We start from the raw sequence: 72089 nt of genomic DNA, 5'->3' as shown, positions 1-72089 counted from the left end.
ATATGGCCGCAGTTTGTTTCGCAAAGAACAATAAAAGTGGAAGCCATAATAAGCATATCGACATCAAGTATTTGGTTGTCAGAAGACATGTAGAAATGGTGAAATTTCTATTGAACATATAAGCACTCAACAAATGATAGCAGACCCCATGACTAAAGGTTTGTCGGCAAATTTGTATAAGAGTCATGTGGGTAATATGGGAATCATTGAATCATCTTTGTAATTAATTGTTGAGCTTTGTATTTAAGTATTTTGAATTCAATAAAGCGTTTTATTTTTGTGCACAATAAAGTTTTTCAATTCAATGTAATTGATAAAGAAAGACCGAGAATAACAAGTTAAAGTTGTTCATAAAGGACTCAAATAGAGAGTTTCAAATATTGTTATACATGGATGGGAATGACTTGATTTTGAGTCTTGACCGCCATGATTCATGTTTGAGATGTTCTATTTGGGTTATGTTTCTTGCCATTATTTGTGTGGGAAGTTTCGATCAAGCTATCTATCTATTTAGGTCTATATCATTCTTAATGTTAATACGTGGACCAAGTGGGAGAATGTTAGCAACGTTCAAATATTTTCACTTAAGGTGGTCCACATATTAGTCATTAATATTTAGTTATTGTTATTGGTAATTAGTTAAGATATGAATTAGTTAAACAATCCACTCCAAGCATGACTCTAGTTGATTACATTCCATTAAGAGCATGACTCTAGTTGACAGATAAGGGGAGAGATTTTGACTCAGTGAATCCCTTAATGGTAGGGATTAGTGGAGTCAGTTTGTTTTCACGTGAGATGTTACAACCACCACCCAATTATTTTTATTATATGTTATTTTTATTATCAGTTTGTTTTCTTCGGTCCCTCACCCCCTGACCCCTATTTCCTTCTCTCTCTCTTTCCTTCTGCCTCTCGAAACCCTTTTATCCCTCTCTTGTTCTCTTGCACCCTGACCACACACACACCCACTCCACCTGCTCTAGGACACCACCACCATCTAAACCTCGTCCTCCCTCTCTTCCTCTCGTCTCTGCGAGGTCGACGAACCCAAGAAGGGCCTTAGGCGAGTCCTTTCCCTATTTCCGGTTAGGTAAGCCTTGGGTTTCCTTCCTTCCGTTTTAGATTGTTGCTTGGATGTGATTATTGAGTTTATCTCGTTATTTTTAAGGTTTTGGGAATGAGATCGGTGTGGGGGAAGGCACACCCATCTCCGGCGAGTCCGTGGGTGTCGAGGGCTATTCCGATCACCTCTGGCCGTTATGCAGTGAACCAAAGGTTCCATTATGCTCCTCTCGTCTCGAGCTTCAATTTGGTACCTAGATTGGGGTCTAAAACCCCTGTTTTCAGTCGACCGAAGCTTTAGAAGCTCCGGTGTTCTTCACCGGTGAAACCAGGCCTTTCAGGCAATTTCCTCAGACCTTAGGCCTTAAGCCCGTTGTGAAGCAACCCAGAAACCCAAAAGGCCTTTGAGCCTTTTCTGCTGAGCCCAACCCAAAACCCATTTCTTTTTATTTATTTGTTTTAGTGTAAAGGGCCCTTAGGCCATCTTAAATCAGGGTCTTTGGCCCATTCTCCTGAAACCCACAAACCCTTAGGCTTAAAGCCTTCGGGCACTTCAACCAGGAATCAAAGCTTTTTTCACTTAAAACCCGAAAACCCTTTAAACCCAAAACCCTTAGGGCCCAATTGGCCCAACCCAAATCTAAGCCTAGTTTGACCCTTTGACCTGTTGACTCTGACTATTGACTCGGTCACCGGTCAGTGTTGACTTTGACTTTGACTAGTCAACGATCAACGTTGACTTTTAGGGGTTTCGTCCGGGACCTCTCCTAGGGTAATTTTGACGTCCTGGACCTGTTTTGAAGTCCGTTTTTCCAAATTCAATCGTTTGAATAGAGTTTGACTAAAGGTACTCTTTTATGTGAATAGGTGCAAATATTAACGATGATTCCGTTATTCCTGTTGGTACAGCTTTGTAGCATCGGTGTACAGTGAGTGGACCCCTTCTAAAATTACATGTTTTTATAGTTCAATTACATAAATGAATAGCATGGCTTACAAGTTTATGATTTGATTTTATGTTAAGCATGTTTATTGAATATGTTGTTTATTGTCTCGTTTTTGGTGAGGAATTAATTGTTGGCCTATATTAAGCTATATTTTAATATATCGTATTTTCTATAAAAACCATGAACTGGTAGACTATTTGATGGATGACGATATGATAGCAGAACATGTTTTCAAAGCCCCTCTTTATAGTAGACAATGGATGACTTTATAATATGAAGTGGTTATTTATGAGAGGCATAACTATTTGTGCGCACCTAGTGGACACTATGCAACCTGGGGCGAGGATCTGGTGTTGGCAGATAGGTTGAGAGAAATAATCCCTAGCTACGGGCTGAGGGACATGGAGCAGGCATTGGGCTGGAAGTTGGTAATCTCTGGCTACGGGCGCAGAGACCATGGTGCTAGCATAGGTCTAGGAGTTATATTTATTTTAGTGATCTTACTAGTAGTACACTGCGCTTACGAGACGATACACGCGATGATTTATATGATGTTTTTCCATGTTATACCTGTTGAGATGTTTTATGGATGCTAGAGTTCAGAAAACCTATCACTTATTATGCTAGTAGTTTTCATTATATATAAATCTAGGGGTTAGTATGTTCATAACTGTTTTCGTATTATGTATATATATATGAACTTGGTCTACTCACCCTTGTTTTGGCGCCCCCTTTCAGGATTTAGAATCGAGGCATACGATCCTGACGTCAACGTTTTCGCATTGGCATATTTGAGTCCTCTAGGTGTAGGACCCACATCCTCTTATTTATTCAATTTTACATTAATTCTTTTAGAACTCTAGTTAGTTGTATGCTCCAAATTATTAATTCATTGTATTTAAATTCATAACCCTTATTTACTTCTTATTCTTAGCTTTTGTATCAATTAATGGCTTTTGTCACCCTCGGGTGTCGGCCAACACGTGTCTATCCTGGTATTCGGGGAATATCAGGGTAGGGGCGTGTCAGATTATTGTAAGATCCCACATCACCCAGGGGAGTGATCCTTATATGTATATTCTAATCCCTACCTAGCACGAGGCCTTTTGGGAGCTCACTGGCTTTGGGTTCCATCGGAACTCCGAAGGTAAGCAACTTCGTGCGAGAACAATCCAAAGATGGGTGACCCACTGGGAAGTTCTCGTGTGAGTTCCCAGAAACAAAACTATGAGGGTGTAGTCAGGGCCCAAAGCGGACAATATTGTGCTATGGCAGAGTCGAGCCTGGGATGTGGTGGGGGCTCGGGCTGAGATGTGACAATTTTGTATCAGAGCCTAACCTTGGTCGTGGTGTGCCGACGAGGTCGTCGAGCCCCTTAAGGGGGTGGATTGGAAGATCCTACATTACCCAGGGGAGTGATCCTTATATGTATATTCCCTTCCCTACCTAGCATGAGGCCTTTTGGAAGCTCACTGGCTTCGGGTTCCATTAGAACTCCGAAGTTAAGTGAGTTTGTGCGAGAGCAATCCCAAGATGGGTGACCCACTGGGAAGTTCTCGTGTGAGTTCCCAGAAACAAAACCGTGAGGGCATAGTCGGGGCCCAAAGTGAACAATATCATGCTACAGTGGTAGAGCGGGCTCGGAATATGGTGAACCCCGGGCTGGGATGTGACATGAGATTAAAGGGTCATTAGCCTAGCCTATATAAAGCCTTGCATTCCATCTGAGAAAGGTACTTGAGTGGCAATAGGCTAGAAGATCACTTAAATTAGAGTTACATGAGCTTTCGATTTTGTTGTGTTGCTAGAAACCTGTTGTTGGACGATCATGGTTGAAGGTTAGTTCAAATTCCATTTTACATGTTATTACGCTGAATGTGATCATAAAAAATTTTAACAGTTACCTCCCAAAAATATGCAAAACCCAGTGGTAGATCGATGTGTCCGAACACCTCGCCCAATCGACATCTGAATATGCAACAAGATGACATGGTGAAAGGGAAGGATTGAAGGATAAACCCTTGCCCATAGTGCCTTTGAGGTATCATAATATATGTTTCACAATGTCCATATGCTCAGTAGTAGGCGAACCCATGAACTGAGAGACAGATTGCACTACATACGAAATATTCGGCCAAGTGAGTGTTAGGTATTGAAGGGCTCCTACGAGTTGACGATAAAGGCAAGCATAAGGAGTGGAGAACCTAAATGAATAGAGAGCTACGATTTGGCAGTCATAGGAGTGGAGCATGGTTTACATTCAAGGAGGTTGCTCCACTTCAAAATCTCCAAAGTGTATTTGTTTTGGGTTAAACAAACACCAGTAGACAAATATGATACTTCAATACCTAAGAAGTAATGTAACTTACCCAAGTCTTTAAGTTCAAACCCAAGATCCAACGTCCCTATAAAAGATTTACTCAAACTAGGAGAATTACCCATGAGCACAATATCATCAACGTAGAGAAGAAGCACAAGAATTACAGAACCCTGATGAAATGTGAACATTGAATTGTTGAATCAACTTTGGAGAAACCCAGATTGAATCAAGAAGGAGCTAAGACGTTGAAACCAAGCACGCGAGGCTTGCTTAAGTCCATATATTTCCTTTTGAAGCTTACAAACATAATGAGGACGTTTCAGATTAACAAAACTAGGCAGTTGAGTCATGTAAACTTCCTTTATTAGCGAACCATGAAGAAAAGCATTCTTCACATCAAGTTGGTGAAGAGGCCACCCAAAAGATATAGCAAGACTAAGAACAATATGAATCGTCGTTGGTTTTACCACGGGACTAAAAGTCTTGGAAAAATCAACACCAGCCTGCTGATGGAAACCTTTGGCAATGGCACTCAATCGAACCATCGGAATTGTACTTTAACTTGAATACCATTTACAAGCAATGATGTTGGCATGAGGTACATGAGGAACAAGGGACCACGTCTATTGTTTAAGTAGGGCGTAAAATTCATCAACCATGGGATGCCACCACGAGGGAGAGCGGGATGCTTGTCTGTAATAAGAAGGTTCAGAATCCTCCTCTACCAGAGCCATAAAAGCTTGAGGAAGTGGGTGGCGAAAGGCAAAATACAACTTGACTTTGGGTTTAAATCTCCAAGATTTGGACCGGGTTTGTGGGCCAATAGATGAGGCTAGAACCGATGTAGACGGTAGTGACTCAGTGGAAGGCAAAGCAGGCTGCACAATAGGAACTAAATCATGGAAGGATTAGTGGCCAATGGAGTAGCAAGAGAAGCATCTTGTTCAGTAGCAAGCTGTACCGCAGCTGATAAAGGCAGAGCATCTGAAGATTAAGGTGGTGGGGGCAATGAGAAAGCTCCTGATGACAAAAAAGGCACCACAGGAACAAAAATAAATTATAAAGATTCCACACGCTGAGTGGTAGCAAGAGAATCATAGGGAAATACTTCCTCATTAAAAACAACATGGCAAGATAAATAAACTCTCCCACTAGCAGGATGTAAACAGCGATATCCCTTGTATTGTTCACTGTATCCAACTAAAACACAAGCCAGAGATCTTGATCACCCAAATATGGAAAACAAGCACATCCAAAAGTACAAAGAGCAAGATAATCAAGATCACGCCCAAACAAAGTGTTATATGGAGAAGCCCAATTGAGTACATGTGTAGGCAAATGGTTGATTAAATAAACCGCAGTGGTAAGAGCTTCAGGCTTAAGATTGTATTGAGGCTTTGCAACAAGTAAAAGAGTGCGACCCATTTCAGTGATATGGCGATGCTTGCGTTCAGCAATGCCATTTTGCTGTGATGTATGAGGACAAGAAAACCAATGATGAATCCCTTTTTGTGCACACAATTGTTTAAAAGATGAATTATTAAACTCCCGACCCCCATCACTTTGAAATTTTTTTAATAGTCGTAGAAAATTGAATTTGAACACCTCAGATTTGTGACACATGGGAAAAATCCAAGTACAATGCTTAAAGTCATCATAAATAAAACATAGTATCGAAAACCTGATACAGAAGCTACCGGAGACATCCAAACATCAGAATGATTAAATCGAAAGGATACATAGAACAATGTTTTGAAGACTTAAACGACAAGCGATAGGATTTAGCCAATGCGCAACTATTACAAAATTCTTTATTGGAAACAGAAAAAGAAGGCCATAAGGAGGGCGACGTGAATAGGGAAACAAATTACTAGACGCTAAAACACTAAGAACTTGACGAGACGGATGCCCAAGACGATGATGCCATAAGGAGGGCGACGTGAATAGGGAAGCAAAGGCATGGACTTGAGAAGACCTACTCCTAGGTGAACAATCAAGTTTAATAAGATAGAGACCATCCTTACATGGGCCCTGAAATAGAATAACACTAGTTTTTAAATCATGATGACAAAACCCCAAGGTAAAAATGTTAAACTAACCCAATTGTCCCTTGTGAACTTAGCAACAAACAACAAATTTTTACGAATTGCAGGGACATGTAAAACTTGAGACAAAAGGAAAATATAGGACCTCAACACAAAGGAAATATTACCAGTGTGCGCAATAGGGAGAGCATCACCATTACCAACAACCACCTGACCCAAGTTTACCATTCCCAGTAACAGATGTCATAGAACGAGCATCACTGGTCATATGATGGGTTGCATCGGTATCCGGATACCATAAGGATCAGTAGAGGAGGCAACATGCATTCCTGCAAAGGGTCGAGATAAGTCACCATCTCCACGAGCAGTTTGAGGGCACTGTATAGCAATATGACCATATTGTCAGCAAGCCCAGCACTGAGGGCCATGAGAATTGGGAGAATGACCAAGAAGTCCAAGAACAGGGGAGTTACCACGTTAAGCCCTACGATTGTTACGCCTCAAACCAGCGCCACCAATGGCAGGAGCCTGTGCTTGAAGATCATTGCCACCAGGTTCGCGAAACCCATAAGAACCACCATTACCATCAGGGTTTCGAGGAGGTTGCCCACCACCATTATTATGGCCCCTTGAGGGACCATTCCCACCATTACAAACAAAATAGAACACATGAGGAGCATGAAACGATTCTTTCTTTGACAGTTGGGCTTTCTACATTTTGTGAAATTTGGGAGCATCTTCGTCAGAATTTTTCAAAACAGTATTGGTAATGCCACTCACTATCGGTTTCAATTGTTTTCACTTTGTTTGTACCATACTTGACCAATCCCAAAACTACTGAGCACCAGTCAACGTTATACCGTCATGGATCCAGAAGAGTTTCCCTCTCACCAGAAGGCCAATCATAGCGCAAATCACAATACTTCATATGTCAATGTCAAAACAAAGCTAAAAACTCTCTTCTATAAAAGGAGATCATTCTCCCACAATATTTCCTAATGTCATTTGTACTAAATCATTCACTAGTACTCACAAAATGAGAGCTTGAACCTATGTACTTGTGTAAACCCTTCACAATTAATGAGAACTCTTCTACTCCGTGGACGTAGCCAATCTGGGTGAACCATGTACATCTTGTGTTTACTTCCTTGTCTCTATCCATTTACATACTTATCCACACTAGTGACCAGAGCAATCTAGCGAAGGTCACAAACTTAACACTTTATGTTGTACCAAAGTCCTCAATGATTTTGTGCATCAACATTTGGCGCCGTATGTGGGAACGACACTTATTCCCACTCTCTTCAGCTTTGTTAAGCTGGTTTCCACCATTCGTACACTCTCCTTTGACCAGGCATCCCTCTCCAACATGGGGAGCGAAGGAAGCCACAGCACGCAAAATGACATCTCTCTTGCACCGGGTGCGAGGCAACGAAAGAAGGAAGGAAAGATGGTTGATCATCAAGCTAAAGTTGATGAGCTAGAAACTCAGAACAACAAGATAGCAATGAAGAATGAGGTCTTCCAGGAACAGTATGAGAAACTCTTTGAGACGCTTCACGAAACTAGGCGTACTCAAACACGCGAGCTCATTACCCCTGTGGACATCAACCATCATCTAGGTGCCCCCCAACACGGAGGGTCACCTTTCTTTGACATGGGTATCCCTGATGAGGAAGAAGGAATGATGGTTGCTCTTAAAGCTAAAGTTGATGAGCTAGTAGCTCAGAACAAAAAGATAGTAAATGAAGAATGAGGTCCTCCAAGAGCAGTATGAGAAGCTCTTTGAGATGCTTCACGAAACTAGGCGTACTCAAACATGTGAGCACGTTACTCTTGTGGACATCAACCTTCATCTGGGTGCCCCCTAACACGGAGGGTCACCTTCCTTTGACATGGGTATCCCTGATGAGGAGCGAGCTAATCATCAAAACATTGATTAACATGAGACTTCTCTTAACCCAGCTGCTTCCACTCGAAGCAAGAGAAGTGGAGGAAGACACCTTCTTACAAAAGGAGTTGAAGGATCGAAAGCCGTCTTTCACGACTGTCGAGATTTCCTAAAGCAACTTCGAGACAATCTCATCCATGTAAGCTCGAAGATCAATGACCCAAGGGTCTTTGAAATAGACATCCCACGGCAGCAACATGTTAATGAGGTAAGTACTATTTCCGAACTTAAAAATCAAATGGCTAATCTTACTACACTTCTTTCACAGGTGGTTGAAATACCAAAGGTACAAAGTGTAGCTGCTTATGGCGTGTGCTTAATGCAAGGACATCTCACGAATAAGTGCCCTCAATTGATTGAAAATGAAGGGTGGGAATCTGCCAATGTCGTGGGTTTTCAAGGCCACAATCAGCAACATAATGACCCCTACTCCAACACTTACAATCCAGGGTGGAGAGATCATCCAAATTTCAAGTGGAGAGAACCACAACAATCTGCCTAACAAGGAGGATTTCGGCCACAAACCCCTGGGATGTATCAAAGGCCATATGTACCCACTTAAGTCCAACCACAATCTACCCAAACCAATTCAGGTACATCCATGGATAATGATCAAATTGTTCAATTACTAACTTCTTTAGTGCATGGGCAGAAAAATCAAAATAAAACAATGCTCAATCAAGCTAAGGAGGTGGATGAATTGAAGAAACAAATGGGCCAAATGACGGGGTTCATGGGGCAAATCAAAGAGCAAGGCAAACTGCCTAGCATAACCATTGTGAATCCAAAGGGAAGATTTGAATCAGTAAAGGCCATTACCTTGAAAAGTGGAAAAGAAGTTGGAACGGACCCCCAACCATCAAAATCTGCCCAAACGGAGGACGAGAAGTTGTAATAAGAGGAGGATGTCTAACACACACCCACGGCAAGGAAGGAAACAACCTTGCCGTGCACTCCTACACTCCCTAATCCATCCAATCTGTCCACCACAGGTAAGAAAGGTTCCAATTCGGTTAATTCTAACGTTATTCCACCAAATGCACCTTTCCCTCGCAGATTCATGCAAACACAGAATGAAGAAAGTGAAAAAGACATCCTTGAAACATTCAGAAAAGTACAAGTCAATATTCCACTCTTAGATGCCATCAAACAAATCCCGAAGTACGCTAAGTTTTTAAAGAAGCTTTGCACAACAAGGAACCGAATTCGGGAGAAATAGGTGGTACATGTGAATGAGAATGTCTCTGCAACGTTGCAAAGGAAGCTGCCACCCAAATGCAAAGATCCATGTAGTTTCACTATCCCTTGTGTTATTGGAAATACGAGGTTTGAACATGCTATGCTAGATCTAGGTGCATCAATTAATGTCATGCCATAGTCTGTTTATGCATCTATGAATCTAGGAGAGCTTAAACATAATGGTGTTGTTATTCAACTAGCTAATCGATCTAATGCCTACCCGAAATGAGTTTTGGAGGATGTTTTGGTGCAGGTAGACCATTTGATTTTTCCTGCAGATTTCTATGTGCTTGACATGGAGGATGCAGCCCACTCTCCACCACCATCAATCTTACTTGGACGACCTTTCATGAAAACAGCTCAAACTAAGATTGATATGGCCAAGGGAGCATTGACAATGGCATTTGGTGGTGATATGATTCACTTTAAAATTCCTGAATCTAATGTGAATCTTATTGATGTTTGTTCTTGTTTTGCCATTGATATAGTTGAAAACATAGGACAAGAACCTTGAGCACCAACTAAGAAGGATGAATTTCTAACCACAACGAAGAGGAAATTGGAGTGGAGCACAAAGAACACACCACTAACCTCCAAATGCATAATCTGGCCGAAAGCACATTTGGAAAATCTGTTGACAGTGTTGCCACTTCATTGCAACACATTGGTAAACCACCTATTCCAATTTCGATTCCCATTTTAACTAATAAGTTGTTACCTTGTATGGTGCAGGTCCCCAATCGAATCCAAGCTGGTGGGAATGATTACATTGACTTAAGGATGCTTAACGCCCCAATCGGGAAAGATTATTATCCCTTTCCATTCATAGAGCCAATGTATGAGTATTTTGAGGAACATGCCATAGAGGACAAACCCCTCCATGCCGTGGGCCCTATTCAAGCTTAAATGGAGGTATCGTCTGGCTGTAAGACGTTAAAGTAAGCGCTTCTTAGGAGGCAACCCATGTACTCAAATAAGGAAGATTTTTGAATTGCTCCACGATTGGTTTTGCGTTCCTCGGTGTACTCAAACACGCGAGCTCGTTACCCATGTGGACATCAAGAGCAGTATGAGAAGCTCTTTGAGACGCTTCACGAAACTAGGTGTACTCAAACACGCAAGCTCGTTACCCCTGTGGACATCAACCATCATCTGGGTGCCCCCTAACACGGAGGGTCACCTTCTTTCGACATGGGTATCCCTGATGAGGAGCGATCTAATCATCAAAACATTGATCAACATGAGACTTCCCTTAACCCAGCTGCTTCCACTCGAAGCAGGAGAAGTGGAGGAAGACACCTTCTTACAGAAAGAGTGGAAGGATCGAAAGCCATCTTTCACGACTGTTGAGATTTCCTAAAGCAACTTCGAGACAATCCCATCCATGTAAGCTCGAAGATCAATAACCCAAGGGTCTCTGAAAGACTCGGTATCCTCCTATGTCCCAGACCAGCTACCAATTTGGGGAAGGGGCAACAAGTCCTAGAGAAACACGAAGGTATAAGGGACTTAGAGATGTTCCGACAGACATACCTTGGAAGTCAGTATGGCGAGTCCAGGGAAAAATCACATGCTCTTGATCAAACCTTCATACTTCCAAAAGGAGATGAAGATTTACGAAAGAAAGCTCCAAAGGTACATGACTCCACTCAGAATCCTCTTGTCCTACAACTTCTTAAGGAAGTAAACAAGTTGAAGGCCAAACGACAAGCTGAGATACCTGATTAGAACCAACCTAGGCCTGGCCCTCTTACAAGGAGGATCCTTGACACCCCCTCTAAGTAAAGACAAAGCAGAAGCTTGGCTTGCAACTCTATACTGGAAAGGAGGACCCGATTGAACACCTTAACCTTTTTGAGTCCACCATGGAATACCGGATGCACACCGACAAAGAGCGATGTCTTCTCTTCCCCTCTACCCTCTCTGGTGGAGCTCTAAACTGGTATTGCCGTCTTTCACCTGAGACGGTAGACTCATTTGAGGAATTGAGGAAACTGTTTGTTTCTCAACACATTTTCCAGACCGATCGCTTGCATTCTGCGGATGACTTATACACTATTCGCCAGAAGCCAGACGAGTCATTATGTATGTATGCTGGCCGCTTCAGCCATGAGTATTCCCATTGTGCCGAGGCAGACGACAAGACTACCTTCAAAGCCTTCACGGCAGGCCTACGTAACTGTGTATTTCAGTACATGATCAATGCCAACACTTGGAAGACTTACTCTGAGGTGATGGCCCAGGCTTATAACCATGCCTCCGCCGATGCAAGGACATACCAAGGGAAACCCCCTATAATCACCCCTTATCAGCAAGTAGGGAGTGGAAGCCAGATCCAACCAAATGAGAAGACCTCGAGCTTTCAAACGGTAGCAGTGCCTCCCCCTGCCTTACTTAATACTTCGCCAAGTTAACAGACATATCAATCTCAGGGCAAAAGGAAAGATTTCCATCCTCACCAGTCTCATTTTAGTAAAAGGAGTAATGGACACTATTGCAATAACCAAGGGTATCGCCACGATAATGCCCGCCCCCAGGCAGTCAACACAGTGGGCCAAGCACGTGTCAGGACAGGCCCTACCCCGAAGTATGAGACATACATACCTTTGAACGCCATATGCATGGCCATTTACCTTAGCATAGCACACCTGATACCGAAGCCAATGCTGAGGCAGTCGGGCTACAAGCCCACGAAGAACAAAAACACGTTTTGCTTCTACCATGAGCATAACGACCATAACGGCGAGAAGTGTATCACCCTTTGTGATCATATTGAAGCTTTGGCACATGAAGGAAAAATTGATCAATTCTTCCTTCACCCTCCAAGGGGTAACCGTAACCAACGCTACGTGAATATGATATATTCCATAAGTGGTGGCACACCCATATCTAAATCTTCCAACAGGGCCATGAAAAATAGTGAACGAGCTTTAAGGTCTGGCCACCAAGTGTTTCATGTGGAAGACATCAGGGGAGGCAAGTATCAAAATCCTAACTGGGATCCAATATGTTTCTTCCCTGAGGAAGAAAGAGGTATCATCTACCCTCACAACGACCCACTTATCGTGGAAGCTCACATAGCCAACTTTGAAGTACGACGAATCCTAGTAGACAGGGGGGCTTCGATCAATATCAGTTTGCTGAAGCTTTCAAGGCACTTAATGTAGCTGAACATTTGCTCGATCGCTCGATTTCTCCTCTGATAAGCTTCTCGGGTGATATCATGCAACCTTTGGGGAGCATACACTTACCTTTCACCATTGGTACAGGTTCTTACATAGTTACCATTACCATTAACTTCCTAGTGGTTGATTGCCCAACAGCTTACAATGTCATCTTGGGACGCACAGGCATCAATGATCTCAAGGTCATGGTATCCACACATATGTTGTTGATGAAATTTCCAACCCCCTATGGCAATGGTTACATCAAAGGAGATCAACTTAGTGCACGATCATGTTACAACACTTCGGTCAAGCAACAACACCTGCATGTGCCCAAGGAAACCTTTTTTATACATGACCAAGTCATAAAGACCAGCCTAGATGAAGCCAACTTGGATCTTCACGGTGGCAACAGTTAACCCAACGATCTTCGAGATAACTCTTTCACCCAGCAAGCACAACCCACTGAAGAGTTGGAGAATGTCTCTATCTTAAAAGATTATCCGGATCGTATGGTAAAGATTGGCATCACCTTGTCACCACCCATTCGGCTGGCATTAACCTCTTTTTTGCAAGAGAACACTAAGGTCTTCACCTGGTCATACGAGGATATGTCAGGCATCTCTCTCGATATTATCTATCACCGCTTAAGTATTGACCCCAAGACCAAGCCAGTGAGACAGAAGCGAAGATCTTATGACGTTGAACGGTACGAGGTAATGAAGGCAGAAGTTGAAAAACTCAAAGGCATAGGCTTCATCCGCGAAGTCAATTATCCAACGTGGGTAACAAATTTTGTCCTTGTTAAGAAGAATCTGACCAAGGAAAGTCTCCTACTCTAAAAGTTCTTGTGGAGAATGTGTGGCGATTACACCGAACATGCTGACCAACACATCACCAACCTATCTGAAACTTTCACCATTCTTAAGAGGTATCGAATGAGGTTGAACCCTAACAAATGTGCCTTCGGCGTAGGCTCTGGCAAATTCTTAGGCTTCATGATAAGCCAACGAGGCATTAAGGCTAATCCCGAGAAGATCAAAGCAATCCTCGACATGAAGGAACTAGTAACTTCAAAAGACATCCAGAGCCTTATTGGCAAGGTGGCAGCCTTAACTAGGTTCATCTCTAAGGCCAAAGACAGATGTGCTCATTTCTTCAAAGCATTTAAGGGAAGTAAGAAGTACATTACATGGACTGATAAATGTGCTAAGGCATTCAAGAACTTCAAAGACTACATGAGTAAAGCCCATCTGCTCTCCAAACCTAAGGTTGGTGACATTCTCATTATCTATCTGTCGGTATCAGCTTCAGTAGTAAGTTCTGTTCTCATTCGAAAGGATGGTAATGTCGAACGACATGTCTACTACGCTAGCAATGCCTTATAAGATGTGAAGACACTATACTCCAACATTGAGAAATTAGCTCTAGCATTGGTCATGTCTGCTCGAAAACTTCGCCCTTACTTCCAAGTACACTCCATCATCGTGCTTACCAATCATCCTCTTCGACAGATACTCCAAAGTCCTAACACTTCTGGGTGAATGATCAAATGGGCGATAGAATTGGGTGAGTTTGACATTTCCTACCAACCAAAACCAGCTGAGAAAGGCCAAGCAGTGGCAGACTTCATCGCCGACTTCACATATCCTGTTGACATTGTTTCTACGCCTAAAAAAGTGGTTTCATTACCCTCGGAAGCTTAAAAAATAAAACTAACAGCCCCAGCATAGAGTCTGAATGTTGATGGCTCGTCCAACCAACAGGGTTGTGGAGCAGGACTAGTCCTTACGACCCCTGACAAAGTGGCGATGGAGTATGCTCTTCGTTTCAAATTCAAGGCGTCGAACAATAAGGCCGAATATGAAACCCTCATAGCAGGCTTATGTTTGGCCAAACACCTTGGGGTTAAACGAATTGATATCTTCAGTGACTCCAAATTGGTGGTTAACCAGGTCACCAACAACTTTGATGCTAAGGATAGCTCCATGGTAGCATATCTGGCACAAACACAATTGTTGCTCAAGCACTTCCACTACTAGATCACCTAAATTCCTCGAGCAGTAAACAGTCATGCAGATGTTTTGGCTCGTCTCACCTCAGTTGTGGAAAACAAGATTGGGAGAAAAATTCAAGTCGAATTGTTGGCAGCACCAAGCACCATGGCTACGAAAATGTGCAACTTACAACAGGGGGATAGTTGGATTACCCCGATTTATAGATTCTTTGCTCATGGCACCCTTCCAAATGACAAAGTTCAAGCTAAGCAAATTTGATACAAGGCTACCCGTTACTTGATCATTAATGACCAACTATACAAGTGGGGTTTTAACCTACCATACCTAAGATGCCTTACGCCCGCAGAGGCAGAAATTGTTCTTCGGGAAATACATGAAAGAGTCTGCGGAGATCATGCTGGATCTCGATCCCTAGCACACAAGGCTTTTCGCCAAGGATATTACTGGCCAACACTCTACCAAGATGCCATAAGAATATCCCACTCATGTGATAAGTGTCAATGCTATGCAACTATTCCTCACTCCCCTTCCGAGCCGCTCACTCCTATGATCAGCCCTTGGCTCTTCGCCCAATGAGGACTTAATTTGATCGACCCAATGCTTGCAGGGAAGGGTAAGGTTTGTTATGCCATCGTTGCAGTTGACTACTTCACAAAGTAGGCCGAAGTAGAACCCTTAGCAACCATTACTGAGGCAAAAATAGAAAACTTCGTATGAAAGAACATCCTTTGCAGATTCGGCATTCCTAATACGATAGTCACTGACAACGGGCGACAGTTCGACAACAATAAGTTCAGGATGTTTGGCTCTAAGTTCAACATCAACTTATGTTTTGCCTCCCCAGCTCATCCCCAGTCTAATGGACAAGTTGAAGCCATCAACAAAATAATCAAACGAACTTTGAAAACCAGCTTGGACAAGGCTAAAGGTTGTTTGCCAGAATTTGTACCCCAAGTTCTTTGGTCATACCGCACTTCGTATCTGACATCAACAGGAGAAACCCCATTCTCACTTGCCTTTGGTACAGATGCAGTTGTCCCAATTGAGCTTGAGCAAGAAACGTTCTGAGTCCAGAACTACGTGCAAAGCGAAAATGACAAACAACTTACCCTTAACTTAGATCTAGTTGAGGAACACAGAAACCAGGCTCACTTGAGGAATGTCGCCTACAAGTAGCGCATCTCCAACTACTATGACTCAATGGTCAAACCTCGTTCTTTCAAAGTGGGGGATTGGGTATTGAAGAAAATATTACTCTGTGACAGAGTCCCTAGTGAAGGAACACTTAGTCCAAACTGGGATTGACCGTTTGAAGTTGTTGGCATCAATCGCCCTGGCTCCTACAAGCTTAGAAGCTCCGATGGCAAGACCCTTGGCCATCCATCGAACGCTGATCATTTGAAGTACTATTACAAGTAAACTCACATTGTACAAGTGTTAAGCTTCATCCGTTCGGCATCATATGTAACAAAAACTATTTGGCATGAATTCAATAAAGAGGTGATTTAAACAACTCGGTCTTAATCCTCTTACATTCCTAGCAATGAAACACTCGGGTTCAAAGCTTCAACATGAAACAAGTCTAAGTATATGTCAACAAAACTATACAAATAAACGAACAGCTTCACAGTATATTCGTTCAATCATACATTCCAACACATTCATACATAAGCCAACAGTGCTTTGAATGGGTTCAACATACTTTGTGTCATTTGATACTTGCTACAATGTGCCTCGACACCTTGCCCTTATTCTCACCAACTAGGTGATGAAAGGTGAAGAAGGAACTCATCTTCATGCCACCAACCAGGTGATGAAATATATAACCCGTAGTCTCCTTCATGCCACCAACCAGGTGATGAAATGTACAACCCGTACTCTAATATCATTTGGCAACTTGCCATTCATGCCACCAACTAGGTGAAGAAGGAGCTCATCCTCCTGCCACCAACCAGGTGATGAAATATGATGAAAAGTGATGAAGGAACTCACCTTCGTACCACCAACCAAGTGATGAAAGCAATTCACCATTCATTCCACCTACCAGAAGACAAGTGGTACAACTTGTACATCTGAACTCCTAACATTCACAAATAATCAAAAACCCTCAAGCTTGACAACTCAACTAGGGGAACACTTATGCCCAACAAGAGTTATAGTCACCAACAAAGTCTTATTGCAAGCCAACAACAACTTCAATGCATGGCATACGAAGATCAAGCTATTCAACCCTCTTGCATCTGCTTCAAACATTTCTTCTCTGTAACAATGCAAACACTACAACTCGTAGAAAGCTTCACACACTCTTGATCAAGATAATGTGAAGCAAAACCAATTTATGGTGCCAACAAGAGCTTCATCAATGGAGGGCAACCACAATTCTCAAAAGCTTCACACACTCTTGATCAAGACAATGTGAAGCAAAACCAATTTATGGTGCCAACAAGAGCTTCATCAATGGAGGGCAACCACAATTCTCAAAAGCTTCACACACTCTTAATCAAGACAGTGTGAAGCAAAACCAATTTATGGTGCCAACAAGAGCTTCATCAAATGAGGGCAACCACAATTCTCAAAAGCTTCACACTCTTGATCAAGACAGTGTGAAGCAAAACCAATTTATGGTGCCAACAAAAGCCTCATCAAATGAGTTCAACCACAATTCTCAAAAGTTTCACACACTCTTGATCAAAACAGTGTGAAGCAAAACCAATTTATGGTGCCAACAAAAGCTTGAAGGAAATTTTGTAAAAAACATGTTCATTTGAGCAACATCTATAACATGCAATTAACAAATTAAAGGCGGAATCATGCTTGTATGCACTGAAAAACAAAACATTAACCATGAAATTCAAAGCTTAGTAGATTAGTGAACCAAGACTCAACTCAAATCAAAGTGAGTTGAGAAATTTATACCTTTGTAGATTCCTCTTTGCATAAGCAAAGCCTAATCACCCAAGGAGAGGGCCTTCATTCCTTGCTTCTTAGATCCATGGATTTAGATGGAAGAATAGGTTTCTCCAAGTTCCCAAAATTGAGAACCTCTAAGTCTCCACACCAAGGTAAGATGTGAAGAAGAGATGAGTGACCTTGGAGGAGAAAGATTACTAGCTAATCCCTCCAAGGGTGGCCGGCCTCTTTAGAGAGAAAAGAGAGCTTGTGTTCTCATCCTTTCCCCAAAAGAAAACCCTAAATGAATTTTGGCTCTAAAGTCATATTTATACCTTTATTCATTGGAGTGGCAAACTTGTAATTAAAGCAAGTTCACTACCCTTCCTCTAAATGGTCGGCCATAGGGTTCTATTGGGCTTTTTGGGCCTTCGTGAATTAAGTTGTCATACAACTTAAGTTAATGGGCTTGACGTTCGAAGCCCATTGGGCCTTGAGGCCCAAAACTAACCCGTGGTCTTTTAACGAACTTTATTCGTTTGATTAATTAACATATTAATTAATCCTTGCCATAAATAAATAATCAAACCATTTAATTATTCTTACTCATCTCCTTTGTTTCTTCAATCTCTACCTTACACGGTGTACGATCCATTAGGTTCCTTTTAGCGAGGCAGTGGGCGATTAGAACTCTTTCAAATCGATTATGAATTGAAACTTACTTTCAATTCTCCCTTTAGTGATTATACACGTTTAGGGCTTCCATAAACCATGAGTGACACCTAGCAGTATGCCATGGTTACCCAAGCTAATCAGAAGAGGTGGAGAACCTATTCAGTTTAGGATTACAATGCAATACGGTCTTTCTCTAATACAATACTCTTGACCACATTGTTTGGTTTGATAGTTTATTCATGTCTACCATCCAATGTGATTCAATTACTTATATGATTATCTTGAATGTGATTTGGAACGACTTCCTAAATCTCATTCATACTCTGGCCAGAGATTCTTAATCATATCATAGAGTATTCTCCCTCAAACGGTTTGAAGGTTAGAGATCCCTTGTTGCGCATTCACTTGCCTCCATGGCTAAGTGGCTTAACCCCAACTATGCCGTGGACACCCGCGAATGGAGAGACTTTGACATAATCAAAGATCAAGGACCTAACCACAAGACAACTATGATGCCTCAGGTCAAAGGACTACTTTGCATTATCCCAACCATGAGTTCTCATGTGACATGAGTATGAGAACTCTTCGTTGATCGTGTTCAGTGAACTCATTCCTTATTGAGCACCTACGTACTTGTCTTGGTGTCAGTCACACCAATGACTCGAGACCAGTCACTCTCCATGAGAGAAGACACAGCACGTACTGATCTTAACGGACTGTCAATGCCCAATTGGTAATCCTATGGTCAGGAACGTTTAGGATATGTATACGAAAGAGAATGGTCTCATAAATCTAACTTGTTTAAATTACATCCTCCTAATTATATATTCCTTGGACTTATCGTTTAAGCATATAACATTTATATGAGACGGCTTAAAACAATAATCTTTGCCCTTGATATTAACCTAGATTAGTTTAACATGTGAAATGTCCGTAAAGTATCATCACATGATTGGTTTTAGGGCACATTTCCAACAAAGCTTCATCAATGAAGGGCAACTATAACTCATAGAAAGTTTCACACATTCTTGATCAAGACTATTCGAAGCAAATTCAATTTAAATGGTTCATCCAAACCTTCAACTACTACAAGGTGTGGCTTGCATCACAATCTCTTGCTCAATAGTGTGGAAGCAAAAACTTTATATGTTATCTCTCTCACATTTTCAAATTTCTAATTTTTCTCAAAAGCTTCACACTATCTTGATCAAGATAGTGTGAAGCAAAATCAATTCATGGTACCCAACAAAGTTTCACCACAAAAGCTTCACCAACAAAAGCTTCATCAATGAAGGACAACTACAAATTCTCAAAAGCTTCACACTATCTTGATCAAGATAGTGTAAAGCAAAATCAATTCATGGTACCCAACAAAGCTTCACCACAAAAGCTTCACCAACAAAAGCTTCATCAATGGAGGATAACTACAAATTCTCTAAAGCTTCACACTATCTTGATTAAGATAGTGTGAAGCAAAATCAATTCATGGTACCTAACAAAAGCTTCAACTCCAAAGCTTCACCTACAAAGCTTCAACACCAAAGTTTCACCTACAAAGCTTCAACACCAAAGTTTCACCTACAAAAGCTTCAACTCCAAAGTTTCACCTACAAAGCTTCAACTCCAAAGTTTCACCTACAAAAGCTTCAACTCCAAAGCTTGACTTACAAAGCTTCACCCCACAAAAAGCTTCACCTACAAAGCTTCAACACAAAAGCTTGACCCCACAAAAAGCTTCACCTACAAAAGCTTCACCCACCACAAAAGATTTACTCACAAAAGCTTCACCTACAAGAGCTTCACCCATTATAAAAGCTTCACCCACTACCAAAGCTTCACCCACCACAGAAGCTTTACCCACAAAAGCTTCATCTACAAAAGCTTCACCCACTATAAAAGCTTCACCCACTACAAAAGTTTCACCTACAAAAGCTTCACCCACCACAAAAGCTTCACCCATAAAAGCTTCACCTACGAAAGCTTCTCACACTCTTAATCAAGATAGTGTGAAGCAAAATCAATTCATGGTACCCAACAAAGCTTCAACACCAAAGCTTCACCTGCAAAGCTTAAAAATATATATATATATTTTTGGAAATTCGAAAATTCAGAAATTCGAAAATTCGAAAATTCGAAAATTCAAAAAAAAAATCGAAAAAAAAAATTAGAAAAAACAAATATTGCCTAGGCCTCCTCTTCTTTAGGCCTAACAACTTTCATAACAAATATATATGAAGGAGGAGTTTTGGGCTACCACTTAGAAAGGAAATGCCTCATTCGTCAACTCCCTCGACCGGAGACTTGGGGGACTCCTACCATATGCTACTGCACCTTAATACTCGGAAGTCTCACGACCACTCAGTGACTTGGATTTTTCAAGTCGCCAACCGAGAAGTTTTCCTCACTCGGGAAATTAAGGGAGCACTACCCCAACATAAATGCTTCAACATACAAGCTTCAACAAAATAAAAAATTCAAAGAACTTAGTGAAGAAGGCCTTGGTGTATTTAACACAATACGTTGAAATGAAGTAAAGCTTGTTTATTGATATCTCCAATAAGTTACAAATATGTACATATACACGAATCAAAATAAACAAACAAGAGGGAGCCTTCACAAAGGTTGCTCAGGAGAAGTCTCAGCAGTCGGCAGAGCCTCAGAAAGATAAGGCACCGAAGGGTGATTATTCGGAGCCTCAGTACTGGGCAGAATCCCAGAAGGAAGAGGCACCGAAGGTTGATCATTTGGAGCTTCATTACATGGTACAGCCCTAGAAGATGAAGGCAATAAATGCCTTTGGAACAAACCCACAAACCTCTGATGAACAAGTAAAATCTGACCATCAGATTCCTGCAGCTGGTCAAGCTTCGTCTTCATGTTTGTAGCATAGTCATGTGCGAGCATGTGCAACTATTTATTCTCATGCTTGAGCCCTCTAATCTCCTGTTTGAAACTTATCACTTCAGCCACCAATGATTCAACTTGGCGGGTTCGAGCAAATAGGCGTTGGGCCATATTAGACACAGAACCTGCACACTAAACACTGAAAGCCAGAGAATCCTTAACAACCAACTCATCAGACCGTTTGGAAAATAGTATGTTATATTTGGGAGTGAGAAGGTTCCTAGCCACCACCGCAACGGTCATATCATTCTTCTTCACAGAGTCCCCAACAGTAAGACGACCAGTAGAGGATAAGAAGGATGAGCGCCATATGTTGTCTTGAAGAGACATAACTGCATCTTCACCAAAGTTCAAGTCAAAATGACGGTCGGATGGGCCAGACATTTTCAGAAATGATGAAGGATAAATAAGGTCCAATAAATCTCTGAAGTACAAAAATAAAGGGAAAATTCCTACAAGCAATAACTCTCTGAATGTACTTCTTACACACAATTGGTGCCCTTATAAAAGAAAGGGCAACAGGGCCGTTGGTTCAAAAATCGAAGAGGCACCACTCTTCGGATTTTGAAAAGGCACCACTCTCCACACGCAACATCAGCTCTTCGAGTACCACAGATAACTTTGCCAAAGATCTCTGACAAAGTTTAGACACATAAATTTTGAAGGTCTAGCTACCTTACTATTACCCACAAGGGTAAAGGAACAGCACCATTGCTTGATAACTGGCAAGTCCCTATGTGTGTCAACCTCCGTGCTCCGTGGCAAGGCAAACTGACAAAAATGTCCAACCTTTACTCACATTCGAGAAAACACTCCCAACAAGATTGCTTGCTCAAAAATTGAAGAGGCACCGCTCTCCGAATCTCGAGAGCCAGACTCCCAATAGGATTACTTGCTCAAAAATCGAAGAGGCACCGCCCTCTGAATCTCGAGAGCCAGACTCCCAACATGATTACTTGCTAAAAAATTGAAAAGGCATCGCTCTCCGAATCTCGAGAGCTAGACTCCCAATAGGATTACTTGCTCAAAAATCGAAGAGGCATCGCTCTCCGAATCTCTAGAGCCAGACTCTCAACAAGATTACTTTCTCAAAAATCGAAGAGGCACCGTTCTTCGAATCTCGAGAGCCAGATCCCCGACAGGATTGCTTGTTCGAAAACTGAAGAGGCACCGTTCTCCGAACTTCGAGAGCCAGATTTCCTTGGATAAAGCTTGTCTACAATCTTCACACACAACATCAGCTTTCCAGATACCACAGACCATTTTTTCAAAGTGCTCTGACAAAGTTAAAACATGTGAATCTTGTAACTCCAACTACATTGCTATGGCCGAGAAGGGTAAAGGAACAACATTACCACTCGCTTTTGGGACAATTCCTATATATGTTGACCTTCATCCTCCAAAGCCAGGCAGACCTACAAATAAAAAAAATGCTCAACTTTTCTTCACATCCGAGAGGACACTCTCAGCAGAGTCTCTCGAAATACTCAGCTTCTTTTCCCCCCGATAATACCTCTACAAACAAGCCACATCAGAGCAAGAATATCTCATATCATCAGGGTTAAAAGCAAGAGTATCCCATATCATGCTTTTTCCCTATCTTTTCCTTTGGCCTTATTCTTACCTGCAAGACAAGGAGAAAGAGAGCAATCAGTCAGCACTTGGAATCAAGCTTCTAGTGAAAAACTGATTGCCTGGGACTCCTTGCCTGATTACTTACTTGGCATTGCTCTCAAGTACTCATCTTCAACATCTTATGCTTCCAGAGAAGATACCACATCTGCCTGAGGAACAAATAGGGCAAGTGAGAAGGATACAATGAAGCATGTGGAGACAAGCGTAACAGAACACATGCAGATACATCCATTACTTTGTCAACAGCAAAAGTATCTCATATCATCAAGGTCAAACGTACTCTAGATTTGATGGACTTGTTTTAACCTTCAAATTCTTGAGTCGACCTTATACTTTGGAGGAAACCAGAAAACCCTTCAGCCCAGTTTAAGAATAAGCCTGTGGAAAGTTACTTCTTCAAAAGCAAAAGTATCTTATATCATGTCTTCTCCTTTTTCTTCTCTTTATCCTTCTTCCTGCCTGCAAGATAGGGAGAATGAGAACAATCAGCCTAAACTCGAAATCAAACTTTTGATCTGGGACTGATTGCTGGGAGCTCTAATTGCTTACCTTGTATGTCACCTCTTTCGGCATATCTCCTAGCTTGGCGACTAGGGGGACTCCTACTACATGGTTTGTATCGCGCTTGACCAAGCCTGAAACTACAAGTAAGCTTTAAGTCAAATTTATACATTACCTTGTGCATCTCCACCGGTTAAAGATACCACCCCTGGATGGAGGAAAAGTACTTCCAGAGAAGATGCCACATCTACCTATGAGACAGATAAGGCAAGTGAAGACGATACCACACTTCGGTACTTAGAAGTTTCGTGATTACTCAGCAGCTTGGATCTTACAAGTCCCCAACCGAGGAGCTTCCCTCACTCGGAAACTTAGGGGAGCACTGTTTGTACCATACTTGACCAATCCCAAAACTACTGAGTATCGGTCAACGTTATACCGTCAAGGACCCAAAAGAGTTTCCCTCCCAAGAGGCCAATCATAGCGCGACATGTGTCGACATCAGAAGCAATCATAGCGCGACACGTGTCAACATCATAAGTCAATCACAATACGACACGTGTCAATGTCAAAACAAAGCTAAAAACTCTCTTCTATAAAAGGAGATCATTCTCCCACAATATTTCCTAATGTCATTTGTACTAAATCATTCACTAGTACTCACAAAAGGAGAGCTTGAACCTATGTACTTGTGTAAACCCTTCACAATTAATGAGAACTCCTCTACTTCGTGGACGTAGCCAATCTGGATGAACCACGTACATACTTATCCACACTAGTGACCGGAGCAATCTAGCGAAGGTCATAAACTTAACACTTTTTGTTGTACCAAAGTCCTCACCGATTGTGCATCAACACACTTCAAAAGGAGACAAAATCCATTACGGATTATCTTTGTCAGGCTAAGAACATTGTTGATCAGCTGGCGTCCATTGGACAACCTGTTGCCAATGAAGATTTGCTGCCTTATGTGCTTCGTGGTTTAGGACCGGAGTAGAGTGTGATGGTGGCAATGTTGACTAATTTTCCTCAGCCATGAAAAAAAAAATTCAAGGCTTTGGTACCATGTAAACTTTCTAATTCTCATTAACTTCCGTAATGCTAGTATACATTGTTTTATACGGTAGAGATACAAGAGTCCTATCTCATCTAAACAATTACATTTGAAGTTTAAATTACCATTCAAATATAAACTGATAGATAAGATAATAGGGAGAATTATCTCTAACTAACTGCCCTTACTAACATATATATCTAGTAAACTTCTCGTTTTTCAACCAAAGCTACATGGTACAACTCAGGATGACTTTTAATTTACGTACCTCCACCGTTGGCTACATGTATTTGAAATATTTGTAAGCAATTTTGAGAGGGGAATAAAAAACACATGCAATTGGTCTTTTGTTACACAAGTAAAAAACGTATTTACATGGACAAATGTTTTTAACGCATAAAAAGTCACTATGCATAAGAGAATTAATGGGTATGTTTTATTTTTCTGTGTAATCCTACATGAGTTCATGATGTGATGGAGAGATATGTCATTAACTTATACTCAATTTGTGACGATAAATAATTGACTGATTGAAAGACAACCAAGGTAGGCAACCTTATACGAAAGTTCTACGTACATGAAAGGATCCAGTCCCCGAAAGGACCGGACATGATAATTTTTCATCATCCAGCTCGAGCACGAATCAAACGAATCAAACGGATACATATAAACAAAATTGATATGTTATCCATATCCACACATATATGAATGATTCTATGTAAGAAAATTGATTCTCTTTTTCGCTGTTGCAACAACTAATCATTGCAAGGAACTCAGTTCTTGCAGATGAATGCTCAATACTCAAGTAGGCTTACAAAATTGATCATGATCAAATGCTTTATGGTTGGTCTCATATCTTGCAATTGGCCTTTATGACCTAAATATAGATTAAAAGTAAATTAGTTTTTACTTTATAGAGTTAAAGTTCAGGACAATGGGATTTTTGTTGGAAACTAGAGAAAATGATAGAATACAACCCTAGACAGTGGCCAAGTTCAGGACAACGGATGAAAACTACCAATTAACTAAGGCAAGCCTAGCGAGGACACCTACTAGTGGTGCTGTAGAAACAGTTGCTGGTTCAGCCATTTGGAAGTTCGACCTTGAATCTGAGTAGCCATCATTCTCATCCGGGCCACCAACGATTGCTCCATCCAATACATTCGGGTTTGGCGAGGTCTTGTTGAACCACAAGTCGAACCCAGCTTTGCATGAAACAGGAGTTGAATTCTCCTTGATTGAAACAATGGATGCTCCTCTGTGGTGAACTTGGGTCGGATATTTTGTCCCAAATCCAACCATGAAACTCATACCCTCTGGATTCGATCCCAAGATATAGTCCACCTAGTAAATTGGAAAGAGAATAAAGTTTTAAGTTTAGAGCATCCTACTTCATCAACAAATATGTTAACCCTAAACAATTGTCCGTCGTCTGTAAGGATGAAAAAGATATTTATACCTGTGACTGGGCCAAGGCAATAAGATCAGACGGCTTGACAATGCCGCCAGGGCATTGAATGGAGGCATGCTTGGCGTTCAAGTACTCTGAATATGCGGTTGCGACAAATACAGCAGTTGAAGTGTACTGAAGATTGTTCCATGGCAAAAACCATAACAACCCACCAGGCGTCTTCTTCACATTGTTATTACCTTTTTGAATGCAAGAGCAAATGAATTGCTCAGCTTGGCTCTTGTATTGTCCCCATGCACCTGCAGAGTCTACCTTGCCCTCCAAAACAAGCTGCGTATATTTTATCGTCATATTATGAATCCGTACCACATATTTAGACATATTACAGTTTTTCAACAACTATAATTCAATATTGTCTAACAATTAACATAATATATCAAACTATATGATAAATAAATTTACAGCGATACACACAGATCGGTCTAGTACCTTTGCAACAAGGACTTGTGCGCCAATAAACTTGTCATCCCAAGCAAACACAGTTCTAGCACCACCACCAGTATTGCCTGCTTGGCCAAGATTATCCAGGTAGGTTTTATCATCAGTAGCACGATGGAGCCATGAAGCAGCCCATAATAGCTCATCCTGACGAGAAACAAAAGTACACAATTTTTTAAAATTTTGTCACAAAGATTCAACTGATTAATTAGACTTAATACTTGCATAAACCCCATGTTAAATGTTAATTATTACCTCATATCCACTGCTGGCATAGAATTTTCCTGCTGCTGAAATGCTATTCGAATAAATGCCAGGGTGATTGCGAGCAAACTCGAATAACTGCAAATTTTCATATATCCTTAGATATTGGTACACCAATTATATATGTGAAAAGTAATAATATGAATAATATAGTACGAAATTTTTTAACCCAAAAATAGGGTACGAGATCTGGTTAGAGTATTACTTGTTTTGCATGCGTCAAAAGGTCGGATGCATATTTAGGGTTTTTATCCTTGAAAGCAATGGAAGCTGCAGCCAAAGCAGCAGCAGTTTCACCGGCAAGGTCAGATCCTGGGTGTTGCTCATCAATCTTAAAGGTTGTTCGCGGAGTGGTCATGTCTTCGGGTCTCTGCCAGCACTCATGATCTGAATCACCATCACCAACTTCACCATAGAGGACATTCGGCGCAGTGTGTGCTTTGATCAGATAATCCGTTCCCCATTTGATGGCATCCAATGCATTTGATAGCTCATCCTTGGCCTCGAGTTGTTTGGTGAACTCCAATGTACTCCATGAAAGCATTGTTATTGTGAATGCCATGGGAAATCCAAACTTGACATTGTCACCAGCATCATAATATCCTCCCACAAGATCAACCTGTTATATGTGATCAAGTAGTATACGGAAGGTCATGTAACGAATAAGAAAATAATTTCTCTAACATAACATGCTGCAAAATTCTAAATACTAGCGTTAGTTTTCGAATGTGTACTGTGGATGCTAACAATTGTTAATTGTGATTTTGAAGAAAGTGTGTTTTCGTACACCTGTTTCTACCCATTAACAGGTCTGTTTGTATCTAGGATTTAGTTTGAATAAATCAAAGGAGAATTAAGGAACAAAATAAACAGGCAGGGTATGCAACAGGAGAAGAAGGGTGTGCGCGAATCGTTTTCCCAAAGAAAATTTCTATATGTTCAATTGTTCATCATCAAAGGGAGCAAAGTTAAATTTGTGCGAACTTACACCAGCATCACTTCCATCTTTAAGCCCAGAATCTCCACGCCATTGCACTCTTTGCGTGGAAGGCAATTTACCGGAACGTTGAGCCTCGTAAAACAACAAAGACTTGGTGAGAGCATCGCCATAGTCTATATCACCAAGAACTGCATGTTGAGTAGTCAATAAAAACATAAGAAGGCAAATCAAACCAAATAAATTGGGGGAAGCCATGCTGAATAATCTGGGAGGTAATAAGTCAAGAAGAATGCAGAAAAAACAAAGCCTCGATATGCCTCAAATTTATAGTGAAAATTTTAAATTCGTTGAGGGCATTTTGGGATAGTTATGATTTTGATTTTGTGATACTTTCTGTAATAGAGAAGTCCACGATTGTTAATTAGGGATAGTGTTGATACGATTTAATTTTCCTTGTCAATTAAGATGTAGGAATATCCGACATTAGTGTTTCATTTTCCTTCCCTTATTTTTCATTACTATTAATTCAAACCAACTTCTGTTCGGTATTTCGAAAGCCTTCGTTTTCTTTTCCTTTTTTGCGAAATTTCATGACTCATATGATCAATTTATAGTTTTTTTTACTTGGTATGATTTCTGATTTTTTTTTCAAAGGTATTTAAGATAGAATTAATTACTAAATAATATCTTATGTTTTCCTAACATCAACTCAATTAAGCAAGAAATCATAGCCACATCCAATCAAGAATCCTACAAGATAATTCCAAGAAATTATTTAATTAATACTACCTACGTGATAATTTTTTCCTCCTCCATCCAACAGATAACACACCTTGGCCAACCGAATACTAACAAATAGCATGGTAAGCCCTGCACATGTGGTCGGTCTTAGCTCCGATAAATACACATTCTCCACCAAATTTGGTAAGCTCTGGCTACCCAATTAAGCTCTTAAAAGTCTCTTTTCAGAGAAACTGACTTAGGCATCAACTAAAGCTCCAAGCGAAGGCAGGACGCAACTACATGTGAACGGCATGCTCGTTCGAAGATCCTTCATAGGACCACATCTCCATTACTTGGCGCCTCCTGATGACCTGAAGGTTTTGAGCATGATCCACGAAGGCACTCTAGTGGCCGTTCCTCGGCTTAAAAAGCTCTTAACATAGGCTATTACTGGTCAACCATGCCTTAAGATTCTAAAGAACTTCTACAAATATGCGACAACTGACAGCGCTTCAAGCTCTATCCACAGGCAATCCATTGAGGCATTCATGCAGTTGACGATTGACCTGGTGGGACCAATGTCACTTGCTACTAGTGCAGAAACATCATGATCACCAGATGGGTTGAAGTTGAACCTATGACTACAACCACCCAGACAAACATAGATTCAAAATCTCACTATTTTGAAAGAAATAACGACGCAGAGTTCGTAGGCAAAGACTTGGTTATGTTCTTCCAGAAATATGGCATTAAGCAGCACATGTCTACACCAAGATTACCCTAAGGTAATGGGTAGGCCGAGGCATGCAATAAGACTGTCTTAGACTGCCTCAATAAGTCACTCATAAACAAGAAAGGGAAGTGGCCAGACGAGCTCCCTGTTGTTCTATAGGCGTATCTACAACTAAACGACGAGCAATCGACAAAACTCCCTTCTTCCTAACATTCAGCTCCAAGGCGATTATCTCCCCCAATGTCATCATGCCAACCATTAGCACTTCTCTACCAAATCTGGAGTTGAAGGAGAAAGAGGTGGCCAACAACCTAGACTTGGCAAAGGAAGAATGCGACAAGGCTTGTCACCAAAATCGCAATTTATCAGCAACAACTATTCTCCAGCTATAACTAAAAGGCCAAGATCTGATAGTTCTAGGCTAGAAACATAGTCTTGAGAAAAGCCTTCATTAATGCATGTAGAGAAAGCTCCAAAAAGATGGATCCCACCTGAGAAGGTCTTTACTAAATCAACAGAGTAAGCAGAAGGATAGTTACACGCTAACCACCATGAATGACAACAAAATTGAGAAGTAGTGGAATGCCTGCAATATGATAATGTACTATGTCTGACCTAACCTTCACTCCTAGAATCTCGTCCAAGCCAAATAAGTTCAGAATCTCAAGTAGATTGACAAACAAGACCTCGCAAGCCAATAATTTTCAAGGTTGTTTTACAGTTCTACTTTCCAACAAAGTTTGATACATTTCGCCTATTTTCAATGAAGATTTGAGAAGTTATTCATAAATTTGGCTCAAATGCATGTTCAAAAACAACACTCATGTTCTCCTTCAAGAGAGGGTAAGCTACCATTTAACACCCTTCTCAGGGTCCGTTCTCCTAAGGGAGAGGGTAAGCTATTTCTTACACCCTTCTTAGGGTATGTTCTCCAAAGTGATATGGTAAACTAATCCCCAACACCCATATGGGTATGCTCTCTAACGTAAGAAGGCAAAACTAATCCCCTAACACTAATCTGGTATGCCCTCCATCATGAGAGGGTAAACTAATTCCCCAACACCCTTTTGAGGCATGCTTTGCTCTATGAGAAGGTAAACTATCTTAATATCCACACAAGGATGGGTTTTGCTGCCCAGGTGTAACTAGAGCACAACAGAATGTGTTAACGCTCTAGGAATTAGCCATAATAGTCTTCAACAAGGCTTAGTTAACTGGCGTTTGGCTAATTGGCGTTTGGCTCGACAGTAGCGATCAAATGGGTGAACGCATCTTGCTTGATCCACTTAAACTTTTCCTTTAGAGACAGCCCACATTTATCCCTGCCAAAAGGCTGAGCACTTAATGCCATTCGCGATACTCAACGAGAATGTCCAAATGATATGCACTTTCTTCATGTTAGACTTGGTCTTGGGAGTTGAGCCAAACTTGAAATCTGCAAAAAGAAAAGAAGATATTCAGTAACTTGAAGTTAATAGCAGCTCAATAAAAATTCCAAGCTGACCAAGAATGAGTAGTTCAGTTACCATCAATGAATGTAGTCGGAACACGCAACTCAGGCGAAGAGATAGACTCTCACTCTCCACCTACCTCCAAAGACTCCCATTCTTCACTTACCTCCAGTGTGTCCCTGACCCATTCATGATCACTCATGCTCTAGGAGTTGAAAAGCTTATGGCGAGACTTCACTACCCCACGCCATCATTGTTGTCAATCTTAAAAAATACTAGAACTCATTGATGTTCAAGCCTAAATCGAAGAACTTGCTCAAGTTTGAGAATCCCACCCTTGCACAAATTGAATTTAGGGAGCATTGAGCAAGAACACACCTCATAAAGCAGATTGCCTCTTGGAAAAAGCACGACATAGGAAAGATCAATCTCAATGTGAAGTAGTCGGGTGAAACTTAATAGCTCTCTTATTCGCTTTAGTAGCCTTAGTACATAACTTATGATTACTTCCACCTTTCACACGCTTCACACGAACTCCGGATGGGATTGTGTGCTTATATGTCCTAAGAAAATCCTCAAATAGCTCATCACAATCAATCTTAACTTGAGTAGCCATAAAGTAACTAACTTTACAGTAAGACCCACCCTGACAATACTTAGGCAGAAGATACTCGTCACTTTTGCAGCTAGAAGCAGGCATATTGAAAACTTCCTTTGCAAAAACACCAATAAGGTGCTTAGAAGATTGCCAAAGAGATATAAAGAAAATAATAAATACAGCCAGCACACTAAGACGTAGCCTAGCGTGCCACCCCTTGGCCTAGAACCGCAAGAACCTAATGGCTAAATGCTTAGGCCTCACAAGCTATCTCTCTCTCCAGCTGGCCCATAAGCCCACTCATGCAGAAGCTCATCGCCCCACACCTGGCTATTCTTCTCTTTCTTAATCCAACCTAGCGAAGCAAGCCCATTAGGCCATCTCCTCCAAGCACCTCGGCTTCACCCGAGCTAACACAAGTATGCATTGCAGCTCATTGCACGTCGTCGTCCTAACACGGCTCACCTACAACAAAAATAAAAAAAGAGAGGAAAAGTTTTATTTTTTCTTACCTTTGGTGTAGCTACGACGAAGAAGACAACAACGATCAACTCTTCTGGCTTATCCACTTAACTTGAGATTTCTACCCCTCTTGCCCTTTCTTGCATGCAACAAAGTAGGTGTGGGGGTATTTGATTCGAAAAATCTTGGAGTTGACATATGGACTTTCACCAGCTAATAACGAGAATGCCCTTATTAAATTTGGGAGACCCACATTTATTCCATTGGTAGTTAAACTCTCTTGAAGACTTGAGCATCTGACAACAACCTTATCAAGCTCTTCTACCCATGGCAAGGAGAAATGTCAAAGTTATTAAAGATAGGATTAATTGATAAATCTTATCTTTATGTTTTTTCGAATTGAAGACCAATTCAATCAAATAAGGAATCACAAACACATCCAATCAAAAATACTACAAGATAATCCCAATAAGGTATTTAATTAATAATATCTTCGAGATAATCATTTCTCCTCCATCCAACAGATGACACACCTTGGCCAACCGGACGACACATGACATGGAAAACCGTACACATGTACGCAACCCTAACTCCTATAAATATCCCATTCCTACCAAATTTTGGTAAGTTTTTGCTACGCAATTAAGCCCTAAACCTCTCTCTTTTTCGGAAAACTAACTTAGGCATCGGAGTTCTATTGGCTAACCCCTTCCCCCCCCTCCCCCACTCCTTGAGTTTGTGGATTTGGTCTTTAATCATAAGTGCTTATTTAGTTTGTAGGTACAAATTCGTCAAGACCGAAGACAATGGATTTTTACTATTGCAAATTTCCACTTCAATATGCATATAACCTTTCTTTACGCCTTCCCTCAACCCCAACCTTGATAATTCCAATATTCATGTTTAAGTAAACACAAAAAAACTCATAAATTCAAATATTCCAATATTCATGTTTTAGTAACTACATGTAGTCCAATATTCAAATGGATAGGGTGTTTGAGTTTATACTCATACGTATTGGATTTGAAACTCCCCCTCCCAAATTAAAAAATAAAAAAACACACATAAAATTCTTATATTGTTAAAACAATATACCTAATTTAGTGAGAACAAAACAATCGTGGCATAGAAATTACTAACAAGCCGTTATCATAGTTAACTAAAGCACAATGAGCAAGCAGTCTGGGTGGTGTAGTCGGTTATCACGCTAGTCTCACACACTAGAGGTCCCCGGTTCGAACCCGGGCTCAGACACTTTTTAACATTACATTTTTACCAGTTTCCTACTGCCAACAATATCCTTTCAATCCCAATTTTTTTTTTTTTTTTTTTTTTTTTTTTTTTTTGGGTTCAGTCTCCCTCTCAAACGCTGGCTGCCAACAATTTCTTCCACTTTTTGCCTGATGTTTACATTTTCAAGGGAAAGATTGACAAGAATTTGCACCCACTTCAATTCTTCGTTGAAACTCTGTATTCCCACAGCCACAAAGGTAAACGATTTGCTCTCTTTGTTAAACAACTCTTGACTTCAATTGGTTCAAGTTTTTGTAACACTCATTGTACTTGGGTTCCGGGTTTCAAACGTTTTTGTGGGACTAGATTTAAGTTCGTGTCTTTCATTTTTCCTATACTGTATGCATCTCCAGTCTCCAGATTCTGTTATTTTGAAGTAGACCGATAGCGTTAGTGTGTTAAATAGTTATTTGTCAGGGGAGGGCAATCGGTGGAAATCGAACCTGCATCAGGTGCTTGCGCATGATTTCAAGTTAAAATATGGTTGTGCTCATGGGGGTTTAGATTACAAGTTAAAATATCTGTTATCAGAAGATAATATACGCACAAGTGATCTCATCTCACAGTAAGAGATTGAGGCCATAGAACTCCATATGGCCGCTGTTTATCTGCGTTTCTAGTCTCTCTCTTTAGTTCTTGATTCATTTGCTTTGCGGAAACACAGTTTCTAAGAAACTGAAACAACGGAAAATCTGTGCTGCTCGGCTCTTACAGTGAATAAGTTGGCCTTAAAGAGCAGGAACAACCCGAGGCTCACTCAGGGAGTTGCACTCATTTAAACAAATCTGGCTGAAGTTGCAAAACTCTGATCGGAGGTTTACATTTACAAACAAAAGAAATGCAAGTTCAAAGACTTTCACTCCCAAGTTACACCCTCAGTCCACCCAATGTCTCACTATCACAGCAACTTTCCACCAAGCTTTTGAGGTTGAATCCAAGTTCCAAATCGGGTTTTTGCAGTTCCCTCAAAAGGGTGTCGAAATCACCAACTGGTTTAAGAACCCATGGTAAGTTTGTTGCGGTCACGTGTGGAGTGGCACAAGAAGAGGATACAGATGATGGGTTCTATATGAGGAGGTGTGTGGAGCTTGCAAGAACGGCTATCGGGTGCACCAGCCCCAATCCTATGGTGGGTTGTGTTATTGTCAAGGATGGCAAGGTTGTTGGTGAAGGCTTTCACCCAAAAGCTGGCCAGCCGCATGCTGAGGTAAACTTCTTTTCCTCAGTTTTAGTTCCCCTTCTCAATGCATGGATACCGGTTTGAGTAATGATGTGGTCAAAATTTTCAGTCACTTTGCTCTTTGTTTGGTTGCTTACAACTTACAAGTTAAAATATTTTGGAAAGATCGCTAAAAATAAATAGAGGAAGGGAAAGCATATACCTGCACACTGATTCTCTCATCTTTTTATTTTTTGGATAGCATGGTCCTGTTCTTTCTGGGGTTATCTCTCTCTTGTTTTTGTTAAATTTCCAATTATATTTTCTTCACAACTGTGGAGCATTTAGCTGAAAATGTTCGCATGGGGATAGCAATCCGGAATCTGGAATTCTGTTCCTATTTCAGCTCTTGCTATAGGTGCTGTTTGAAAAATGATCAGACGTTCTAAAAGTTTTGTGCTTATAAAGTTTTTAAATTATTAGTTTCGTAATGGTGGGGTCTTTCTGTGTCCGTGCGTTTGCAGAGAGCAAGAGAGATCCGTTAGAAGTTAAAAGAATGAAAGGATAGGTGGATACAACATGCTGTCTAAGTGTTTTATCTTTTTATAAGTAGCTGTTAATGAAAATTTATACCCGGAAGTTAAATGTTACAGGTCTTTGCTCTGAGAGATGCTGGGGATTTGGCTGAGAATGCAACAGCATATGTGAGCTTGGAACCATGTAATCATTATGGGAGAACTCCACCATGCAGTGAAGCACTAATCAAAGCCAAAGTGAAAAGAGTGGTGGTCGGAATGGTAGATCCGAATCCAATTGTAGCATCAAGGGGATTGGATAGATTAAGAGATGCAGGAATTGATGTTGCTACATGCGTAGAGGAAGAATTGTGCAAGAGGCTAAATGAGGCGTATATCCATAGTATGCTAACGGGGAATCCTTTCGTCACTATCAGGTAAATTTATTCTGTTTACAGTAGTCAATAGCAAGAGAAAATCAATGGACATAAAAATGAGTGGAAATGATACCTTATTCGAGCCGTGATGTCTTTGATTGTTGTGCTGTGTAACCAAAAGATTTTTTTTATTTGTTTGCTTGGTACTGTGAAGTTGAGACTTTCCTCTTGTTTGCAGATACTCAATCTCAGTCAATGGACGCTTTCTGGATCAGCTTGGGGAAGGAGCTGCCAAGTCTGGTGGTTACTATTCGCAATTGTTACAGGAATATGATGCAGTTATTCTTTCTCCTTCCTCAATAATGGAGAACGTCTCTATTCCCGCATCCAAAGAAGCTGGAGCCAATCAACCACTTCGGATTATAATAGCTAGGAATATTAGTTCTCCAATCAAAATCTCTGCTCTCACAGTGGAACCCACAGATAAGCTAATGGTCTTTGCAGACAAGGAGACATCGGTAGAACTAGAGAGAGCTCAAACAGGCATCGAAACAGTGGTGTTTGATCAAATAAGGTTAAGTGCTATTTTGGAATACTGTAACTCTCAAGGAATGTGTAGTGTTTTGTTCGACTTAAAAGGAAATGTTAGTGATTTTGAAGAGTTTCTCCGAGATGGTATTGAGCAGAATTTGCTGCAAAAAATTGTGGTAGAAGTATTGCCGCTGTGGGATGAAAATGATGTCGGGAACTTTCCTGTTGCATTGAAGGATCTGAGCAAAAGACTGAAAGTGGAGAATTTGCAGCCTAAGATTTCAAATGAGAGTGTTGTGCTTGAGGGGTATTTGTAATGTCAGTGACTAGAACACAAAAAGAGATTTGACATGATCATTTTTGTGCCGATGCCGGAGAGAAATACAAGGATTTTACAATATTCGGGAAGAGGGTACGGACGGAGGCCAAGTTCGTTTTCAATATGAAATCTGTTAATTTTTCTGCGCAAAGGATGGGTATTCATAACAATCTTGTACTTGGTTGCCATCTTTTCGAGATTGGAGGGCTGCTGTATTACAGGAGCCAAGAGGCCGTTTATTAGTGAGATCCTACCGACTTTGAATTATTTGGTAGCTTCTGACCCAACAGTTTCGCAGGCAATTACAAAACAAAAACACTCATAGAATGAAGCCTACACGATCGCAACAGGTAGATTACCATTACGAAGGATCACCCAGTTTACAATTAGCAATTTTCAAAATGTTTAACACATGTGCAAAACTGTATTTGGTTCTTTAATTTTTCACAAATTAACATGAAAGCAGGGGGGAAACAAAATCATACTCATAACAATTAGCTTGCATGTAAAAGAAGCTCGCCCGCATGCACAAATGCAACTTCTTGAAACCCTTCAACTTGGGAAGACCAGAACAAGAATTCCATCCAGGAAAGAAAAAGAATTCAAACCTCCAGTGATTGTGGGAGGGAAGGAATTAGGGCAGAAGAGGCTTTGAATTTTCCTTTTTGTTGAAATATTGTTAGGCAGTGACAGTTTACAGGAAGCGCCTGCATGTGTAGGAAAAAACAATGAAACATATGGTAAGTATCAGATTGATTCCATAGCTAGAAGTTGTGTTCTAACATTGTTAATACGTTTATTTATCTCAAGTCAATACCCCATAATTGTTGTTATGTTTATCAAATATCAAAGGAAGAGGTGCCAGAAAACACAGTCAAGCGTAACTACTTACACACTCGACACCTTAATAAAACATCTGAAAATCTTAATGTAGAACCCATCATCTTACATATCTAAATCCATAGAGCAATAAACAGTCATGCAACAAAAGATGTACTAGGGTAAAAGTACACGCCAGAGAAAAAAAAGATTCTTGATAAATGAATCATGAACATTACATGTTCTTTAATAGTCCAGACATGTCCAGGGAAACAACTTCGAGTACATAAAATGCACAACTGCTGTAACAACTTTATGCTAAAAGTAGTACAAGCAATCAGCGTTCATGTGAACTACCAAAAACCCGCATTATGAAAGTAGAACATACCACAAAATCACCACATCTCAGTGTGCAATCTACATCTTTTGTTGAAGAAGGGTTGCATTGAAACATAAAGTAGAACTAAGGTTCTCCATCAGTCAATTTCTTCAGAGGCCTAAATGGCAGGGGGTGCAAAAAAAGTCAATAGGAATGGTTTCAATAACTTACTGATGACATGGAGATTTCAAGGATTCAAATAATAATTAATCAGTCATGCGAATATCACATGACGAAATTGGTGTACAGATTGTTTGCATTAGGCAGTATATTATTTTGAATAATCAAGTAAAATAGTACCAGAAATCAAACAGGAACTGAGAACAAGAGTAGAACACCTACTTAAAAGTCTCATTTAAAGGGAAAATCAATGCTGCACCTCCACTGACAAGAGCAGGCAAAAGTTTGAAAGAATCTCATTAACACACACACACACACACACAGAGGCCCGCAAGATTACAAGCTGAAGGTACCCAAGAGCAGATGAATACGAACAATTTATGAAGGAACAAATTGTTTACTCTCCTAGTTAGCAACGACTATCCACGCATACACAAAACCTTACAAGAATAATACAATTACCTTGTGATAGACAGTACAAACATTTAGATGGCGACAACTTCCGCAAATGCTGACACTACAGCACGAAAAAAGAACAAAAACAGAAAGAATCTGATCTGAAATATCAGTCCAGTAAAGAGTTTCCTGAAAAAAATAATGTTCATAATACAGCAACCATCGTACCCGTAACATTGGGGGCAGTACTTGTGTTTGTGACGCCTTGAGGATATCATTTGCAAGTTAATTACATCGCATGATTAGACCAACCAGGTCAGATCTTCTAGCCATAATTCCCTGTTTTATTCTTTTATTAAAATACATTCATTTAACTCCGCCTATGTCTTACATGGCCGGTCCCAAGCCCGGATAAAGGAGGAGGGGGAGGGCGTCAGGTAGTCGACAGCCGGCACTCCATGATCACGTCGAATCCTTATGAAAATTAAAATACATTCATTTAAGACTAAATACACGATACAGGTGCACTCCATACTACCTGTGTCTGATCTGAATGCAGATAACATAGGAGACCAGTATCGACATGCTTCTGGTACCTGAATACAAGAGTCGCATAGTAGATGGAACAATGTTATCTCAAATGATATCAATATTGACTTGTAAAAGGGCCGGGTCCCCCTGGAAACCAAAAAAAATAGAGATGAACAAAACTATAACTACCTGTCCGACATGAGGAGAGTGTATAAGATCACTTGGGCACTATGCTCCATATATGACTGCACATATAACAACCATGACCCAAGATTCAACAGAGAAACTTTAAACAACATAAGTTAATACAATGATAAACATGACAAGTTTAATATCATTCTAGACAGGTTTCAGTAAACTAGTAAAGACATTATTCTTGCCTGGCCCTTGGGTACTTTCCCACTTTTGAACTCTAAAGGCATAACTTTCTCATGAGATTCACCATTGTTGGATTCAACTTTCACTCTGACAGAAGCATCAATCTGGCCTTTCAAACCATATTTTGGAGCCCAGGCCATCTCCTCAATATCAATTACCTACAGAAAATGGATACAGTTCAGAGATGACCTAATGTTCCTGAAATGAGTGCACGTGACATATAGAATAGAACATGATATACAATTGCAATGTTTACAAGCACAAACTTCATCTAACCATGTATACCTTCGACTGGCAGATACAAGCAGAAAAAACCATTTTAACGCCCATCATGCATTTACTTGCAAGGTAAATATGTTACAATAAAACCAGTAATTTTCAGGAGGGTGCATGCAATGTAAAATATTTTGCAGTAACAGGAAAAACAGTCAACTTTCAAACTAGCAAGTCATGCAGGCTTCCAGATAAGTGGTTATGGTGCACGAATCCCATGTAAATGATCCATAAACTGATAGATACACTGAAAACACATCTATGGATGCAAAATTTTTATAACACAGAACAACCAATTATCTACAAGTAGGCCAAGTGCGATGCCTTGCCTTAGATAATTTGACTTTTTTCACCCCATTGTCAGATCCAAAATCAACAGAAGGAGCTTTTGAATCCTGCCACAATACCATTAGCCTCAGAATATAACCCAACTTTTTACTGTTGCAATGTCAAACAATTCTTCACTTAATTGTGAAAATAAAAAATAAATAAATCAATACAAACAAAAATGGGTGCACCTGAGAATTTTTGAAGAGGTTAACCCAATTCAATATTTTGGGTACAGCCTCAATCAATGTTTTGTACATATCATTTTTGTTCCCTGCAAAGTCCACATGAAAGAGAAGAGAAGCTTGACTAAGATCCAAACAACTGACTGATGAAACGTTAAGAAAACTAGTGCCACCCAAATTAACCTGAATTATAGTGACATAGAAAATAGAAATTATTTCAAAGTAATATCTTAAAAATTCTAACCTCCACAAGCATACAAGTTCTCAAGGTGTTTCTGGAGCACCACTCTTGTGCGTTCCTCTAAGAAAGTTACTGTAGGTATCTCCTTCATAAGTCCAGCCTGCAGAAACCAAGAAATTTCACACGGTATAGATGGGCAAATATTACAAATTATTTCATGGGAAAAAGATGCATGACAATATCCTAATACATTAAAAGGTTTACAAGGTCATAGGGTAGTTTTCATACCTCAAAAACTTAGTGCAATACTGTACCACTTAGTGCTGCAGTTGAATGCTCATTGGATTTTAGTCTTTCATCCAGGACAGTTCGCCTCGGGCAAACGAAGCTAGCTGTAACCTAAAAGTGTTTCAAATTATTAGGACTAAGTAGGGCAATAAAAACTAAAAAACTACTGACAAAAGATCAGAGAAATCTTAACAAAAACATTGTCAATAACATGTGAAGAATATCTGAACAAGCAAGGAGTAGTACCCTAGTTCCGGACACCAAAACATCCGGATGAACAATTATAAAATTATTGTGACGATCCACTTGGCACTGTCCTTGGTTATCAAATTCACCAATAACATTGATAGTATCTCCAGGAGCAATGACACTGTAAAACCTGAGAAAATAATGGAGATTAGAAGAACGACATTATTAAAATCGTATTTCGAAAGCAAGACGAATTTGAATTTTTATGTATTAGTCTTGTTGTCCAACCAAGAGCATTCAACATTACCCCAAATGTACGAATCTCTAAGATGCTATTATCTGATACAGAAAACAAGACATTATGGTAAAGTTAAATAATATGATTTTTGCCAAGCAGTTCACCAGAGGTCCGCAATCTAGGCCAAAATAAACAAACGTAGCCTATTACATCCAAATTAAAAGTACAAAGTTTGACTGCAAATGGTCAAAAATAAGATTATCTCACAGCTGCTGCCCGAAATCGAGATGAAGAATATTAAAAGGAATGTTCCTAAAAAAGGGGGGAAACTAAGGACCACAAAGATGACACCTTATCCCCTAGCCTATCTTCAACAATTGTGCCATTTTTCTCTAATCAAACCACCCAAATTACAGCCAAAACAAATACAACTTTGGCCTTCTTCCAGCCCCACCCACCCAAAAATCCAAAAAAATAAAAAGGACAATGCTTCTCAAATATACATCTACAAGAGGCTAGGATCACCCATTGCAAAGAATGTGCGTTTCTATTTTTGGAAAAACAACCAAATTCTAAATAATACTTGTAAGAAATTGTAGGACGGTACCACATTACTGGAAAATGACTTCCATAGAACAATAAACTGTTAATGTGCTGCAACACAAGAAAATCCTGAACTTACCACTCATCTAGTAAATATACAGAGCTCTCTTGTCCACTTTGCTCATTTAGTAACCAAATAACCTGCAAATTAATGGGATAATCTATATTACCATAACTAATCTACAGAATAAAAGTAATAATTTAAAATTTTGCTTACTAGAAACCTTAAACAGGCATTGATCACCAGATGAATCAGCATCTCCACTCTTCTCAGATACCAATAGCAGAAGACGAAAAAAAATTGCTATTTAAGGAAGGTCACTATTCTTTCATCAAAGAGAAACTAAACTAGTAACCCATACCTCCAATACAAGAAAACTACAATAGGAAGATTTCCGAGTAACCGTTTCTGTTAGAGCTGTCTCTGCTCTTTTCACTGTGTTATCCAAACTGACAGGCATTCTTTTGCCTTTTTTATCTTCAACTTGAAATGGAGATTCCTCCACATCTCTAGACACTGAATCTTCAATAGAAATAACATTTTCCACCTTATCTAAGAGTTCAAGCAATGCCTAATACAATAGAAAAACACGCCAAAAGGATTTCTAATTAGCACCATAGCATGAGAAGATAAAATTGACACATACCAGCCACAGAGATCAAGTCCAATTGAACTTGCAGATTAGAAAAATGAACTGATTAATTGCTTTTTATACGCATAACTGATGAGATAATCTATTTAATTGAATCAGGAAAAGGGATATAGATCATAAATACTGAGTTATCTAAGTATGATAGCATCATAGCATGATCCAAATTTGGTCAAGTAGATAATTTGATTGATTCAAACCTTTTTATGCTGCCTCAACCCCATCTGATCTGAAACTCCATTACATGCAACACCATTAGCAAGCTGCGTTGCAGTTACAGTGTCAATCATTAAAAAATGATTCTACACCCTGTACTTAGCAGACAGAAAAAGGATATCGGAAGAATATTCTTCATATGTACTGACTGTAATGAAGAATTGACAAAGAATATTCTTCAAATCTCTTCTTCTTTTTTCCCTTTACTTTTGATTGTTTTCTCTTGTGCCCCTTTCTGTCACCAGTTGATTAGAATGTCTTGCTTTCACCATTTCCATGAATTTGTTGTTCAGACAACACCATAAATAATTATGCCAGTTCACTATGAAAGTACAATTACCTTATCATGGAAGTACAATAGAGAAGGTGGAGTTCGGAAAGGACTCTGCCTACTAGCTATTCCTGGGATAGTCATATCACCCCCAGTGGTTTAACTCTTTTTACACCAACCCTATTCAGGGATACCAACGATCTATCAGAAGTATTCGATGTTGGTGAGGGAAGCCTCTTCTCAACCATTACAGCTTCAAACGGAGAAGTCTGTACATTTCATCATTGATTAAGCACCGACAACAATACAAACAACAACAAAAAATGAAAAAAAAAAAGGGAAAAGCTAACAAATAAACAAGCCTTGTTTTGCGAGCATTGCCTAATGCTTAAAGACTTAAGCCTTATAGAGTCTGCCAACACTCTAATAATCTCTGGCATGCGTTTTGAAACAACTTGGAGTCTTTCATTTACCCTCCATTTAACCACATCACCTCCATCATCCTGGCTCTGCTTTATCATCATACCGAAACTCCCAAAATCAAATTACGAAAGAAAAGAACACAAAATCTTCACAGCAATGAGAACGGTAAATGTCGCCCACACATATAACTAAAATCAGCATTGCTCAAGCATTCACAAGTAAAACACAAGCATTTCCATCAATTGTAGCCTAAAGAAATTATCTTTCAATAAGAAACAGTACAGAAATTAAAATAACAATTACTGTAAAGTATTGAAGCTAAGAATTTACCATTCCAGGTGAAAAATTGAAGCGCTTTATAGACTTGGACTTTGAGATCTCCGGCGAGGCCTCACCGTTAACATTCTCCTTATCACCACCAACTCTGGCCGCCATCAAATTCTCTGGCGGCGTGTACTGCAACATGCTGTTCTTATTCCCCAATTTTGAATTCGACCGAACCTCATCATTCGCCGAAACTAAAACCGGATTACCCCCATCAATCTGGGCAGGCTTTCGGATCTCTGAAACCAATTGTTCTGTAGCAACGGTGGAAGAGAAGGCGGCGGCGAGGGGTTTAGGGTTCTGAGGAGGGGCAGAAGCGGCGACGTTGTTGGGTTTCTGAGAGTTCTGCGTGTGGCGCTCAAAAAAATGTTGGATGCCGAACTTGGATTTTTTAGACGACGTCTTGTTGGAAAAAATGGGTTTCTTTCTCGGAGCCATCGGAGCAATGGGGTGGTAGCTCTTCCAGTTCCTGGCCTCTGCTGGTTCAGTTCTGAGAGTGCGATCGGAGAGTTGGGGATGTCGGATTTCGCTTTGTGATTTTCCCGCCCAAATGAGCGTACGGCTCCAAAATGAAAAATGAAAAGTGCAGTTGGGCTTTTCGGGTGAAGACGAATAGAGACCCGGCTCAATGAGAGTCCATATTAGAGCCCAAATTGAATTTGTGGAGACGAAATGAGTCGGGGTTAGAGCATGTCATGGGACGGCAATGGTTATAGCGGGTGGGTGCGATTATTCACAACTGTTAAAATATTATCTGTGTAAGTGTTTATCTATTTGGTAATTTTATCTCATACTATAACTATTTATAAACAAGTAAACGTACACAATCTCGTAACCATTTATCAATTTTCCCGTACTTTTAATAAGTTGAAAATCAAAATAGAATTTTTCATAACTTTGCTCAAATTCCATAATTGTTTTTCTTTTCTCAAACCAAAGCATATTGAAAAGAAAATTCATGCATTCAGCATACTTTTCCCATAAACCCAAGGCAGTTCTTACTTAAGAAATATAAACAAAAAATTAAAATAAATCAAACTCCATATGATTATAAAGTTGAAGCTTCCAAAAACTAATTCTCTTAAATACTAGATTATTCAAATCTCAAAAAAATAACTAGCCTCCAACAAATATCCAAAATTAAGCTTTTGAACACTCTAAAGCTTTGGCACGTTCAATCACAAAGTCTCATTGTTTCTTTATCACCACAAGTGCCCGCAAAAGAAATATAAAAATTGAATTAGTATCTCGATTAATGAACAATAACAAAAAAAATAAAAATAAAAATAAAAAAAGAGTTAGTTTTACCACGTCCACATCAATATCATTAGCAAAGGGAAAATCTTCAACTAGAGTTTGAATATGATTCCACAATAGAAGTTAGAATTAGGCTAACAGGGTAAATTATTGATAGAAATTGGGTAGTTCACAGGATTGAAAACAGATGTCGTTAGACTATCGATCACAATATGGTGTGAAGGATATGAACAGAGAGTGAGTATGGAATTGAATGAATCTGACAGAAAATGATTTGACAAATATATAGAGATGAAAATAACCTTTCTGGAGGAGTTATGTTCTTCATGAGAAGTTATAACTTCTCATGTTGAAATACAATTGTTCATATCCTTTAATTAATTAATTAATTATATTATATTATTTCCTTTATTAATTAATTAACTCATTTCACTACAATCATATGTATATTAGTACACCAATGTTATAGTGTACATTCACACATGATTACACATATTGTGAAAACCATGTTATCATAATCATATTCCAACATCTCCCACTTGATTATGATGACATAAATGGTTTCTCAAGAGTATTACTTATAAACAAATTGAATGTAACATCAGATATGTGGCTTCTTTACCTGGTGAGCATCATTCCACTTTATCTGATAACATTTTACTCTTTAGTAAAATGGCATCATATCCAAGTAACTAGGAAAAAACAATCCATACCCCGTTACAAATGATGACTTAGCTCTATATTATACACCACAGTGTTATATAAATTATTTCTTGAAGCTTATTATGGATTTTACTTTCAAGACGATTTATTATAACCTGGTTACCTCGCTAGTGCTCTTTAACCGACCAAGTACTAAAGAACCAGATAGAGTCGCATCTACTTGTCCATGTTTCCGGCGTCCCTAAAACCATACAACGATGTCTGCCGCACATCTCACACTACAACACATCTAGATGTTTTGCAAACCCATTATAGTCACATGCTTTCTGAATTTTTCTAGAGACAATCCCTTGGTCATCGGATCGGCGACCATCTCTTCGAAGGGTATGTAGTCGACCTTTACCTCTCATCTCTCCACTATATCTTGTATATAGTGATATTTAATATCAATGTGTTTTCCTTTGGAACTATTTGCTCCACTCTTTATCATAAAGATGGCGGACTTATTATCACAAAACACATTGACATGCTCCTTAGGTATACCTATATTTAAACTATCGATAAATCGTTTAGCTCATACTGCAGTACTTACCACTGTGCTACAAGATATATATTCTGCTTCCATGGTAGACTTTGCAACACGGCCTTGTTTCATACTTAACCAAGAAACAGCCGTTCCACCAAACAAGACAATGTTACCACTTGTTGAATTTCTGTCATCCAAGTCACCTGCGAAATCTGCATCACAATAACAAACTAAATTCAGATCATTTTATCCAAAACAAAGTTTCATACCTTGGGTGCCTTTTAGATATCTAATAATTCTCTTTACTACCATCCAATGTTGCTTTCCGGGGTTGGATTGATATCTACTTACCAATCAAACTGCATGACATATGTCAGGTTTTGTGCTGGTCATAGCATACATCAAACTTCCAACTGCTTGGGCATACGGAACATTTTGCATATCAATGATGTCTTACTTATGTACCAGACACATATTTTTGGAAAGCATCATTCCTTTACAAACAGGTGTACTAACTGGCTTGCAATCTTGCATATTAAATCTTTTAAATATTTTATCCAGATAATTTTGTTGATCCAAATAGTGTTTTGGCATCTCTATCCCTAGTAATTTTAATTCCTAGAACATAAGATGCTTCTCCCATATCTTTCATTTCAAATTTGGATCCCATATATGACTTAGTCTTTTCAATCATATCTATAGACCTGCAAGTAAGATGTCATCTACATATAGTGATAACATACATAAATTATCTTGGCACTTCCAAGAGTAAACACAATGATCCAATGGATTTATTTTGTAGCCCATTTCCATAATGGCTTGCTGGAACTTTAAATATCATTGTCTTGATGATTGTTTAAGGTCATACAACGACTTTCTTAATTTATAGACTTTGTTTTCATGTCCTTTGACATGATATCCTTTGGGTTGAATCATATAGATGTCTTCCTTTAAATCTCCATTCAAGAATGTTGTTTTGACATCTAACTGATGAAGTTCTAAATCCATTCTAGCAACAATTGTCATAAGAATACGAATGGATGTAAACTTCGCAACTGGACAGTAAGTGTCCACAAAATCTATACCGGGTGTCTAAGTATAACCCTTAGCTACAAGTCGAGCCTTAAACTTATCCAGGGTACCATTTACTTTGTACTTCTTACAAAGTACCCACTTACAACCGATGGGCTTTCTTCCATTAGGTAGATCAACCAATTCCCAAACTTCATTTTTCTTTGTGGAATCTAGTTCTTCATTCATTGCTTGTTGCCATTGTTCAGACTCAAAACTATCCATTGCTTCTTTATAATTCCTTGGGTCTAGATCTTCCACGGAATGATCTACCTCCTCAAGATTGAAAACAAAGTGATCTTTCAATCTTCTAGATGGTTCCCTTTTTCTTTTACTCTCACTGATTTGATCATTTCTCCCACTATTTATATCTTCATGATCATCTTCCATGTGTGTGTCATGATCGACATTGTTATGATCACCCATATTTACGTCTCCCACTTGATCATTGTCAATGTCATGGTCATGAGATGGAAATCTTGATCATCCATAGGAGAATTTTCTTCTCCCAAAGATTCTAATTCTTGTATTGGATTAATCAAATCAGTAGTTTCAATAAAAGTAGCATCTCTACTTTTGATCAATCCTTTCTTAGGATGATAAAACCTATATCTGTTACTATTATCAAGATATCTGATGAATTTACATTCCAAAGTTTTTGCTTGTAATTTATTTCTTCATGGCTTTGGAATGAGGACATGCGCTTTACAACCCCAAACTTTTAAGTTTGATAAATCGGGTTTTCGCCCATGCCATAATTCATATGGAGTCAGTGGCTTTGCCTTTGTATAAACTTTATTCAATATATAAGCTGCAGTAGCCAAAGCTTCACCCAAAAAATGTAAAGGTAAGTCAGCATAAGACATCATAGATCGCATCATATCCATTAGAGTTCGATTTCTTTTTCTACAATACCATTTTGTTGTGGTGTAGAAGGCATAGTATAATTATGCCTTATACCATTCTCTTTGTAGAAATCATCGAAGGCTTCAAATTTTCCACCTGTATCACTATTAAGGATCTTTATGGATCTTCCTAATTGGTTCTCTACTTCTACTTTAAACTCTTTAAATTTATCTAAGGCTTCATTTTTATGCTGTAAGAAGTAGACATGTCCATAACAGGAATAATCATCGATGAAAGTCACAAAATATTTCATTCCTCTATGGGTTTTAGTTCTCATTGGTCCACATAAATTTGTATGCACTATCTCAAGTAAATTTGTAGAAGTCCAATGCTGAGAAAATGATTTTCTAGTCATTTTTCCTTTAATACATGATTCACATGTATCAAAATCATGTGCAGTTACTTGAGGCATCATTCCATTTTTACTCATGTGTATCATTTTATTTTTATTTATGTGACCTAAATGTAAATGCCATAAATAGGACAAATTTTGAATAGTAGAGACAAAGGCATACTCGGAAGAAATACTTTTATTAATACAAACTAAGTACATATCATCGACTCTTATTCCCCTTATATAAATATAACATTTTTTTCCAATAGTGACAACACCATTCATGAATCTTGTCTCAAAACCTTTCTTTTCTAAGACAGAGATAGAGACAAGATTCATCCTTATATTTGGTGCAAACTGAACATTTTTAAGTACAATGGTATATTTACTATTGTTGATCTTGCAATCTCCTTCACCCAAAACATCGACATAAGTACTGTTGCCCATGTAGAGACGATATTCTCCTAATGCTTTCTCCTTGAAATTGATGAAGCAACTTTTGTCCTTACATACATGACGAGCTGCCCCTGAGTCTATCCACCATTGTCCTTGATCTTCAACAATGAGTGCTTCTATTCTAGTAGAGGCTAGAATTTGCTAGTAGATGCTAGATATCAATCAGGTAGACGCCACTTTACCTGCTTGTTATACATTACTTTATTTGTGATTGATTTACTTTCTTTGATACGACGAGCAAGATTAAGTTGATCTTGGCAACTATTATTATAGTATTACCATGTATGTAGTTTTCACTATATATGTGTTCAAAATAGGGGTTTTTATGTTTGAACGATTTTAAATGTGATAAAATTGGTCCACTCACGTTTTGTTTTGTCGACCCCTTTAGGACGTAACGAGAATAAGGAGAACACCGATGCTAACGAGTGGGCTTGGCAGTAAGGCTTTCATCCTTTGGATTTAGGGTGATAGTTCATTTACTGCAGTTTTATCGTACTTATGATTATACACAGTACTACACTTTATGTGTTTACTGTTGTGTGAACCTTGTAGTTGCTCTGACGTAATGCGATAATAACGGGACTTAATCCCAAGATAATTTACATCATAAATATCTTATGATGGTTTCGTCATTAAGTTGGCTTGTGACGTCACGATAGGGTCATATGGTCAATTTAACGCCAGCCAGCACACCACGGCCTTGTAACTTGTGTTATTGGGGTCAAGATATGTCATAGCAGTAAAATGATGTTCTTCCTAAACCTTGAACCTCTATAGTGTCTTTCATGAGTTATGAATGTTGTTTTCTGTATATCTTTAGTACTCATTCGAATTTGGTGATATCAAAACCATATATCAAGCTTAGAGAAGTATATCGCCCTATACCATTCATCCAATAAGTCATCAATTAGAGGGATATGATATTTGTCCTTGACAATTAGTGAACTCAACTCTCTATAGCCCATACAGAGCCTCAAAGTACCTTTTTTCTTTTTTAACCAATAGCACAAGGAAAGAAAAATGGGTGTGGCTAGGTATGATGAACCCCAAATCTAGCAATTCTTGCACTGCTTTCTCAATTTCTAATTTCTAGAGTGGATCATAGTGATAGGGTCTTTATATTGGGAGGTATGGAACCTGGAATGAGGGGTATATAATGATCATGGGACCTACTAGGAGGTAACTTGGATGCCAAGACAAAGATCTCCTCAAAGTGTCCTAATAGAGTTTGTAATTTCTGCAACTGCTCAAGATTTAGATCACTAGCTTCTAATTTTTTTTTTTTTCGATAAACAGCTTCCAATCTTTTACTCTCCATTGAGTACAAAAACAAACCCAAATTAGAGTTGAATATCTCTTAATCCAATTACTGCAAAAAAATCTCCTGGATAGGTGGAGTTGTAGAAGAGTTATGAGTGAGCTCGTACTTAGTATTTTTTTTGGTGAATTCCATTATCAGAAGCTGAAAATCCCAAAGGAAAAGACTAACAGAAGAGAGCCACCGTACCCCTAATACCACATCACATCCCCCTAGAGGCAAAGCATACATATCAACTACATAAGTCTAACCTCCTAGAGTTAATTCAGTGGCTCTACAACAACCTGAGCTGCTTACTTTACCACCATCTGTTAAAGTAAATGTAGAAATATAAAGAATAATCCGAATGATGACTTTGAGGTACGATTTGAATCGTTTCCTTAAAGTGTTATTTTCCCCCACTTGAATGAGTTTGTTAAAGGATTCTTGGCAAGTCACTTCCAGGATACAACAAAGTATGAAATATTTGATTAGCAAAACCGAATTGTATTCCCTTAGAAATAACTAGAAAGAAATTGTATGAATGTGATGGAGAGAAAAGAGAGCAAGGAATGTAGAAACAAATTTCTGACATTGTGTGTGAAACATTATGCCACAACAGGTATTTATAGGCATTAAGGCACCCGTTCATCGAGTCCTTTCATTTTAGTTGAAGATATATAACTCTTCTTAAAAGTGTTGATCCAAAAGACATGTCTTCTATTTAGAATTTTCAGTAGCATACTAGAGTTGTGCAACGGACCTACCAGAATTATTAAGCAAAGTTTCACTAGGGTCATAAGGAGTATTTGCTTCTTTTATTTGTAGATATTTAAACTTTAAAAGCAATTTTTCTATATAATGTGATTGACACAAAGTGTAACCCCTACTATACTTCTTTACTTTAATTCCCAAGATAGTATCTACTTCATTCAAGTCTCTCATCTTAAATTTTGAATTTAGATACTCTTTAGTTTCAAATACACCTTTCATGTTTGTACCAAAAATTAGCAAGTTGTTGACATATAAACATATACCAACACAATAATCATTTGTGAATTTAGAGTATATGCATTTAGCAGCACTGTTATGTCTAAATCCATATGATAAAATGACAAAATCAAACTTTTCATGCCATTGTTTTGGTGCTTGCTTCAATCCATATAACGACTTTACTAATATACAAACCTTTTTTTCATTTCCTGGGAGAACAAACCCTTATGGTTGTTCCAAATAGACTTTTTCATCTAAATCACCATATAAAAAGCCGTTTTCACATCCATTTGATGCACATGCAAATTATATAAAGATGCCAATGCAAACAATATTCTAATTGATGTGAGCCTAGTTACTGGTGCATATGTATCGAAATAGTCTATTCCCTTTTTTTGCTTAAAACCTTTGGGAACTAGCCTGACTTTAAATGTCTGAATAGACCCGTCTGTATTGTATTTTCTTCTAAATACCCACTTACAACCTATTGCTTTTGATCCTTGGGGCAAGTTTACTAAAACTCATTTCTAATTAGATATTAATGATTCAAATTCATCATCTATAGCCTCCTTCCAAAAGGCTACATCTCTTAAAGTCAATGCTTCGCTTAGACTTTTAGGATCATCCTCAACATTCAACAATATGGGTATTTTCTTAAGAACTTTTGTTCTATTTCCTTCGACTAAAAATACAATAGATTGAGATGAAATAAAATCAGAGCCTAGAGTTTTTTCTTTTCTTACCCTTTGGCTTTTCCTTGGTTCATTAATAGTTTCATATTGTTTTCTTTTCTCACCTTGAGAATGATTAGTAGCCGGATTAGAGAAAGGTGTTTGATCATTCTCTTTTCCAGACACTGAGTAGTCGTTATAAAATTTATTTTCTATAAATTCGACATTTCTAGACTCAACTATTGTATTTGAGTCTAAATTAAGCAACCTATATGCCTTTGAATTTTATGCATATCATACAAATATGCTTTTAATTCCTCTTGGACCCAACTTGGATCTCTTAGGGTCCAGTGCCTTGTAAAAGGCTACACAACCCCATACTCTCAAATATGACAAATTTGGTTTTCTTCCTTTCCAAATTTCATATGGTGACACATGTGTCTTCGTAGATGTAATTCTATTGTGTACATGGCATGCATTAAATAATGCTTCTCCCCATAAATGTTTAGGAGTATTAGCATTAATCATCATAGAATTAATCATTTCAGCGAGTGTCCTATTTTTTCTTTCTGCCAAACCATTTTATTATGGCGTATAGGGTGCAGTTCTTTGATGTACAACACCATACTCTTCACAAAAAATATCAAATTCATGTGAAAAATATTCACCACCTCTATCACTGCGAATGCATTTAATTTTCCTTCCTTTTTGGTTTTCAACTTCAGCTTTATAGCGCTTTAAACACTCAAAAGCTTCATCTTTAACATAAGTGAACTTAGAACAATCATCTATAAATGTGATAAAATATCTTTTTCCTCTTCTTGTTAAAATACCATTGAATTCACATATGTCAGAATGTATTAATTCTAATAAATTTGTATTTCTTTCGACAGTTGAAAAAGGTTTCTTAGTCATTTTCACTTGAATACATGTTTCACATTTATCATTATAATCATCATTGCAAGCAATTAAACCAAGTGTGTGCATGTACTTTAAAGATCTAAAATTTATATGTGCTAAACGTAAATGCCATAAATGAGAGGAAGATTCAACAATATAAGCAGAAGAATTCACTTTATTATTAATACATAGTTTGAACATCCCATCACAAGAATACCCCTTCCCAACAAACATTCCATTTTTCGACATTATTAACTTGTCCAATTCTAGAACAGTCTTTATACCGTTCTTACATAATAAATTTGTAGACATAAGATTTTTTCTAATTTCTGGAACATGTAGTACATTGAGCAATGTCAATTTCTTCCCAGAAGTAAACTGAAGTTCAACGGTTCATTTTCCTAGAACTTTGGCGGAATTATGATTCTCCATCAAAACCTCTTGATTGGTCGTTAATGCTTCATATGTCTTGAATTGTGCCCTATCATTGCACATATGTATAGTAGCCCTTGAGTCGAGCCACTAATCAGAAGATTTTATTGCCGTTGCCATATTCAGTTCGGTAATCATGTCAATATGCATCATTGTTACCATTGCAACTATGTTATCAATTCCAGAATTTTCCACCATGTTTGCGCTATTCATCTTATTAGCATATTTTTCACTTGCTTTTCTGTGTCTACAATCACGAATGTAATGGCCTTTCTTTCCATAATGGTAGCAGACACCATTTGCATTCTTTTGATTGTTGATGGAATTGGTATTCTTAAACTTCCCTTTGTCAATTTTGACTTTGAAATTCTTTTTGTATTTGTTTCCTTCAACAATGTGAATTTTGGAGGAATCTTGATTTGCAAAATTCTTATCACGATTTCGAGTTTCCTCTTCAATTTTGAATACCCTTTTGTAAATCCTCCAAACTAATATCTTTCACCATGTGTAGAAGTTTCTTTCTATAGTTATTCCATGTTTGGAGTAATTTTGCCATAATAGCCTCAACTATCATAGGATGTATTTGTTTCCTTCAACAATGTGAATTTTGGAGGAATCTTGATTTGCAAAATTCTTATCACGATTTCGAGTTTCCTCTTCAATTTGAATACCCTTTTGCAAATCCTCCAAACTAATATCTTCCACCATGTGTAGAAGTTTCTTTCTATAGTTATTCCATGTTTGGAGTAATTTTGCCATAATAGCCCCAACTATCATAGGATCCAAAATAACTATTTTAAGTTCACAAAACTTTGAGACCAAGACCAATAATTCATGAACTTGGTCTAGGATGGATTTGTTATCAAACATAGTGAATACATAATATTTGAACATTAAAAATTTATCAGTACCTCTTTTCTCCGTTGTGTACTTGTGGTCAAGTGCTTCTTTTCCTTCGAAGATTGAATGTGTGCGTACAGGTCATATAAGCGATTAGATAATGTGCCCAAGATGTGTCATCGACATACCAATTCATCTTCTTCACGCTTCTTTCGATCGGCAACTATTGTGTCAGAGTCTTTGTCACTTGGTTCACAAATAGGCTCCAATTTCGGGTTTAACACATATATGACATTTAGAACAGTAAGCACGAAACACATCTTGTCCTTCCATAGGGTGAAATTTGATCCATCAAATTTGTCTAGCTTATAGACATCTTGATCGATAATCTTCAAAGCCATATTATCATATTTGTTCTCCATGACGAAAATAACACTTTAAGATTGTTAGAGTAAATGTAGAAATATAGAGAATAATCCGAATGATGACTTTGAGGTACAACTTGAGTCATTTCCTTAAAGTGTTATTTGCCCCCATTCGAATGAGTTTGCTAAAGGGTTCTTGGCAAGTCACTTTCAGGATACAACAAAGTATATAATATTTGATTAGCAAAACCGAAATGTATTCCCTTAGAAATAACTAGAAAAAAATTGTATGAATGTGATGGAGAAAAAAGAGAGTAAGGAATATAGAAACAAATTTCTGAAATTGTGTGTGAAACATTATGCCACAATAGGTATTTATAGGCATTAAGGCACTCGTTCATCGAGTCCTTTCATTTTAGTTGAAGATATACAACTCTTCTTAAAAGTGTTGATCCAAACGACATGTCTTCTATTTATAATTTTTAGAAAATAAATATTGACTAATTATATCTTTTAATTCTACTCATACAATTTGAGTAAGCATCATGTCTTTTAACCAAAACTTGCAACCATTCAAAAAATATACAACCCTAAAAGGTTGAATAAAACACAACCCTTTGTAAGGTTGCTGCCCTTTCTGCGCACACACACATGCTGCACAATGCAGCCAAGTCATATATATATATATGTGTGTGTGTGTGTGTGTGTGTGTGTATAATTTATATATTTATTTTTGAAATCTCTAACACCATCTACAATCATAACTTCAAAAGTTTTGGTTGGTTGAGAGGGCCACCCAAAGTTCTTTAACACCTGATAATCCAAAGTTATGGGTGCTGCCTGAATCTAACAGGATTTTAATTTTTTGGCCATTGATAAAACCATCAACCTTCATGGTTTGAACCTTATGTGGACCACTAGTACATAGAATGAACACTCACTAAGCTCCATATGGGATAATTCGGATGGTAAGGTTTCTTCCTTTATGGTGTATCATATCCGACATAAGTAATTGCCTATTGGTACATTTATGGTCTCGAGACCATTTTTCATCATAGAACCAACAATCTCCCCTATCCCTTTTGCGTTGAGTTTCATTAGGTGAAAGTTTCTTCACTAGCAAGGAACCAGTTCTAGCCATAGGGTTAAAAGTAGGAAGTGGAGTGTGGGGTGGTGGCCGAGGTGTAAATGAAGGTTTCATAGCAGTGGATTTAAGGTCAATGTGTTTGGTATCTGATGAGTCAATATTATATTATATATATATATTACCCTAATCTTGGTTTATTTTGATTATTATTTAGGAAGAATTTTGATACTTCAAATTGTATTTTCAATATAGGATTTCCAACTTCCTATGGAGCAAAATATGATCAAATGGATGAATTTTGGAGTAATTCCAATTGGAGGACGTTTGTGTGTGTCTCAACTTGCTCGTGTAAAAGTTTCATATTTTTCTACCAAGCGGTTTATTTATGGCGATGAAATAAAGGTACAGCGTGCTTCGCTAAAAAGTAACTTTTTGGGCTTAATTGTAAGTTTTGGAGCACAAGGACCTCTTATGGGTTCCTGGCCTTCTGGAGAAGTGTTCAAAATATTTCCAGCTTTAAATGCAGCTATTCTGGGCTTGTTTTGGAGCAAATATGGGTCCAAAACATGGCTGATTTGTGGCTGGACAGATTTGTCATATTTGATTAGGATTATGTTTCCTAGTTTAAGTTATTTTGTTTCCTAGTTTTTAGAAGACATTTTCTAGTAAGGATTTTAATTGTGTAGTAATATAAATAAGGCTTTTAGCCATTAGGGTTTTGAAAGAGAAGAGGGGGAAGAACCAGGCTTTTGACAATTTGTATTTCAAGATGTTTTCTATCCTTATTTTTAATAATATTTTATTTTATGATTGTTCATAACTAATTTCCTTTTGCTAGGGCGAGACCAGAAGCCTTAGTAAAAATATGTAGTTTCTTTTCAATTTGCTTATGATTTTATGCATGCAGATTTTGAATTATTAATCACCGGTTTATACTGTCTAATTGTCTTAATGCTTAGCTACCATTATGATGTTTAGAAAAGTAATTTGATGCAATTTTGGTCGGAGGTTGGTCCTGAAATTAACGAAGGCTTCTTGTGGTTAATATGTGCAAGTTCACTTAAGATTAATACCACATCTTAAGGGTTATATGGTTTTTCAAAAGGTTTCATAAAACTTAATAAGTCATGCATGTTTAGATTTGATCTGAATACCATAGATGGATTGCATGCTTGATATACGCTATATGTTGGGTGTTCAAGTAGGTATATATTAGGAAAACCCAACCTTCAAATATGCATGTATAATTCATAAGCATGGTTTGAAATGCCGATATTATCGGCGAAATATTGCCGATAATATCGGTTTTAGGAAAGAAAGATATTTTAACATTTATCTAATGAGTTTTCGTCCAAATATCGCGATATTACCAATAATATCGCAAGATGAACCGATAATATTGCCTCTCAAACAGCTGAGTTGACCCGGATGGGGACGAATTGAACCGATTGAACATGCTCAACTTGTGGTCGTACATGGCCTTCTTGATGGGGTTAGAGAGGACGTTCCAGGCCTCAAAGACCAGCCGGAAGGCATAATCAGCGTAAGGAAAGTGATTTCGGTGGGGGTTCAGCAGAAGACCAAGTCGGCGGTACTGAGTCACGACGATTTCGAGGTTCTGAGTGTACTGGGCGAGTTGGAGAATAGCGTACCAATCGGGCTGTTGGTTTTGGTTGTTGATCTGGGATTCAGCGGCAAGAAGAGTGTCGGCGACGACGATTATCTGCTCGGTGGCCTCGAGCCTGGGGTCAGTCTCTCTGGCGCGAAGGTCTTGGTCTCCTGTAAGTCATGTGCCGACAGTAGCTTCACGGCGCTCCGCTTCAGCCATGTTGGTGTTGAAATTGAACTCCATTTCTCTCTCTCTTCTCTTTCTTTCTCTCTCTTTCTCTCTCTCTCACTCCCCTTCCTGCCTTTCTTGGTTTTCGGTGAAGTTCAGACATTGTAGAAAGGTGGGGGAATTTTGGGTGGACGAAAAAGGACCTAGGTTATGACTGAAATGACGGAGATTGTTTGGTGGTGGGGTGGGAGAATGGGAGGTGCAGTAGGGGTATTTTGGGAGTTTGGAAAAAGTTTGATTTGATAAATCTGGGACTGGCGTTTTATCTGGGTGCGTAATGAGAGTGACACGTAACACGTTGTTGTTGTTGAGGGTTTTGAGCACACTTGGACTCGGTTAATGGATTGAGATTTTAAACCAACGGAACTGCTACCCTTCAACACCTTGACCACCATATCATTTATGTTTTTGTGAAAATATGCTAAAATATTTATATATATGATTTTGTTTTGAATTCTTTTTGCAAGAAACAAATTTGCATATGACAGCTCGCTATATAATCAACTTAAATCAGTTAAATCCATCATGCAATGCATTTCCTTCCAATTTTTTGTGATAAACTAATAGATAATTGACTAAATAAACATCCTGCAAAGTTTCAATAAAAATTTCCAAGTTTTTCTTACAATTTCCGTGGTTTCTATATTATTTTTATCGATATCGATAATATCCCGATATTTCCTTGTTTTTGGACTACCTATATTTCCGATATCATCAATATTTTATATCTTGTTCATAAGTAATTAAAAGAACTACATATGATTGTTAAGGTGAAGGTGGAACCCTAGTGCTTAAATTGATTTTCAAAACTATTTTCTTTTGTTTTCTTTACTTTGCCAATTTATTTAATTATTTGAATTAAATTCGTTTTTATTATTTTAAATCATAAAATCAACATTTTTTAAACTTTGTTTTAAATAATTAATTAAGAGGGTCCATATTCGCGGCAAAATACCTTTGTGAACTCCACCCAGCAAAGAGTTGAGTCTAAGCAATCAGCCCAGCAAAACCATTGTGATGCATCCTCATTAAGGTGAAAATGAGACTGTCAACACCTTCTGTTGATCAGCGTTACTGTAATAAGCAAAGAGTTGCTCTACCTTGTATATCCGGGCAACAGGATTTTTTCCTGAAACAAAACGGGGAAACTCAATACAGAGTTGCCAAGGAGGACGAGCATTACCCCCAGTTTCTGCGAGTTCACGCCAATGATGGCAAAGAGGCTCGACCTCTTAAGGATCGGAGGCATTGCCCAAAGTCGGTTGTGGAGTTGGATCTGGGTTCAAAAAAGAACCAGCATCGTGATTACAATTTTAAACCCAATTACATATTGATGAATCACAGACCATAACATCATGGGACCGGAACAGAGCGGAGCGGCCGCCGGCTGCGATACAATGTCCCTTACCTTAGCTATGTTTTGTACACTTCGAAAAGTGAGAGTTTCCCAGAACGGGAATCTTTTGATATGTTGGTTCGGAAGCATCCTCTCTCGCAGTAAGCAAAAGAGAAGATGCCCCAAAACTAGAGCTAGATTTGCCTTACTTCGATTCATTCCCGTTCTTCATTTCCTCGTCACATACAAGGGTACCTCGATTAGGATGAATAACCATCAGAGAAAGGACTCAACTCTTCAACCTTTTTCTTTGTCAAGTTGAAATGAAGCTAGGTTGGAAGCCCGACCTAAAACTAAAAGCGGCTGTTTCAGTGAAAGATTTAACGACAAACTTCGCAGAAAAATAACCAGTACGAAAATTCAACTGAAAAAAGGCAATCGTATCAGTGACCTACAGAAGTAGAAGCAATTTGATCCGCAGATTATCTCTCTATAATCATAACATATACGATGTTCATGCTATTATAAATCACATTTGGCATACGCTTTACCAGAACCAACAATTAGAAACAAGGCCTGCCAAGTGACCAATTTATTACTGCGACGCAGGTTTTCTCTAATGCTAACGATGACTGCAGCAACAAATTCACTTCTGAATGTTTATGCATCCGAACAAAATCAGGTTTTTGATTAGAGTGCATTGAGCGATAATATGCAGAGGACAGTACTTGATTTGTTAACAATATAGCCAATTCAAAAGTGCAAACACGCTGACACAGTGAAAGTAGTACCAGAGAAATGCATAATAATAGATACACTAATACTATCTTGCGCTGAAGACTGGCTCTGCATCAGCAGTTGGTTGTGTTCTTCTAGTGTATTTGAGAAGCAAACCTTCTGCAGAAAGTCCTGGCACATTCAAGTCCCTAAGAAGTAGATTCAGACAAGGAAAATGTAAATTACTTTTGATCAAAATCTCTAAAACAAGAATAGACTGAAAAAAAAGAAAAAGAAAAGAAAAAGGACGATCACAAGAATATACAAACTAACCTGATAAAGGGCTGTAGATCCTTCCATTCCCATTTTGGACGCTCTTGAAAAAGGATGGAGAATCGTTCTGCAGGATTGTAGGGTAGAGATGAAACACTGAAGGCTCGAATCCATGTCTCAGCTCCAAGCCTCTCTATCAAAACTTCACCTTCCAATATGTCAAAACTAGCTGCCATCCCTTCAGGAACCTTGCGAACCCATTCCTCCATGAACTTCTTCATCTTCCTCTTCCCATCACTCAAGATTTCTCTTGCAAAATGCACACATACCTTCCTCTCATCCAACTTCCAGACACAACTTGTGGTCGCACCTTCAGCCACCTTACTACCAAAAACATGCAAGCAGTGGTCTGCAAGTTTGCGAGGAAAGCCATCTGATTCCAACATATTGACAACATCATCTTGATTAAGCAAACACAAGGACCAGTCATTCAACACTGAATTGTGCAAAAGCATCCTTAGAATTGTGCCCATGTACTTCTCATCCACAATTCTCCAGTATCCATTTATCTCTACTGCTGAAAGAGCCTGCAACCCAGTCCTTAATTCGTAATCACTGGCTTGAACCTTCTCGATAAGATCATTCCATCTATACAGTCCTGTATTTGTTCTCTCCATCTCCTCTAAATCCACCATTTCTATGTCCTCATCAGATCGGTAAGGATTTTGGGAAAGTAGCAACCTTAGCTTGTCAAGTCGGGGAGCAACTTCAACAAGCTCCATGTTACCAGTTGCAACCTTAATGACAGAAGCAACAGATTGGGGGTCATGATAGTTCTCATCGCAACACTTTGGGGTTTCAAAAGTAGTATATTGACCGCATGGGGGTATGAGAAAAACAGAATTTGAAGTTCCAACGGACTTCATTGCATAAGTTTTTGACTCCGTGCAGAGGACTGCATCTTCATCAGGCTGTCCTCTAACAGTTACTCTAGAGAAATGAAAAAGAGAAGAAAAGAAATTGCAAGTAAGTAACAAAAAATAACATTCTATTGACCCCAGAACAAAGGCTCCAGAAGGTAGTTTAACTTATCCCTCACCTTTGGTGCAGGACATCAGGGAGAAGTTTCTGATCAACCTCAAGGAGGATCAGATCATCGTGTGGACCAAAGAGTGGGTGATATGTAATAGGAATTGACGAGTTGGGTTGGAGACTTAGTACTGCTTCAGCACCAGTGCAGGCTGGAGATGATGGGTCCATAGCTTTCTCCATACACACACAGAGAGATTGATTGTGAAAGGGAAAATGAGACTTCTACATGAGAGTCCCAACTTCCACAAAAAAATATCTATGGTTGAAAGCCAAGATGATGAATAACCCTCGTCGTTTATTGCCTTGAGTTGTATTTTCTGGACTGGAGTTGCCTAAAATTCAAGTGTAAGAAAAAGTTATAGATTTTGGATTCATCGGTGTCAAATTAAAAAATACGAGCAAAGAAGCTACAGAAACCACTATAGTTAAGTATAGTAATTCTTTAGTAGCCCATACGCGTAAACAATCATATCATAGAAACTTGCTAATAAACAACACAATGAATCAAAACCATTGATACAACTCACAAAAGTAATCTTTAATGTTCACTCTAAATACACTAAAAAATTCTGCTCTTTATACAGAAATCAAATTTGTCAGTGTTGTGGAATTGTAACAATTAGTTATGCAATCTAAACTTGCCAATTAATTAAAAATCGCAGATTAGGCAAGGGAAAATGTAACAATCAGCCAATTCGATAACGAGATTTAACCCGCTTGAAACTGTTTACCAATCAACACCAGAAACCCCACAATTATGCTTCTGGATAGATGCTGCAAACACTAACATTTTACGGTTCTCATATCCCAAAAACCGAAAAGGCTAATTCCGATTCTTTTTCCGTTCTCTCGTTTTCCTGCATTTTCTCAGCAACCAAACACTGCCTAACGGCATTCCAAAAATTACACAAAAACAATCTGACATTTCTCAAGTTGCACAATCCCAATTTTGCCCAAATGAGAAATCAGATGAATTTTCGATAGAAAATGACGAAACAGAGAGAGATACTTACATGCTAGAACGGCAAAGATGATGGCCCAAGGTTTTTGCAGGGAAAACGACGCCGTATTGTGGTTCTCTGACTCGCTAGGGTTTCGAAGTGTGAGGAGTGGGGAAGCTGTGCACAGAGAGACTTCCAGTTCCTACTTCCTAGAGGTTTATGGCGCGCTTGATTTCCTCAATTTCATTCTTTTACCCGCCAAAAGCAGCGACGACGTCGTTGCGGTTACCCCAACAGAAAAATGGTTAACCAGGCTGAGCTTGGCCCGGTATACTCCTCTTGGCCCATCCTCCTTTTTCTTGTTTTATTTTTCTTTACCTTGTTAATATTTCTTTCTTTTACTTTGTAATTTACATTTCTTTTTCATTTGGCACGAAAATCTACTGTGGTAAATATTTATGCATGAACATGACATTAGCATTAGCCAAAAACATTGAGTCTTATTGGTCTCGTCGTTCTCTTTGAAACGACATATTATAAATTTAAATCGGACACTGACAGCTATTAGGGACTCTAAAATTCTCTCGGAGACTTAAAACAATCCTTACAAATGATGGTACAATGTTATTTTTGCAACTCACATTTGAGTCGTTTTGATGAGGACAAATGATGGTACAATCTTATTTTTGAAACTCACATTTGAGTTGTTTTTATTAGGGTCCTTACTGATAATGCAAATGACGCAATGGCTACTCCTGTGGTGTATGGAAGGTAATAGTGTCTTACATCAAAAACTAAGACATGTATAAGAGAACTAAGCGATGATTACAAGCTTTAAAAACTATACTTGAGCAAGGTCATACATCCTTAAAGTCACCTTCAACTAGCAATTTTATATGAAGCCTTGGGTTGTTACATTCCACTAATTTAAAAAATAAAAAAATAAATATAAAAAAATAAAAACCAAAAGGGCAATGTAATTAGTTATTGCAAAACTGCCAACATCCCCCCACTCCCACCGGATTAATATTGAAATGGGATTACAAAGGGGTTGAGAAGCAAGTAGTTGAGTGTAGCTTTCATGGAAGTGAAGATTGAAACGAAGCCCATCTGCCTTGCCTTTAACAACTGCCCCCTTCAAAACCTCTATCAACTGTCCTAATGTTCTATGGATGGTCGATGCGTTCCCACATCAACAAATTCACAATTTTAATTACAACTATGAGGACTTAATCATTGTGAGGTTAAATTCACCTTCTTCCATTTAGAGTAGATAATAACGTTTGTTAAAAAAATGTTTACATTGTCAAATAAAGTAAAGACTAAAGAGGTTGATTTGGCATATTCTCTTTCAAAAGAATGTTATCCGCCCGTTATTGTTTGTTAATCCATGTCATTATGTCCACTCACCTATACTAATTTAGTTATATAATAAGTGAGATATATGATTCGTTGTGACAGAGTGACAATCGAAAAAAGGAAGGTGATGAATTGTCTACAACGATATATTTTTTTAATTATTATATTATTATAATTAAGGAGATGTGAGAGCTTTAGAGCAACAATCTAAAAAAAGAAAGTGATGAATTGTTTATAAGGAAAACTAATGAAAATGACTTAAAAACTTTGAATTTTAATGAAAATTACAAAATAAAGGATAAAGTGAATAGTGCCATGATTGACTTTTTTGGGACTCACTGGTTTCACATCCCAATCCGACTCTGCCGTAGCACGCTATTGTTTGCTTTAGGCCCCAACCACGCCCTCACGGTTTTGTTTCTGGGAACTCAGACGAGAACTTCTCAGTGGATTACCCATCCTAGGATTGCTCTCACCCGAACTCGCTTAACTTCGGAGTTCCGATGGAACCCGAAGCCAATGAGTCCCCAAAAAACCTCATGCTATATGGGGGTGGGCATGTACATATAAGGCACATCACCCCTCTCCATTGGTCGATGTGGGATGTTACAATTCACCCCCCTTAGGGGCCCTACGTCCTCGTCTGCACACTCGCACCAAACGGCAGAGTGGCTCTGATACCATTCTTTCACAGTCCGACTCTGCCGTAGCACGATATTGTCCACTTTGGGCCCCGACCACACCTTCATAGTTTTCTTTTTGGGAACTCAGACGAGAACTTCCCAGTGGGTCACCCATCCTAAGATTACTCTCACCCGAACTCTCTTAACTTCGGAGTTCCGATGGAATCCGAAGCCAATGAGTCCCCAAAAGGCCTCGTGCTATATGGAGGTGGGCATGTACATATAAGGCACATCACCTCATCTCCGTTGGTTGATTTGGGATGTTACAATCCACCCCTCTTAGGGGCCCGACGTCATCGTCGGTACACTCACACCAAATGGTAGAGTGGCTCAAATACCATTCTGTCACATCCCAGTCCGACTTCGCCGTAGCACGATATTGTCTGCTTTGGGCCCACGCCCTCACGATTTTGTTTATGGGAACTCAGACGAGAACTTCCCAGTGGGTCACCCATCCTAGGATTGCTCTCGCCTGAACTCGCTTAACTTCACATCCCAGTCCGACTCTGCCGTAGCACAATATTGTCTGTCTTTAGCAAAGGTTATTTCTCTAACTTTTGCTTATTCATAAAACGTTATCAGCACGACTCTCTAACCCTAAACAATTATCATCTCCATTCGCTGAAAATGTTTCCTCCTAGGATTTTACTATCCTTCTTCTTCATTTGCCTCACTTGTTTATAGCCTCATGAAGAACTGTTTACACCATGCCTGCTTCTCATTCTCAATTTAACAATTACTTATATATTTGATTTCTTGTTTGGTTTAGTTCTTGATTACTAACCCAGTATTTATTTATGTTAATTACTGCGATTAAAGATGGTGCGGTATCATCGCCCATCTTGGATTGCAGATTTAATTTTACTGCAATTTTAGGTGGTGCGATATAATCATCCACCTTGCATATTTAAATTTGCCTGCTATTTAATTTTACTGCAATTTTAGGTGGTGTGGTATAATCGTCCACCTTGCTTTGCATATTTAAATTTTCCTGCAGTTTGAGTGGTGCGAAATAATCGCCCATCCTATGCTTACTTCAATAAGAATGGTGCGGTACAATCGCCCTTCTCATTAATCATGTAAATCTCGAGCCTGAAGTTTCGAGTGCTTATCATTTTGGCATAAAGATCAAAATGAAAAATTTGTAAGAACCAGAAGTTCTAACACTATATTCCTCCAGGAATACATATTATTGCAAGTTCTTACACATATCATTTTTCTTTCAAAAAAGAAAATGGCGAACTTGGAAAAGCTTGATTTTGTTGCCTTGGACATTACTGGGAAGAACTACCTTACCTGGGTAGTGGATACCAAGTCCATCTGGAGATAGGAAATCTTGGAGAAACCATTAGGAAGGAAAACAATGCTTCATCTCAAGATCGGGAAAAGCCATGATCTTTATTCGTTGCCACCTTGATGAAGGACTAAAGAGCGAGTACCTAACAGTTGAAGATCCATTAGCTCTCTGGAAGGCATTGAGAAACAGATACAATCACCATAAAATGGTGATTCTTCTAAGAGCTCGTTATGAGTAGACTCACCTAAGAATCTAGGATTTTAGGTCAGTGGCTGAGTACAATTCTGTGATGTTCAGAATTAGCTCTCAGATAAAGCTCTATGGGGAAACCATTACTGAGGAATATATGCTGGAAAAGACTTCCATCACCTTTCATGCCTCCAACATGCTCCTATAGCAGCAGTATAGAGAGCAAGACTTTACTGAATACAACCAGCTGATATCTGTGTTCCTAGTAGCTGAACAAAACAATGAGCTCCTGATGAAGAATCATCAATCCCGACCTACTAGATCGGCACCATTCCCAGAAGTGAATGCTGCTTCCCTTGAAGGGAATACCATATCCTATCATGGCAATAATTACAAACGAGGACGTGGCCATAAGTGAGGCTGGTGGAATGGGAAGGGTAAAAACCATGGTGTTCAATTTTACAACCAAGTTCTAAGGCATAATTCAGGCCTGAGCTTCAAGAATGCAAATCGCCACAAAGGTAAAGCTCATACGAACAACGTTCCTAGAAACTTTGAATGAGCCTACCATAGGTGTGGTGGCAATGGGAACTGAGCGCGTACCTGTTGTACCCTAAAATATCTGGTGGATCTATGTCAAGCTTCCCTCAAGGAGAAATGTGTCGAAATCAATTTCCTTGACCAGGCTAGACCAATGGATATACCTGATCCAGTGCTTAACACATCAGGATAGTTGAACACAACCAACCTAGATGCTTAAGACTTCATTATGGAAAGAGGGAATGAAGTGTATCGGTCCGATTGAATCATTTATGTTTGATGTATCTTTTATTCTGAACTTGTAGTTTAAAACTTGCATTTCAATTCAATAAAAGTGGCATTTCAATTTCCCTTTTATTATGAATAAGTTGTTTTTAACTGTGATCCCCTTTACAAAGAAAGCATGGATAAAAACTGTGGTTATTCTCAAAACATGAGAAATGACAGAGATATTTGTCTTGCAGACAACGCAACCACGCATACAATAGTTCGTAATCGAAAGTTTTTCTCAAGCTTAATGCTTACAAACGTAAGGGTAACAACAATATCAGGGCAATCAGATGTAATTGAAGGCTCAGGGAAAACCCAGATTATGTTACCAAATGGAACAATATTGTCTATACAAAATGCGTTGCATGCTACTCGATCTACTCGAAATTTGTTGAGTTTCAAAGACATGCGTTTCAATGGATACCATATTGAAACAAAAAATGCAGAAAATGTGGAGTATCTATGCATTACCTCTAATGATGCCCATAAACGTATATTGGAGAAGTTGCGTGGTTTGTCGAGTGGATTATATTATACATACATAAAGACAGTTGAATCACATATTGTCATGAACCAGAAGTTCATTGATTCAAAAGTTTACATGTTTTGGCATGACCATCTAGGCCATCGAGGATCCACCATGATGCGTAGGATCATTACTAACTCTAACGGACATCCATTATTGAGTAAACACATTGCTATCTTAAATGATAACCCTTGCAAGGCTTGTTCTCAAGGGAAGTTGGTAATTAGCCCATCAAAACTAAAGGTTGATGTTGAATCCCCATCATTTTTGCAAAGCAATCATCTTGTGGACCATTTCGATATTTTATGGTTTTGGTTGATGCATCTACCCGATGGTCATATGTTTGTCTTTTGTCTACTTGAAATGTAGCTTTTGCAAGGCTTCTTGCTCAAATAATTAAGTTGCGAGCACAGTTCCCAGACCCCATTAAGTCAAACCGACTTGATAACATTAGTGAATTTACGTCCCAAACCTTTGATGATTACTGTATGACATTGTGCATTGATGTTGAACACCCTGTTCCTCATGTCCATACTCAAAATGGTTTAGCATAAGCATTGATCAAGCGACTTCAGTTAATAGCCCACACTCTGCTCATGAAAACAAAATTGCCAGTTTCTGCATGGGGACATGCCATCTTACATGCTACATCATTGGTTTGATTGAGACCTATAGCCAACCACCAATACTCATCAGTACAACTCGTGTTTGGGCATCAGCCAAACATTTCACATTTACGAGTTTTTGGTTGTGTTGTTTATATGCCTATTACTCTGCCATAATGCACTAAAATGGGACTTTAGTGCAGATCGGGAATTTATGTGAGTTTTGATTCACCATCTATCATTAGATATTTGGAACCCTTGACAGGTGATATATTTATAGCTTGTTTTACAAATTGTCATTTTGATGAAACAGTCTTCCCGTCATTAGGGGGAGAAAAGATTGCTCCAGAAGAACGGCAAGAGCTGACATGAGTTGTTCCCACCTTATCTCTTTTTGATCCACAAAGCACTCAATGTGAAAATGATCGTTCACCTTCAAAGTATTGCTAATCAAATGCCATATGTATTTAATAATGATTCAAAAGTGACAAAGTCACATATGCCAGCTGCAAATGCACCTGTAAGAATGGATGTCCCTGTTGGACAAAATAAAATGGCAACGAATGAATCATCTGGTGCACGCCTGAAGCGTGGTAGACCCCTAGGTTCAAGAGATTCAATAAGAGAAAGATGAGGGCACAACTGAATCCAAATGAAATCATTCAAGAAAAGAAAATGAATGATAAATCCCCAATTCATGATTTTGAAAAAGAAAATGTCCTTGATGAGACACATGTCCCCAAAGAGACAGAAGTGCATAAAAGCAAAGAAATCTCCATAAATTATACATGTACTAACGAATTATGGGATCAAAATGAAATAATCATCGACGACATATGCACATTCTTAGTAGCTAGTGAAATCATATTAAGCGATGATATTGAGCCCCGCTTTATTGATGAATGCAAACAGAGACAAGATTGGCCTAAATGGAAAAATGCAATCCGGGCAAAATTAAATTCCTTGGAAAGGCGAAGTATTTTTGGACCGATAGTCCAAACCCTACCTAATGTAAATCCTGTAGGTTACAAATGAGTATTCACAAGAAAGCACAATGAGAAAAACGAGATTGCAAGATATAAAGCACGACTCGTTGCACAAGGTTTTTCACAAAGGCTTGGAATTGATTATGAGGAGACATATTCTCCTGTAATGGACGCAATTACATTCTGTTACTTAATAAGTTTAGTGGTTTCAAAAAAACTTGACATGCGACTTATGAATGTCATCACCGTGTATCTATATGGAGAATTAGACACTGACATATATATGAAAGTCCCAGAAGGACTTAAGTTGCCTGAAATGACTAACAAACCACGAGGTATGCTCTTAATCAAATTAAGGAAATTATTGTATGGGCTGAAACAATCTGGACGAATGTGGTATAATCATCTCAGTGAGTATTTGATCAAAGAAGGATATATCAACAATGTCATTTGTCTTTGTGTGTTCATTAAGAAATTCAAATTTTGATTTGCTATAATGGCAATATATGTCGATGATATAAACCTAGTTGGAATTCCTGAAGAGCTTAATAAAACTGCTGGATTTCTAAAAAGTGAATTTGAAATGAAAGACCTTGGGAAAACAAATATTGTCTCGACCTGCAGATCGAGCATTGTGTTAGTGGAATTTTGGTCCACCAATCAGCTTATATTGAAAAAATTCTAAAGCGATTTGGAATGGACAAGGCTTATCCACTTAGCACGTCAATGGTTGTTCGTTCTTTGGACATTAAGAAAGATCCATTTCGTCCAAAAGAAGATGATGAAATGGTCCTTGGTCTAGAAGTACCATATTTGAGTGCAATAGGTGCTTTATTGTATTTAGCACAGTGTACTCGACCAGATATAGCTTTTTCAGTTAACATGTTAGCAAGGTATAGCTCTGCTCCAACAATTCATCATTGGAAAGGAATCAAAGATATTTTGCGATACCTTTGTGGGACAACAAACATGGGTCTCTTCTACTTAGAGAAATCCACAAATGACCAGATCCTTGCTGGATATGCAAATGCTGGCTTCCCCTCTGATCTGCATAAAGCTCGCTCACAAACTGGATATGTGTTCACTAATGGAGATACAACAATCTCATGGTGCTCAACAAATGAAACACTAGTTGCTACATCATCCAATCACTCGTAAATACTTGCTTAACATGAAGCAAGTTGTGAATGTTCTTGGTTAAGATCAATGATCCATCATATTCAAAATTCATGTGGTCTAACTTCAAAGACAGACACTCCAACTGAAGGAAGGATTCATCAAGGGTGATAAGACTAAACACATATCTCCAAATTTTTTTAGTGCACATAAGCTTCAGAAGGCTAAAGTTATTGAAGGCAAACAAATTCGTTCCAATGAAAATCTGGCAGGCTTGTTCACCAAATCTTTACCAAAGTGTACATTTTAGAAGTTAGTGCAAGGAATCAGATTACATCGACTTACAAATCAATTAAATTTGAAGAATGCAGAATTAGGAAGAGATACAATTCAGGAGGAGCATCCATGATACATGCATGTTGTACTCTTTTTCTTTCGATTAGGATTTTTCCCACTGGGTTTTTTCTATCAAGGTTTTAACGAGGCAACATAAGCTTACATAACACTATATCAACATTCTAGGGAAAGTTGTACTTTTTTTCCTTCGCTATGTTTTTTTTCCCACTGGGTTTTTCCAAGCAAGGTTTTAACGAGGCAACTGATGTTGATATGTGGACATCCAAGGGAGAGTGTTGTAAAAAATGTATGGTTCTGCCCACATCCCACGTGCATTAGTATACCCACATGCATTTGGAAAAAGGTGAAAAGGATAGTGATATATTTATTGTTATGTAATATTGTCAAAAGTAGCCATCATATCATTTTTGGATGTTCTCATGGGAGTAGCTCTATAAATAGAGTGATCTGTGTGTTATCAAAACACACACTATGAAAGAAAGAATCAAATAAATAATATCATTGTATCTACCTCCCTCTCTTTATATGCCATCCTTTGTGTTATAGCTACTAAAGTTATAGTATGATATTTTGCACCCACTTCGCTCCTGTCTTTAGCAAAAGTTATTTCTCTAACTTTTGCCTATTTATAACAAAGGATAGTTACAGACATTTATAAATTAAAAAAAAGCTAGGATTATTTTAGATTTTGTAATTGACTCTGAGATGACGCGTTCCAATTAAGAAGTACGACCCACCCATCTCATCAGCCATGCTTCCTTTTGAATTATTTTGTATTGGAGTATCTAAAGTTAGTATTAATTCTTTTGCAGGGAAGTTTCTTGCTCAATTCGCGTTAAAGGTGAATTTGAATTATATTATTGTTAGCTTATTATGAGGTTTAGCTCACTCCTCTACTTTTTTAGTGTAGATAATATCATTTGTTCAAAAAGAAGAAGTTAATACTACCACTCTATGTATTTGGACAATTTCACTTCTTCAAATGAGACGTGTCATTTTCACATAGCAAAAAACTTTTTCCTTTTTTTTTGGTGTCATTTAAAGAAGTGAAATTGTTCAAATAAACTCCCAAAAAATTATATATACATACATATATCTTGACTTGATGACTGGAACCAAAATATATATAAATTACTTATTAATAAAATTCTCTTTGTTAACTAAAAAATGTTAAAGACCAAATTGACCCTATTGATGCACAAAATCAGTGAGGACTTTGGTACAACAGAAAGTGTCAAGTTTGTGACATTCGCTAGATTGCTCCGGTCACTAGTGTGGATAAGTATGTAAATGGATAGAGATAGGGAAACAAACACAAGATGTACGTGGTTTACCCAGATTGGCTACGTCCATGGAGTAGAGGAGTTCTCATTAATTGTGAAGGGTTTACACAAGTACATAGGTTCAAGCTCTCCTTTAGTGAGTACTAGTGAATGATTTAGTACAAATGACATTCGAAAATATTGTGTGAGAATGATCTCTATTTATAGAAGAGAGTTTCTAGTTTCATTCTGACATTGACACGTGTTGTGTTGTGATTGGCTTCTGATGTGACATGTATCGCACTATGATTGGTTTCTGATGTCGACACGTGTTGCGCTGTGATTGGCCTCCTGGTTAGAGGGAAACTCTTCTGGGTTTTTGACAGTATAACGTTAATCGGTGCTCAGTAGTTTCGGGATTGGCCAAGTATGGTACAAACAATGCTCCCCTAAGTTCCCAAGTAAGGGAAGCTCTTCGGTTGGGGACTTGGAAGATCCAAGCCATTGAGTAATCACGAAACTTCTAAGTACCGAAGTGTGGTATCATTTTCACTTGCCTTATCTGTCTCATATGTAGATGTGGCATCTTCTCTGGAAGTACTTTTCCTCTATCCAGGGGTGGTATCTTTAACCGATGAAGATGCACAAGGTAATGTATCAATTTCACTTGAAGCTTACTTGTAGTTTCGGGTTTAGTCAAGTACGATACAAGTAGGAGTCCCTCAAGTCGCCGAGTTAGGAGATTTGCCGAAGGAGGTAACAGACAAGGTAAGCGATCAGACTTCCAAGCAAGCAACCTGGATCTGAGGTTCGACTTCGGCTTTCGGTTGATTGTTCTCCGTCTCCTTGTGTCGTAAACAGCAACAAGGATAAGGAGAAGCAAATGGATAAGAGATGATATGAGATACTTTTTCTTTTGAAGAAGTAACTTTCCACATGCTTATTCTTGAACTGGGCTGGAGGGTTTTTTGGTTTCCTCCAGAGTACAAGGCCGACTCAAGAATTTGAGGGTCAAAACAAGTCCATCAAATCTAGAGTACGTTCGACCCTGATGATATGGGATACTTTTGCTGTTGACAAAGTAGTGGATGTATCGGCACATGTTCTGTTACGCTTGTCTCCACATGTTTCCTTGTATGCTTCTCACTTGCCCTATCTGTTCCTCAGGCAGATGTGGTATCTTCTTTGGAAGCATAAGATGTTGAAGATGAGTACTCGAGAGTAATGCCAGGTAAGTAATCAGGCAAGGGGTTCTAGGCAGTCAGTTCCTGACTGGAAGCTTGATTCCAAGTGCTGACTGATTGCTCTCTTTCTTTTTGTCTTGCAAGTAAGAACAAGGCCAAAGGAAAAGACAGGGAAAAAACATGATATGGGATACTCTTGCTTTTAACCCTAATGATATGAGATACTCTTGCTCTGGCTTGTTTGCAAAGGTATTATCAGGGGGAAAATAAGCTGAGTATTTCGAGAGACTCTGCTGAGAGTACCTTCTCAGATGTGAAGAAAAGTTAAGCATTTTTTTATTTGCAGGTCTGCCTGGCTGTGGAGGATGAAGGTTGACATATATAGGAATTGTCCCAACAACGAGTAGTAACATTATTCCTTTACCCTTCTCGGTCATAGCAATGTAGTGGCAGCTACAAGATTCACGTGTTTTAACTTTGTCAGAGCACTTTGAAAAAATGGTCTATGGTATCTGGAAAGCTGATGTTGCGTGTGAAGATTGCAGACAAGCTTTATCCACGGAAATCTAACTCTCGAAGTTCGAAGAGCGGTGCCTTTTCAGTTTTCGAACAAGTAATCTTGTCGGGGATCTGGCTCTCGAGATTCAGAGAACGGTGCCTCGTCGTTTTTTAAGAAAACAATCATGTTGGGAGTCTGGATCTTGAGATTCGGAGAGTGGTGCCTCTTTGATTTTTTAGCAAGTAATCTTGTTGGGAGTCTGGCTCTCGAGATTCAGAGGGCGGTGCCTCTTCGATTTTTGAGCAAGTAATCCTGTTGGGAGTCTGGCTCTCAAGATTCGGAGAGCTGTGCCTCTTCGATTTTTGAGCAAGCAATCTTGTTGGGAGTATTTTCTCAAATGTGAGTAAAGGTTGGGCATTTTTGCCAGTCTGCCTTACCACGGAGCACGGAGGTTGACACACATAGGGACTTTCTAGTTATCAAGCAGTGGTGTTGTTCCTTTACCCTTGTGGGTAATAGTAGGGTAGTTGGACCTTCAAAATTTATGTGTCTAAACTTTGTCAGAGATCTTTGGCAAAGTTATCTGTGGTACCCGATGAGCTGATGTTGCGTGTGGGGATTGTCGACATATTTTACTCAAGAAAATCTGCTTCTCGAAATCCGGAGAATGGTGCCTCTTCGATTTTTGAACCAATGGCTTTGTTACCCTTTCTTTTATAGGGTCACCAATTGTATGCAAGAAGTACG

General features: G+C 38.8%; 5 protein-coding genes, 1 non-coding gene and 1 pseudogene across 9 annotated transcripts; 2 read left to right on the top strand and 5 right to left on the bottom strand.

The window, feature by feature from the left end:
* Positions 1 to 25421: 25421 nt before the first annotated feature.
* On the bottom strand, positions 25422 to 32388 carry LOC126602571 (endoglucanase 14-like). Its single transcript, XM_050269472.1, has 8 exons — positions 32368 to 32388; positions 32194 to 32236; positions 27569 to 27693; positions 26786 to 27199; positions 26572 to 26658; positions 26308 to 26463; positions 25867 to 26148; positions 25422 to 25751 (listed from the first exon to the last, which is right to left on the bottom strand). Exons 1-8 carry the CDS (start codon positions 32386 to 32388, stop codon positions 25422 to 25424), a joined length of 1458 nt encoding a protein of 485 aa, XP_050125429.1.
* Positions 32389 to 32667: 279 nt separating this feature from the next.
* TRNAV-CAC (transfer RNA valine (anticodon CAC)) lies at positions 32668 to 32741 on the top strand. The gene has a single exon. It is a non-coding gene; the product is annotated as a tRNA-Val (tRNA).
* A 75-nt stretch (positions 32742 to 32816) lies between these two features.
* On the top strand, positions 32817 to 35948 carry LOC126609772 (riboflavin biosynthesis protein PYRD, chloroplastic-like). Of its 3 annotated transcripts, none has more exons than XM_050277711.1 (4): positions 32817 to 32977; positions 33495 to 33987; positions 34593 to 34891; positions 35070 to 35948. In XM_050277711.1, exons 2-4 carry the CDS (start codon positions 33619 to 33621, stop codon positions 35677 to 35679), a joined length of 1278 nt encoding a protein of 425 aa, XP_050133668.1. In that variant the 5' UTR covers positions 32817 to 32977; positions 33495 to 33618; the 3' UTR covers positions 35680 to 35948. The 3 variants fall into 3 exon arrangements, with proteins under 3 accessions (XP_050133668.1, XP_050133661.1, XP_050133670.1); XM_050277704.1 differs by having other exon boundaries at positions 32820 to 32977; positions 33445 to 33987; XM_050277713.1 differs by having other exon boundaries at positions 32820 to 32977; positions 33198 to 33987.
* Positions 35949 to 37349: 1401 nt separating this feature from the next.
* On the bottom strand, positions 37350 to 41991 carry LOC126609857 (DNA replication ATP-dependent helicase/nuclease JHS1-like; annotated as a pseudogene).
* LOC126609867 (DNA replication ATP-dependent helicase/nuclease JHS1-like) lies at positions 41925 to 43010 on the bottom strand. Its single transcript, XM_050277801.1, has 2 exons — positions 42479 to 43010; positions 41925 to 42234 (listed from the first exon to the last, which is right to left on the bottom strand). The coding sequence occupies exons 1-2, from the start codon at positions 42908 to 42910 to the stop codon at positions 42007 to 42009; spliced, it is 660 nt and encodes a 219-aa protein (XP_050133758.1). The 5' UTR covers positions 42911 to 43010; the 3' UTR covers positions 41925 to 42006.
* Positions 43011 to 55639: 12629 nt separating this feature from the next.
* LOC126602561 (uncharacterized protein At4g38065-like) lies at positions 55640 to 56505 on the bottom strand. The gene is made up of 2 exons (XM_050269465.1): positions 56469 to 56505; positions 55640 to 56052 (listed from the first exon to the last, which is right to left on the bottom strand). Exons 1-2 carry the CDS (start codon positions 56503 to 56505, stop codon positions 55640 to 55642), a joined length of 450 nt encoding a protein of 149 aa, XP_050125422.1.
* Positions 56506 to 58105: 1600 nt separating this feature from the next.
* LOC126609798 (uncharacterized) lies at positions 58106 to 60755 on the bottom strand. 2 transcript variants are annotated; one of them, XM_050277729.1, is made up of 4 exons: positions 60542 to 60755; positions 59536 to 59860; positions 58497 to 59426; positions 58106 to 58372 (listed from the first exon to the last, which is right to left on the bottom strand). In XM_050277729.1, exons 2-4 carry the CDS (start codon positions 59706 to 59708, stop codon positions 58270 to 58272), a joined length of 1206 nt encoding a protein of 401 aa, XP_050133686.1. In that variant the 5' UTR covers positions 59709 to 59860; positions 60542 to 60755; the 3' UTR covers positions 58106 to 58269. The 2 variants fall into 2 exon arrangements, with proteins under 2 accessions (XP_050133686.1, XP_050133690.1); XM_050277733.1 differs by having other exon boundaries at positions 59536 to 59850.
* Positions 60756 to 72089: the final 11334 nt, after the last annotated feature.

Source organism: Malus sylvestris, chromosome 2 (assembly GCF_916048215.2).
Source record: "Malus sylvestris chromosome 2, drMalSylv7.2, whole genome shotgun sequence".
In the NCBI taxonomy this organism is placed as follows: domain Eukaryota; kingdom Viridiplantae; phylum Streptophyta; class Magnoliopsida; order Rosales; family Rosaceae; genus Malus; species Malus sylvestris.
The sequence above is the reverse complement of the archived record's forward strand: the minus strand, read 5'-3'. Positions and strand labels throughout refer to the sequence as shown.

Coding starts and splice junctions, on each gene's coding strand:
- LOC126609798 (XM_050277729.1), bottom strand. CDS start 59,708: ATGGAGAAAGCTATGGACCCATCATCTCCAGCCTGCACTGGTGCTGAA. Junction 59,427..59,535: donor CCTGATGTCCTGCACCAAAG/GTGAGGGATAAG, acceptor TCATTTCTCTAG/AGTAACTGTTAGAGGACAGC. Junction 58,373..58,496: donor GATCTACAGCCCTTTATCAG/GTTAGTTTGTAT, acceptor TCTACTTCTTAG/GGACTTGAATGTGCCAGGAC.
- LOC126609772 (XM_050277711.1), top strand. CDS start 33,619: ATGCAAGTTCAAAGACTTTCACTCCCAAGTTACACCCTCAGTCCACCC. Junction 33,988..34,592: donor CTGGCCAGCCGCATGCTGAG/GTAAACTTCTTT, acceptor TAAATGTTACAG/GTCTTTGCTCTGAGAGATGC. Junction 34,892..35,069: donor AATCCTTTCGTCACTATCAG/GTAAATTTATTC, acceptor TCTTGTTTGCAG/ATACTCAATCTCAGTCAATG.
- LOC126602571 (XM_050269472.1), bottom strand. CDS start 32,388: ATGAATATTGGAATTATCAAG. Junction 26,464..26,571: donor ATGCCAGCAGTGGATATGAG/GTAATAATTAAC, acceptor GTTTCTCGTCAG/GATGAGCTATTATGGGCTGC. Junction 25,752..25,866: donor TTGCCTTGGCCCAGTCACAG/GTATAAATATCT, acceptor CCAATTTACTAG/GTGGACTATATCTTGGGATC.
- LOC126609867 (XM_050277801.1), bottom strand. CDS start 42,910: ATGGCTCCGAGAAAGAAACCCATTTTTTCCAACAAGACGTCGTCTAAA. Junction 42,235..42,478: donor TCAATTTTTCACCTGGAATG/GTAAATTCTTAG, acceptor ATGATAAAGCAG/AGCCAGGATGATGGAGGTGA.
- LOC126602561 (XM_050269465.1), bottom strand. CDS start 56,505: ATGGTGGTCAAGGTGTTGAAGGGTAGCAGTTCCGTTG. Junction 56,053..56,468: donor GAAGGGTAGCAGTTCCGTTG/GTTTAAAATCTC, acceptor CATGACTTACAG/GAGACCAAGACCTTCGCGCC.